Consider the following 67,577-nt stretch of genomic DNA (forward strand, 5'->3'; position numbering starts at 1 on the left):
ACATTTTGGAAGTAAATTAGACAAATTCTCGAGAGCTTTTCATTTTATTAATCAAAGTAACAGTGTAAGTGGACTATTTTTTAAATTATGTAAGTGAATGTTGATTCTTAAATGTCTTAAATCAGTTTCAGTATTTACATTAGTATTATGAATTATTTTACCGTAATGCTGCTCATAATGTACCCTCATTGTAAATACAGATTATGCTGTCAGAAAGATGAGTTCTATTTTTATGTTTTATATATATCCTGAGATATCACCTGACAAATTCTGTTCTTACAAGTGCAACAAAAAAGATATAAAAAATGTAATTGTTTTTGAAATTAAGGAAATAGAATGTAAATTCAAGGAGGTTGACTGAGCTATGTATAAATTTCCTTGACTAATTTGATGCCATTTGAAGTCATTATGTTGTTATATGTCACTCAGTATCTCTACTATTTATCTTTGCTATTTATCTATACATAGTTCAGCCTTCCTATTTTTAGCTTGCTGTATTTTGGATTTTAATGCTTTATCTGCTGTTTCACTGCATTTAGTGATGAAAACATTCACCAAAAGTAAGCTTCTGTGGATAATGTAATTCTGTGGGCTGATCCTTACTTTTCTTAAATTAAGCCTGATCCTTGATTTGTTTGGAATGTCCAGGATCTTTCTCTAATGTCAAAATGAATAAATAGGGACTCAAATTATCAGTCACGGGGAATCCATAACTGCTGACCACTAGCGTGTGATGTGAAAACACCTGACTGCAATTCTTTATGAGCCTCCTAAACACGCAACACTAGGCTTTATCTGTGCTTCACACAGTAGGGGTTATAGACCTCTGTAAATGCATGTCCCCTGATAAATCTCTTGCGATACAAGCCTTATCTTTACGCCAGGTGTGAAGAACTACCTGGCATATAATAAAAAAGGGCTTTTCTGAACTTAATTTTTCATTTGACCTAAATGTTCAAAAAGAATACGGATGACTTAAAAGTTTCGAAGCTGACAGTTTGCCAAATGAGCCAAGGAATTTCCTGTGGCCATCTTACTGATCCCTGGCATTCAGATCTAACAAAAGCGCAACAGAAACTACAATCTAACACACAGCGCTTAATCATACCATAAATGCACTTTAGTACTGATGAAGTGTGACCAGCTTTACCTGAGATAAGCCTGGTTTTGATACAGCATCTTTCAGATTGTAATCGCCGAGATGCGCAACACAGACCAATGATGACTATATACAGCGCTTTGCAAAAGTATTCGGACCCTTGACCACTTCTCACATTTTACTGAATCAGGAAATATTTTTTTAGAGACAGATAAAACTGAAATATGATGTTTGCATAAGCTTTCAGACCCCACACGGTATAATGGTAGAGCCATCTTTTGCTGCAATAACAGCTTTAAATCTTTTGGGGAAAGTATCTACCAGTTTCACACACTGTTTGGGAGTGATGTTTGGTAGATTTGCTCTGAGTTGTTCAGGCTGGTTGGATGATAATTGTGGACAGCAATTTTAAAATAGTGTCACAGATTCTCAGTGGAATTGGGATCAGAGCTTTGATTAGGGCCCCACCACAGAACATTCACCTTTTTGTTCTTGAGCAGCTCCGGAGTTGCTTTGGCCTTGTGCTTGCAATCATTGTCTTACTGAAAAGTGAACTTTCTACCAAGTTTCAGTTTTTTAGCAGGCTGAAGCAGGTTCACTTGCAGTATTTCCCCCATATTTTACTCTATCCATTCAGTTTTAACAAGATGCCTAGCCCATGCTGATGAAAAGCATCCCCACAGCATGATGCTGCCACTACCATACTTCACTGTAGGGGTGGTGGTTCTTGTGGCATGGGCAGTGTTATGTTTGTGCTACACATAGCATTCAGAGTTTTGGCCAAAAAGCTCTATCCTGATCTTATCTGACCACAAAACATCTTAGGTTGATCACTCATGCTTTCTACCAAACTCCAGACGTGCTTTGAGGTGATCATTTTTGAGTAATGGCTTCTTTCTTGCCACCCTCTTATATAGGCCAGTTTTTAGTAAAATAGTGTACCTATAGGTAAAATTGTGAATTTATTCATGAATTAATACATAACAAATGTTTTCATCATGAAGATAAATACTGAGCTATTGGTACTGCGCAATTACATCAACACAATTATCAACTTCAGAAATCAAACTGGGAAAACAAAATCCCACAGTACTGAAGGGGACTGGCATCCTGATTCAGCAGCTCAGCAAACAAGTTCAGTCAAACAATGATGATACCTTAAACAAGGTAGTGTGAGAATTTCATTTGCATTTTAACACCTTACCACACAACCCATTTCAGGGACCAAAGTTAGACACTTGTAAACACAAACACGGTTTGCATAAATTTGCTTTTTAATCAATTCTGGCCACTTCACATATCTTTGGACAATCTTTTGACATCAAATCATTGAACAATCAACCATGGAATGATTTATTTGGCAAACACTTCGGAAGCTCATAGAATGATGTAAATCATTGAGTTTCAGTAGGCACGTGGTTCACAATTTCAGAAACATTTAAAGACAAGAGGCCAGCACCCTTAAAATTATCTTACTTTCACAATCATCCCGGTTTAAATGAAATACAGCTTTTCAGAATATCAGACGAGATTATCCTGACAGAAAGGATGACTCAAAATAACATACAACAGAATGGAACAGAGGCCAAAATCCTGCTCTAATCGTTCACAGCTCCGGCTGTCCAGGCATGGGAAACTTCCCAGAAAAGGTCTCCACCTCCTCTCGGATTTCTTTGATCTTTGTTTGGTACTTCTCATCTTGTGCCAGCACTTCCTTAAACTCCTTTAAAGTGGCCTTGGGGTTCATGCTTGATTGAATCTCCAAGGTCAACTCGATGCCTGGAAGACAAAGACATTAAATGTAGATTTCTTTTTCTCTATTAATATGCTACTGCACAGATACTTGATTTTCCCAGTGAGGTCTGGCACCACGCCTCTCACCTCTGTGGATAAACTCGGCAACTTTATGGAAGTCATCTTCCAGTAACCCTCTGGATGTGAGAGCAGGGGTTCCAAATCGAATGCCACTGGGGCGAAGTGGACTTTTGTCTCCTATAAATAAATAAAAAAAAACACCAAGACAAGACATGAGGACAGGCATACCTCCATAAAAAGTTAAAGTAAAGAAGGAATGACTCAACACCTCTAGTACACCTTGAGCCTAGCTACTCAGCCCTGGACCTAGTGCAATATGAATGTCTGCATGTATAAGTTCCAAGCCAAACACACTACACCACTGAGGCTGTGTCTCTACACTATATGTGACATAGAAATAGAAAAGTACAGCATCAGTGTTTTTATAGCACCAACGATCACAGGTGGTCATATATTTAGTTCCAGGAGTTTATGTGACCGGTCGTAAACATCCACATTATCAACTACACAGGGCAAAGCAGAATACTGGTACCTGGGCATGTGTTTTTGTTGCAGGCAATGGCACAGGCTTCCAGAACCTTCTCCGCCCGTCCACCATCTGTGCCCTTTGAATGCAGGTCAACCAAGACCAGGTGGTTGTCAGAGCCACCTAAATGACAAAAAAAAAAGAAGGTAAGGCTCAGCATCTACGAATCAAACCAACATTGTGGTCTCTGCCTGACTCGACAGAACATTCAGTTCAATTCTGCCAATAGAAACAGAAAAATAGTGGTGTGCAGCTAGAAGGACTGCATTCATAGGCCACTTGCATCACAGGCAGACAAACTTAACATTGATGTTAACCGTCACGGGCTGCATTCACAAAGTTCACCTCCATGCGGTCTCTGCAAAGTATTCTGAAGTTAACTGGTGGCTAACAGACCTGAGCTTAGTTTGTCCATTGAACAACTGTGACTCACCTGTGACGAGTTTATAGCCTTTCTCAAGCAGGGCAGCTACCAGGGCTTGGCAATTCGCTAGGATCTGCATCTGGTAGGCTTTAAATTCAGGGGTCAGGGCCTGCTTCAGGGCTACAGCAACTCCTGTGCAATGCATACATATATTTTTTGGTTATGGTGAGTTATGGTGCCAAAGTGTTACTTAATGCATTTTATTATCTTGAATTATCTCCAGTCTTTGTCTCCATTAGCTTTATTAAAGGTATAGGCATGTACTTAAAAGGATACTTTCTCTAAGCATAAGCCCACTACAAGGGGTGGACACAACATGATTTAGAGAATCATGTGTCCTTTATAAGGAACAGGCCAACCAAAACAGGTACGACATTAAGAGAATAATTAACTTATTAGAAACAACAGACCACCGTAATGCAATGAAATTCCATGCAAAGCAACCATTCACAACACAGTTATGTAGTGAATAATATGTAAACATATAAATGGCTGCCAGAGGGAAACAAAAGGACAAAGGGATGTCCGTTACCCTAATTTGAAATGAAAAAATTGCAGGTTTTCTGTTAACAGTCCAACAGAAGCAATGAGACTAACCTGCAATGGCATGATTGTGTGGCCCCCCCTGCAGCCCAGGGAAGACAGCCTGGTTGATCAGGGTCTCCAGGTTGTAGAGGGTCTCCTTACCAGTCTTTGGGTCAACACTGCGCACCCCTGGTAGATCAGAAACATTCAGAGGAGGCAAACTCATAACAACAAATGAGCAAAAAAAAAAAAAAAAAAAAAACGTATTTAAACCTAACATGTTGGGACTTTTACCAAATGCCTTCATGGCGGCATTTCCTCTCCAAGCGAACTGACGCTTTAAAAACTCAGGCCATGACATGCATTAATACCACACAGCGGATGTAAAAGAAACCAACCTTTTCGGTAAAAGATGAGCCCGGATCTACACCCCCTCAGAGTCTTGTGGGTAGTGGTGCAGACGACGTCACAGTAATCGAAAGGAGAGGGCACCACTCCAGCAGCAACCATCCCACTAATGTGGGCCATGTCTGACATGAGGTAAGCTCCGTTCTCGTCTGCTATCTTCCTCATCCGGCCGTAGTCCACATGGCGAGAGTAGCAGCTGGCACCTAGAAATAGTATGCAGGAAAAGTGCTTACATATGAAAATGAAAAAAATTTCAGTCCTTCTAAAGGCAAACACCACCATATCACAGCACCATGGCCACTGCAGAACATCTGACTGCCAACACGTCCACACCATTTTATTATGGCAGAAAGTGAGTTATCTTCTGGGTGTAAAATGCATATCCTAGATAAAGTATGCAGAGAACAAAAATATTATTGTCTCCAAGTGTGGATTAACCTTGGTTGAAGGTAAAATGTAACTTTACGAACCTCCAATTATCAACTTAGGGTGGAAGAGACGGGCATTCTCTTCAAGGCGATCATAGTCTATATAACCGGTGTCGGGGTTGACCTAAAATCAAAACAAACAAAAAAGCTATTTGCCAAGCACTTACACAATAAAAAACTGATCAACGCCTGCCAAAAAATAAGCAACCTTCATCCCAACTGTGGCGGGGATTCAGTTATCCAATGAGATTATGCAATTCTGTTGCTTTATAGTTTGCATATTACCTTATAGGCCATGGACTCAAAGAACATGGAGGTTGCAGATACTTTCTTCTTGTCGGTCATGAAGCCATGGGTGAGGTGACCCCCATCTGGCAGGTCTAGACCCATGATCCTTCCGTGGGGCTGTACCAGGGCTGTCATCACGGCGAAGTTAGCCGGAGACCCTGAGAAAACAAGCACGTGGCACAACCTGTTTGAGGTACATCACTCATTCTTCTATACTAAAAACAGGTTACAGAAATATGGAGCAAACAAGTTCCAAAACTCAGAGTGCAGTGCCTGGGATGCGTACCAGAGTATGCCTGCACATTGACCCCCCACTTGTCTGCATCGAGGCCGTACACCTCCAGGGCTCTCTTCTGGCACAGCCTCTCAAGTTCATCCACAAACTCTGTGCCTCCGTAATATCTGAGAGGGAAAGCACACAAACACGTGAAAAAAAACACCAGCACAAACTTGGGAAACAAACTCTGTACATAGCAACCTTCACCTGCTGAAAGAGGTCTAGCGCAAAAAAAAAAAAAAAAGAAAAAAGATTGTGTAGTCTTTTACTGTTGTAAAACTGTGGTCTGGTGAAAACAGAGGCTGAATCTGTAGCACCATGACAGCAATCCCAATCATTTCATTGTCCTTCTCCTTTTCTGACATGGACATACCCAGCATTTATAGATCAGTGCTGTTACAGTCAATGACATTGTGTTTTCTTGAAACATCCAGATAAACACTTTCCACAGGATCCACTGGCAAATACGCATAGATTTTTCTCAGAAAAATCATTTCGAGCTCATTGTTGATCTACAGAAAAGTTATAATTGTAAGTTAAGCTGCTTCTTGGGAAAGGCATTTGTCTTTTGTCTAGAGTGATGTTGTGGGGTTCATGGTATTATCTATGTTATGGCAAACCTGAATGAAAAAATGAATGCATTTCATGTGCCATCTGAAGTCAATATTCAAAGCAAAATAAAGATGAATGTGAGTTGTAACGATTAGGTCTTCCAGAAACCCTCACCTCTGCCCAGGGTAGCCCTCAGAATATTTATTATTCATGCAGGAACCAAGGGCTTCCAGGACTGCCCTGCTGGCAAAGTTCTCAGAGGCAATGAGCTCCAACCCATACGTCTGTCTTTTCTTCTCTTTCTTGATGAGGGCATACACCTGCAAAACAATAAGGTCACCATTTTTTTTCCAAGCCACATTTCAAGTCCATGATTAACTTAAAAGTCCAAAACACACACAACCTTGTAGAACAGACAAAATGTAAGTTGTCAATTGTCCGCAGGACTGAATACTTACCTCCGCATCGTTGGTGCAAAGAGGCTCCAGCATCATCCTGCTGTGAGAATCCCAGGTGTCCTTGCTCAGGTGTTTACCGTTGATGAATGACATGTCTGCTTCTTCTTTCCAGCAATGAGATGCAATGCAAAAAAATGCCTGTTTTCAAAAGATAAAATAGTATTATAGGTAGCTAAGCAACCAAGACGGCGAACTAGCTAAGTGTATTATTCTCTGCTGATGTGCAATGAACTGTCACCCACGAGTGGAACGCCAGTTCGAACGTTTGGCACCAGTTAAGTAGTGGACACTCCGCGACGTAATTTCAAAGGGAGTCAACCAACATCAGGTGAGACCGCTTGCTATTTGCCAGAACAAATGGAGGTCGGGGGTCGTACTGCTGGACTGACCCATAACCAGTAGTCCGGGGAATTGTGAAACAATCATAAACATCGATTTACGTAACCAGGCAACACTAATCATTAACCATAAGGCACTGGCCGGCAACCGCTCATCGTCTAGTGACAGTTTATTAACCTCTAGTAACTAGATAGCAGGCTATAGATGATGCAACTGCACCCAGCTGCCGTGCACATGTACTCGCTGAACACATGAACAAACTTAGTTATCAGACACAGTTTATAAACTTGAAAAAAGATCAAATGTTAAACCCATCGGAGAACACTTGTGGAGGTTATACACTTATCGGTCGTACGCGTCAAACTGTGATTTAAAATGTCATGCAATCTGATTTCTCCCGCTTAACTCATGTGCTCTATTCTTCTCACAGCTAGCTAGCTAGCTGGCTAGCAAATTACTATCTTGTGACAGCACTTAGGGTGAATTACTTCAAACCGAATGTTCTGTGGTGCGACATGAATAGGAAATACAGAGGACGTGTTGCAACTTCGGTATGTAACTGCTAAACCATTAAGTCACGAATGTGTTCAAACTTGCTACATACATTTAACACCAAGCTATCTTAGCTGGTTACCCAAGTTATACATTGAACCCAATGCAACACACTGCCTCGCGCGTGTAAAAGAAAAAAAAAAGCTTTTTTAAGACTTCGAAAGGTACCAGAAGTACCGGTCAAATGGTTCAAATTGCAGATATAAGATATTTCGCTTACCCTTTTTGGCGGTACGTCAATAACCAGCTAACAAACAGCTGACGTTCGTTGTTGAACTTGACGCACCAGGCTCACCCGCGGTAATAAAAATCCGCCAAACTTCCACCCAATCGCGTTACAGAGAGGCGTGTTCTGTAGAACTACGCTTCTTCCACGCATAATTTGGAGGAGTTGAAGCTCATTTCTCTCTCGCTTATTGTTGAAACAGCTAGTAAGCCAAAATGAAACAACCAACACATGCTGGTTATAACAAATTTAGTACTTTGCACCTTGTGCGACAATTTCAGTTAAAAGTGCCATGTGAAACTTAAAAAACGTACTTTGCGCTGTAGTAATTTATATCACATCGAGTTAATACACGTGACATTTTCAGGTAGGTACTACATTGCCAAATGAATCCCTCAACCTATTCTAGGGTTGTTTGGCATATAATTGTAATTTTTTATACTATTTTATTTTTTATTATTAAGTTTTATAGCTAAGCATGCACAAAGTACTAATTCTATATGTATATACAATAATTTAAACCCATCACATGACATAATTATGGAATTCAGCCTGAAACGTTTTATGATATTCAAATTAGACATTAGCAAAAACCATGTAACATGTGGAAGTAGGGATGTGAGGAACATTGATAGATCTTGTTGAGGGGGGCAGAATCCAAAAAAAAAAAAGTTTGGGACTGAGAGTTCACCAAAGCACATGTGCATCTCACACAGCAACATGAAGTTTACTGTATACTGCTCTGCAGTTCAACATGTCATGCCAGTCAAAACAGAGACTCCCAATCCCTGGTTTATTCAACAGCATATGTCCAGTGTTAAAGGTGAATCAGGTTGGCTGTCAAGTTGTGGGTACTGAGGAAATCAAAAAGCTTCTTTCCTTGTAATGCACAAATAACTTTTGGAGCACATGCCTTGTTGGATTGTACCCCAGTACTGTTGTGATATTAGAAAACAGAGCTCTGTAAAAAATGTGGCCATTGAGAGCTTTGTGGTAAGACATGACAAAAAGTCATAGCAGTACAGAACATTGATATATTAAGAAATATAATGGATGCATTATGACTTAAAGAAGGATCACGGGGTATTCCTTGCAAACCACTTTGGCAAAGACATCTAAGCCTTCTCCAAGACACAGCCCTGGAGGAGATAATGAGAGTCTTCTGAATGTGAAATCTACAGTCTTGAATATTTCTCATCTATAAGGTTCAAATGATCATAAATTATAGTACAGGTCAATTCTTCATAGATGGTCTCTTTTTAAAAATAGTAAGATGAACAAATTCATATTTTGCATTAGTCCATAACTTTGGGAATATGTGTCCCCCATTTTTTATCATTTCAGAGACAACGTGTGGAGTCCCTTCGCTGCTGCTGCTGCTGCCGCCGCTGCCTCTTTTGCTAAAAAGAAGAGAAATCAATAATACGAGTTACATTTGTGTATAAGATAAATATGCACCATATCAACCAAAGTTTTCTTTGTTCAATTAAACGTAAATAAAACTTTTTTTCTCCATTACACACCAACATTTCTATTCAGATTTAGTTAAAACAAACGCAGTGCTTGGAGAGGTTCAGTGATATTCGAAGCGCAAGAACTGTTGGATCAGCACACCCACCTTTCCTCTCTTCCTCTTTCTTCCGTGCTGCTTCTTCCCGCTGTTTTCGTATTATCGCCAATCGTGCAAGATCTGCTTTGGCTTGATCCGTTTTCCCAGCTAAATGCATTTTCATGTACCTCTCTTTAGCCTTCTGCTTTTCTATTTCTTCTCTGTTGGGAAAACCAGAATGCACGTTCAGAGTCAACGTCTATCACTGGAAAAGTATACATGTATCTGTCAGCAAAAGAGGAGAACTGTAAACTACAAATTGACATCCTGCAGGACCACATTATCAGTACACCCACATTCCATCCAGACTCTTTACCATAAAATGACTATCAGCTTTATTGAACCAATTCACATTCCTACAACACAAATAATGTTCTAGATTACCACTGGTGGTAATGACTGCTTGGGACTTGGCAGAGATATAACAAGATACATGATAACCATGGCAAACATACCTATGTGATTCTTACCTTTCTCTTCTGGAGAGCTGTCGAGGACCCTCCAATTCTAAATCTGTCACTTTCTTGGTTTTCTGCATGACTCGGTTTGGGTTCTCAATATCTATTAAACCCTCTACCCCTTTTCTCTTCTGCAGAACACATAAAAACACAAAAAAAAAAACTTGCATTCAGCTTTCACTTTTCTCTCGCTCTCACTTTTCTCTGTTTGACCTGATGGCTTCTTGCTTGTCACGGTCTATGAAATGATTAATTTTATTACATATATCAACTTATTAACAAAAATTAATTACCTGCGAGGCTTCCTCTTCACTGTCTTCAGAGTCAGACTTTGGAATTTTTTCCTCAGTCTGACTATCATTTAATGCTGCGCCCTCCTCTTCATCCTGCTTTGCATGATTTAAAAAATCACCCATTAACATAAATGATGACATAAACATAAACATAAAATGGAAAATATATGGAACACAAAACAATTAAATACTGTCTAATTAGTAGTAATGACACAAAATAAAAAGGTAAATATACCAGTGTGTAAACATGCAACTACAAGACGTCAAGTCATGACATTTTCTGTGTTGATACAATACAGTCTAAAGAATGCCATATCAAAATACATGAAGTCAAAGAGGGTCCTTTTTAAATATTCATAATCATAATATACTTCAACTATTTGCAACAGTTAGGTAACCGTAGGGGAGTTTTGTACTTAAGATACTTTATTTTAGGCCCGTGAATGTGTTTACTATTATCTGAATCCGTGGCTTACATATTCCTCTATTAATGTTCTTTTTAAAGTCCCTCTGAAATTTATAAATCGCTCTGGATAAGTGTTTTAGAAATGAGTGGATGTAAATGATAGCCGAGCAGGTGTCCAGAGCAGGTGTCCATAACAGGCAGCAACTTAAACTACTAAATTTCTGCACTTTGGTTTTGTTTATTTTGTCATGAAACCACAGTAAATATCTTTCTTGCGAAAGGTGCGGGCACACTGGCCTGGCTTGAATCCCCGTGAAGACAGCGCCATATGGAAAGAGCAAGCGGAATGATAACCACTGGGACCGACAAATGGCAATTTTAGATGAGCTTGACATGCAGATATGAAAATACATCCAGATATACTAAGAAAAACGCCTCTCGAGTGGCCTTACCCTCTTTCGTTCTTTTTCAGCTTTCATTTGAGCATCTATCTCTTCAGGGCTTGTGTACGTCCTCATGCGTCCTTTGTGACCCCCCTTTCTACCTAAAAAAGGATAATTTTTGGCTACTTAATGGCAACACTTTGGTTTGTAAGTTAGCAAATCTCTTTCTAGCTGTAAAAAGAATCGTGACTTGCTAACTGTCATTGAATTATGGATCAGTTAAGTAGGATTGATCTAGCCGTACTCGCATTAAGCAGTGGATGAGTCAGGTATCAAGCCAGCTAACACTGTCTACCAACCGGTGTAGCAGAAAACGATGCTCACGTTAGCTAACTACACTCTCAAACATACAGAATACAACTCAAGTGGCTACCATTAGCTCGCAACAAACATCAAGCTGTCTATGAGAGGAGAATGGGAAAGAGGGAATTGGGGTCGTTAGCTAGAATATTCAGTATTTGTTAAGTGAACTGAAATACTGCGGTTAGCCAGCTTGCTAACGTTGGCTAGTTAAGCACTAAGTTGTACCGCTAGCCACCCATCATTTGACAGCTTGAGTTAGCTAGCTAACTATCTAACCTAAGCCTTTGACTATAGCTTAGGTCGTATGCCAATCGGAAATATAACTTTCTTACCTCCCTTTGGCATCCTGATGACCTTTACTTTAAAAATGTATACTGCGAATTTAATACCAGAATCGGGTATATATAACCCCTATTTCTTCACTGCTCCACAGTAAATAGCTGGCTACTGATCTAGAGAGAGCCGAATACACGCAGAATGCTAAGCTATCTACTAATTATCCTTCTTACCAACAAAGACAAACGTTTATTTTGGGATATATTTAGGACATAAATCTAGAGCTTTATTTTATGTAATACTTTAATAAAGGTAAATAAATGTACGAATTGTCTTAATATTGCCCTTAAAATCTTACGTGAACATAAAGTTTGGGAATTTTTTTCAGGCAATATCATAGTAAACTAACCTGATGCAATACATCAAGACTAAGAGCAATACACATTTTCAATCAAAACGCACACGTTCAAGACGTAACAACACACTGGGAGAACGTCATGTTCAATTTAATGCACAATTATTTATTACTAATTTCTCAACGATGAACAATTGCCATAAAATTTCGACCAAACGTGTATGCCAGTGAAAAATTCGTATATTTTGTGAGCCGAGCAGAAAGCATAGAGGACCACTTTGACGCATGATGACGACATAAACCAGCGACTGAGCCACTCCGACGAAAAGGCGAACTAACAAAACATAGTACCTGGAGATCCCTCTTAAACAATGCCAAAAGTTAAAAGGAGCAGAAAGCCTCCTCCAGACGGATGGGAGCTAATTGAGCCCACTCTGGACGAACTTGACCAAAAAATGAGGGAAGGTGAGGAGGTTTGATTCCTTGGCAGCTAGGAAGTTACACTGGCTACCTCAGCTAGTTTATTAGGTAGACAACGTATTGTTCAGAATATATTTACCAAGTGTGTGGTGCCTTACCCCGTTTGCTGTGCATGTACGTATGTATACTTTAATCCATATGTGTTCATTCACACCACGTATGTCATTTATTCACTCGTCAGCTGAAACTGAACCACATGAAGGCAAGCGGAAGGTTGAGTCGCTCTGGCCAATTTTCAGGCTGCACCACCAACGGAGCCGATACATTTTCGACTTGTTCTACAAAAGAAAGGCTATAAGCAGAGGTAAGTCTTCCCCACTCGTAGACAAAGATCTTTGCCTAGTGTGAAGTGAAATGTGAATATATGTAGAAACAATGGTCTTTTGAAATTCATGAGCAAGTAATTCTTGCCGAATCTTTACTTTTTCAACAGAGCTCTATGAATACTGCATAAAAGAAGGTTATGCAGATAAGAATCTCATCGCAAAGTGGAAGAAGCAGGGCTATGAGAATCTGTGTTGTCTGCGTTGCATCCAGACCCGAGATACCAACTTTGGAACAAATTGCATTTGCAGAGTTCCCAAAAGCAAGCTGGAAGTGGTAAGCTCAGCCAAGACATTTTAACTGTATCGCAGTTTGGCATAAATTATGTAATTGTTCTATGTGGTGTTTTAAAATTGCAGGTAACTGGCTGCTTCAGTACTCTGAACTTTGCTTCAGTAGAACTGCATATAGAACATTTTGTCTCTTTAATCGTGTGAAGTCTGCATGTTGAAAACTGTGTCAATTTCTGTTCTCACAGGGAAGGATCATCGAATGCACCCACTGTGGATGCCGAGGGTGCTCTGGCTGAAACTCTTAATTTCTGCCTTTTTGGGAAACATCAGGGCTCATTACCTAGTGCTTTGAAAAATCCTGGTCCATACTTGGGTTCATACCATTCCAGATTTTAGATCTGTAGTGTACACTGTGATTCCCATTGTACATGCATTTTGAACCTCGTTCATGAAACAAATGCTTTTAAACTTCATTGTTTTAAACTTTATTTGCTGTTATTGTATCCTTTATCATTTAAAATAAAATGTGCTGTTGTACAAACATTCTCAAACAGACACAGCTTTCATTTTTTGGTGTTTATGAAATAGAATTACATGTTTGTACATCATATTGCACATCATGCACAAACCTATATTTTGTTTACAGCAACTGATTGATTTCAGACACAACAATAAAAGTTGGCATATTTGAATTTGTAATAGCTTGTGACAATCCTAATAGATGTTGCATGATGTCCACGGAAACAACTGTTGATTGACACTGTCAGATTCATTATTAGACGAATAACTTACTTTATTTCAGTTGTATTTCATAGGTATATATTACATTTTACATTACATTATTGGCATTTAGCAGATGCTCTTATCCAGAGTGACTTACATCAGGTACCGGTGCTTTTTTTTTTTTTTTAGCCAATGTTATCCATTTATATAGCTGGATATTTACTGAGGTAATTGTGGATTAAGTACCTTGCCCAAGGGTACAGCACCAGTGCCCCCGTGGGGAATCAAACCTTTCAGTTACGAGTCCTGTTCCTTAACCACTGTGCTACATTCAAACTCCACACATATGATTTGTTTCTCCTAACTATACAAAAATGTCTATACAATTAGATGGTATATTGTAAATTCATGAAATTTGGAAGGTCATAGAGGGCGTTTTGGTAGTAGGCCCCACACCTGGTTTAGCAGTGTTTAGTCTCATGGTGATGGTGTTTCAGTAACTTTTATTGTTTAAGCCTTTGTGAGGCATTTGCAGTAGTATCACAAAATGTAGTACACGGTTTCCTTGCTACTAGGCATATTTTTGCCTCATGGATCTGAAGTTCTGCCTTTTTAAATAACCTTTTTGATTTTTTTTAAACTGCACAAAAAAAAAAAAAAATTATGAATAGTAAGTCTGATTAATGTGGAATTTAAAATGTTGAATTTTTAGTTTACAATGTTACTTAATTTAAAAAAGTTACATCTAAAAATAGAGCAATAATAGGATGGTGAAACTGTAACAATTGCTGATTTGAATATAAAGCATTTATTTGTTGAAAGCAAAATAAACTATGTTTAGTCAGCAGTAAATTATAAGAAATGATCTCATATGACAATAAATGGTCACATGGCTTATGAGCCATATTGAAATCGGGGGAAAAAAACACTGAAAACAACATCTCATGAACTTTGTCCTAGTGGCATAAAAATTTTATGATACATGCAGAACTGCCTGTATTTTATTTATGTACCACATCTACAAAACATTTGGTGAGGAGTCCTACACTGTTCAATGGGAACATTTGGATCTTTCTGTCCAGACATGTAGGAAAGGTCGTGCAAATGAAATGGTGTTGATTCACAATTCACATGGTATAGCTGCTATATCGGATATTTCATATATTTTGTTATTGTAAAGTTAGCTTACATATTTCTGAGTTCTCTGTGCACCTTTGAAGTGTTATTTGTAAACTTTGTATGTGTAATGTAATTTGATACGTTTTGAAACTTCATCAGCTGTTTTCCCCTGTTTGTTTACACAGTCTGTAATGAATTGGTTATATGGTTTAATACATTTTTTAAAAAAACCCTATAGTTCACAAACCATGAATGGTACTAATACTGCTTATGTTGAATAATTTTATAATTAACTGTATTACCCATGATTTGGTGGCCATTTTCCATGGGTTAAATGAATAACTCCTTGCGATGTAATGTATACAGGCTTTTCATATTCGTAATCTTTGAACTGACCTCTGTCTAAATTGCAGTAGTGTCATTGCTATATCAAGAGGTGTGACTATGACATCTGAGTAAATTTGCAGTGTTTTACAGTTTATGAACTTTGCACCATAAAGACATAAATTTTCCAAGTGGAATGGTTTCAATAATGTGATGATACCCCGTGCCCACATTGACCACCAGGAGACATATTTAAATGTTTTAATATATGAAATGTGAACATTAAGTATTATGTTTATTTCATGAGACATTTAAATGTGTACTAACAAGATCACTTATACTTTGACAGTATGTACAACATAAGTCAACTCAAACAATATTTCTGTTATAAAGTTATAAACCGTTGGGTCAGTTTCATTAAAAAGGGCTGCCAACTGTTTCTGTATGTATGTGAATTTTTTTTCACACATGGAGTAAATATAACCTTTAGACAATCTGTGCCCTTCTGTATTATGTCTGCAAAAATCGTGGCATTAAATACAATAAGGTTGTTGTCACAGATGCTTAAATGATTGTATTGTCTGATAAAAGACAGGCGTCTTCATTGCCTGCATTTTTATATTTTTGACAGTGCTTACTGCCAGTGATGTGATAGTGCAGTAGTTCATTAATTTGGATTATACCGAGACGGTTATGGGTTTACACTTGTGAAGTAACAGCAATGAAATAATTGCATTGAATGATTAGTAACAGACACACTGCTGCTAGTACAAAAGCTGTGGAGCCTCTGTTTTGGACCCACATCTCCCTCTGGGTAGCCTTGAAACAGCCTGTGATGGAGTTGTCAAAAAGGAAACTCGAATCTGAAATAGCTCATTCTCATCAGTAAGATTTAGAAAGAAAAAAAGCAAAGTCAAGTTACTTGAAAGAATTTAGGAGAAAACTGAGTACCAATAATTTTGAGTACTACCTATGTAGTTTATGTAATACTGGCAAAATGGTTGTTGTAACTTCTGTATCAACAGTTATTTTTGCAGACCTAGATTCTGTACATTTAGGTAACATAACTTTTTTGTGCTTTTTTTTTTTTTTTTTTTTGAAAACACGTTTTCATTAGACGCAATCTTACAGATGGATATTCCCTGAAGAAATTCGGGTAAAGCGACTCGCCCAACGGTGCAAAAGTGGAAACAATGGTATTGCAAATTGCTGTATTCATTTTTTGAACATCATAATTGACGCACACCCGTCTTTCTAGGTCTTCTTTCACGCATCTTGCATCTTTCAATGCATAAATCCTTCCTCAAAATCTCATTATACTGTAAAAAAAATGCTGTAATATAAGCTTTTTCTGTCACTGGTAAACTAACCCACCGAGTTAAAGGTACCATACAAGAACGGGCCATCTTGTGCACCAACACAAACACCACACAAAGCAATAGTAACTGTCCCTGACCAATGAAACAATTGCTGCGGCGCCTTTAAAACTCGAGAACGATTTGAGGGTGGCAGTTCAGAGGTCAGAGTTGACATCGGAAGTATTTTTGTGAAAGCGGGTGAAGAATTCGACGATTGGGCGCACGACGTGCTGAGTGCTGTGTTTGGTTTCGTCTGTTTTCTTACCGTTACAAACATTTCACCCCCCAAGTGTAGTTTGATTTCAGTGTGATCAGGTAGCTCTTCATAAAGAAGTTAACATGCAGGAATTGATTGCTTCAGTGGATCATATTAAATTTGATCTGGAGATTGCTGTGGAGCAGCAGTTGGGAGCTCAGCCTCTGCCGTTCCCCGGGATGGACAGTAAGTGTAGAAATGCAACAGCTAGTTAGCTAGATAGTTACTGAGCATTACTAAAGTTCTAAACGTGTAGCACAATCACCCATCGGGCCAATACATAGCCAGCGAATTGTCTAAGGTCCTGTTGATTGTAATCACTTTATTGCTTGCTTGGTATATCGGTGGCTATTTGGCTAGTTAGCTTTAAGTTTAGCTAATCACACAATTTGTGTGTTTTGTAACTAGCTAGTTGATCTGTCACTATGTATATGTAGTTTCTGAGCTATTGTGAGCGTTCATGTTCGTAACAAACTAAAAGACTGAAAATGTCTTGTTTTTTGTTGACATAACTAAGGTTTCTAACAATGTTATGCTATAGCTAGCAAGCAAGCTGCTAACATTAAAGCAAGTTCACGAGTTCACGAGTGTTTTAGTTCTACTGCATTCATGCACCGCCGTCTGAAAGGCGGTTTCACATGTTGCTTATTTGCACTTGTCAGTGCAATTCGCCAGAACTGTTTGGTTGACTGGAACGTTGTTTCTGGACATTGATTCCCATACATGGATAACGCTCTTAATTTCTTTTCTTCAGAATCCGGGGCGGCTGTATGTGAGTTTTTTCTGAAAGCTACTTGTTTAAAAGGTACGTATTTGTTAGTAAGTCAAGTAAGCTTGGAAGAGTTCTTCACTAAAAGCCACCCACAAATTATGTCTATAGAAGTCCAAATGTTGAAGCAAGGAAGCATGAGCCACGTTGTTACATTTAAAGATTCTAGCTGCTGGAATTATGGTGGCAATACAACGTCATTTAAATATATCTGGAAACTCAGTGCCCTACTGCATCATAGCATCCTCTTATTTGGAAATATTAGTATTCTACAATGCCTGACAATTAGCTTTTATTGTGAAAAACACATTTAGTTTCTGTAAAAAAGCAGATGTCTTTCTACAATACAACACAATAGAGTTGCAGCAATGACTAGAAAGCAAGGAAAGACTTATTGTAGCTAGGGAAGTCTCAGATTCTGAATGGAGGTTGTTGGATGAGCAGAGAAAATAGCTCACAGAATCACAAACCAAATGCATACATCTGAAATGCAGTTCTGTAAGTGGGGGGAAAAAGTGGATCTGTGAAAACAAGCAATAATAGACATGTGCCTATAGCCTAGACTGAAGTTTTGATGTGAATGCACCAGACATGGATTTTTTTTTCTTGTCTGTATATGCATGCTTTCTTGGTAATTTCTTTAAGGTCAAATTAATTATTCAGTTTGTCTTCTTCTCATAGTGTTTTTTAAGTGCTCGTATTCTACTCATTCAAATGTTTCTTTTAAAGAATATGGCTAAGAGACTGTAAACTGTAACTTGTACACCGGAGTATGATCGGTGTCTTTTTCCTGTGGCTTTTTTCCTGAAGGAGGGATGTGTCCCTTTCGTCATATCAGTGGTGAGAAAACGGTGGTTTGCAAGCACTGGCTCAGGGGACTGTGCAAGAAGGGGGACCAGTGCGAGTTTCTGCACGAATACGATATGACCAAGATGCCGGAGTGCTATTTCTACTCCAAATTCGGTCAGTGAACTTGGTTCCAAATGAGGCCTTTCTAGCTCTTGAGTCTGAAGTTATTGCATGATTCTAAACCCATTCTGTCTTTGCAGGGGAGTGCAGTAATAAAGAGTGTCCATTCTTACATATTGACCCTGAGTCTAAGATCAAAGATTGTCCCTGGTATGACAGAGGATTCTGTAAACACGGTAAGGAATTGAGTGTCGCCAACAAAACCAACAGTATGGTCTCCAAGCAAAATAATAAAAAAAGAGTTCAAAAAGGTTGTAGGGGTAATTTTTTCAATCAGTTGGAAGCAATAGTAAGTCATTCAGACAAAATGCATGTTGCCTGTGTTGGTGTGGGTTTTTGTATAGGAAACTGTATAATGAATTAGATAAGTACCTTAGTGCACATGTAATCTAAATATGAAAATGGGCAAAGATATGGCTTTATATATTTATCTGAATTATGCTATGGTGCTTAGTCTTTTTCTGGAATCTATAGAGTGTGTGTAGGAAACTGTAATTAGAATGTTGTGGGTTCACATTTGAGTGGGCCACAGCTGTAGTACAGCTCAGCAAGGCACTAATAGTGTATTGTTTCAGTACACATCCAGCTGTGTAAATGAATGACATAAATATGTTAATGTTGCCAAGATGTAAACTTGAAGTTAAGAAGGAAATCATATAACCTCATATAACGAATAACCTCTATTGGAATTGTATATGTATTTTCTCTGTTTTATTGCAAATTGTGCTTAAACCTTACTTTGAATGGGAAACACCTCTAGATGATCATAAGATGTGCAGTCAGGTAATGGCAGCCTTGTGAGAGGCCTTACTTTCAGTAGCTATTTTACTTGAGTCCAGCAAAGCACAACATAGAAATTATGGTGAGGTGATAAAAGGGAGTTACAAGTCATTTGAGAATATACAAAAAGCCAGTCACCCCTTTTCTTCCTAATACTTTTGCTCACAGGAGAGATTCACATAATGTGGATTTTAGATGTAGGTGGCTCAATTAGCTAAGGAGAATTATTACCCTTTTGTAGCTTGTTTTTCCAAACAGAATTGCCTATAAGAGAGGTTATATTAATCCCCAAATTGCCTGTCCTCATGGGAAGCAAAAACAATCTCAGCAATATCAAGTTAATTTGCTCAAATGGTAAACTGAGAAGACTTAGTCGTCTTTTTTTCTGTATTCTTGTGTTAAAAAGCTGTGTGGTGACAGTCCTGTCCTTTCCTTTTACTTGATTTTCTCAGGTCCCGATTGCAGGCACAGGCACACACGAAGGGTCATCTGTGTGAACTACTTGGTTGGATTCTGTCCGGAAGGCCGGTCTTGTAAATTCATGCAGTGAGTCCAAATATTTTCTGCTCTTTTCCCCCAAGGGTTTTAGTTCTCCACTTACAAAGTCAGTGATTCAGTTTTTCATCAGAGCAGTAAAACTGATGGAAGATTTGTGTATGGTTTAACTGTTATTCTTTTCACACTTCTGGCTTATGACTGTTGCAAGATTGGCAAGTCAAAGCATGTGTCTCCTCTTCCTTTGGAGTCCTCTGAAAGAAGAGTATGAATGTGAAATTTTCTTTTGTTCCCTAGCCCACGGTTTGAGCTGCCCCTGGGTACCGCAGAGCAACCGCCACTGCCACAGCAACCCCAGACCCAAAAGGTATGAAGTGTCTATAAATTAGACAGAGTTTATTGCTGGAGCAGTCCAAAGATGGCATTGTGTACAGTCTGAGTCACCTTATCACATTCATACCACACCTGCAAGTTTGAATATATTTTTATTATATCGATATTACAGTAACATTCCACAAGAACTCTGACTTGTTCTTGCCACTTGTTACCACCAGTAGAATCTCAACAGAACTGACTTTGCCCTAGCAAGCTACAAAAGGCAGAGGGCAAAGGCAGATATCCATCAAATTGATTAGGAGCTTGTCGATTCCTCCTCTCTGATCAGTGCTATAAAAACACCTGATAGCCATGAGGTCAGTCATCTTAGGTTTTAACACCTTTTCAACATGAGGATTTAAAACGAAAATACCCATTCATGTTTCTGTTGTGTTCTGATCCTTAATTTTGTGAAATGTTTCGGTTTGTCTTACAGCAAAACAATCAGCCGGCGAACAGGTCATCGTTGTCACTCATCCAGTTAACAAATCCCAACATGAACTCCAACCACAACCAGAGGACGCCACATGTTATTGGGGCAATGCACTCACACAACATGGGCAACAGAGGGCCCCGCCCACTGGACCAGGTCACTTGCTACAAGGTAAAGGGTGCTTGCGTTTGCACTGCCCCTCTTAAACAGAAAAAAGCTAGGTTTGGTCTCACGGGACATGTAAATTTCATTCACGCTAGACTCTATCATCTGCGATGCGTTCTCTCATCCCAGTGGATGTTTTGATGACAGAAATATTCGATTGATGCTTACCCATCGTGTCTCAGAGGGCGCACATGTAAAGGGTTGTCAACAGGTGGTGATGTTCATTTGTTTGTTTGATCTTGTCAGTGCGGTGAGAAGGGACACTATGCCAACAAATGCACAAAAGGACACCTGGCTTTCCTAAGCGGACAGTAGCGCCCAGAGGATCCCTTGGCCTGAAGTGAAGCTGGAGTCTCATCGAGAAGGGCTGGAAGAGTGTCTGTGTGTGCTGGTCCAGTCAGCTTTCATAAGTGAAAAGGGTGAACAAGACTGAATTCTACTAGTGTTGCTGCAGAATGATAAAACGGCTCAGTGTGAAGGAGTCAGCAGAGACAACTTATAACTAATGAATGAACCTTCCTTTGTTTGGTGCTGCACTGCTAAACAATCTGTATTTTCACAGATGTTCATTTCTGTGGGGAAAGAGGTAATTAAACAATCTTTAGCATCTCTGGATCTACTTCAGAAATTTCAAATAACAGGCAATTCTGTATCCATTATTGCAGTGTTGCTACGGTGTCATTTTTTCCTCAAAAACAGTACAAACTTCTGACAGCTGTAAAGGGCTCTCCCACAATAAAGGGTATTCAAAAGAGTGATAAAACTCTTGACTGTCACTATGTAAAAAAACAAGAATTGAAAAAGTAATGGATTAAATGTGTGCCACTGAAAATCCTATCATTAAATCAAATTTCTTGTACATAGTAATGTAAAAGTTGGATAGTTGGACAGTTCAATGATCTTGTGGATTCCTGATATTCTGATTAGAAATACAGCAGCAGGCAGTTGTCAATGATGGCACAATACATCTGCCGTCTTATGTGACTAATATCATTTGCATTTCTGAGACATTTTCATCTTAAATGTTCTAAAGTAGATTAATTATACCATTTATGATCAATATCCATTCGAATTATGGTAGCAGACCATCTAATATAGAATAAAGCAAAGTTTCTGCACACCAAGTTTTATGCCACTCGTCAATATATTTTGTGCAGGAAATTAAGTATGTATGGCAAAACCAACATGGCCAAAATATGTGACAAACAGCCTTCAAATGAACATGTTAATGCTGACAAAGAGGGAAACGTGCCATGTTTGAAATTGGTGCTATTTAATATTCAAAACTAATTTTCAAAACCTTTGTCTAAAACTTTCTGGTCATTTAACTTTTGACAGCATCTCCATTTTGTTACTGTAGCTATCATTTTGCATTTATAGTGCTTTTTCTGTGCTGCAAATTTGACTGGCCCATGGCAGTTAAAGGGGTATGGCAGATTATAGGGGTATACAGATTAAATCAATTATAGGACTGCTTAAAGGTCAGGCACCTCTCTGGTGCCATTTCCCCCTACAGCTTGAGGTGGAGTTATACAATTGTGTACTGCCACAGCCAACACTGCTGTTTCAACATGACCAAACAAATCAGAAATGGGCAGCAGGTCAGTGGTCCCTTATGTAGTACTTGGTAGAAAGCATGCTGCAGTTCACACTAGTTGGTCGGAAAGAGATTATAAATTTGTAAGTCAATGAGTGTGCCATCTTGAAAGATCTTTAAAGGCTGCACAATTGTGCAAAACAACTTAGTTAAGCCCAGTAAGGAATGTAAAGGTAAAGTCACATTATCAGCCAGTGGTCAGATGCCAGGGGAAAAATCTTAATACAGCACTTGCATGGGTTGCTTTTGTATTGATGTACTTTGTCTGAACAGCTTTTTGTACTCAGATCAGAATAAAAATCAGTTTGTAAAATCTGTAGATGTGTTTTGCTGCCCAGGCATTTTGGGCAAAAAATTTCAGGTAAAGTTAACGTTGTGGGCTAAGTGTCGGAGTTTGTTCTCAGTCGAGTTCTTAGTCATTTGATTAAGCCAAGCCAATTTGAAAGCTACCACAAAACTGCTACAGAACATAAAGACTCAGATGTGGCTCTTAAAAAGTACCTACAGTCTTGTTTTGTTGAACAGCTTGTTTCCATGTACATTATTTTCCAACAATCTCAATCACATTCTGCATGTCTGTGTTGAAAATGGACTAAATCCCTTTCATTGCACACTTGGATTTTAGACTTGACACAGCAAAACTAGTCAACCACCATTTTTTTCCCAAGAAAATAATGCAAAGAATCATCAAACTTGGAGAGTTTGAAATATAGCCAAATAACCACAACAGAACTGTTCTACATTTTATTCTTGGTCACAAATAAATCTTGTACACAATGCAGAAAGCTTACAGGTGTGGCAGTCAAGCCACTGCAAAGATGCATCAGTCTGGGGTAACTCAGCAGAGAACGGTTCTCAGTGGTACTTCCTCCAACGGTCATGCTCTTTAAATATCAAAAAGAAAACAAAGGATTAGACTTCAACTGAAGCACATTTTAAATGATTAAATGTGTTTGCTAAGTGTACCTTCTAAGAAATTGCTTCAGCGTGGAAATAAATTTTAACGAGACATCTAATCGCAGTGCACCTATAACATTTTGACAGAAAATTAACATTTTCACTTGGACACTCACTGATGTGATCATATTCCCAGACGTAGCTCAGGACCACGTAACCAGTGAGGAGCATCGCAACGCCACCGATTCCACCCTTTTTCACGTTGATGTATTTGTTGTAATATCTGTCGTGTCCTGCGGGAACAAAAGTAACAGACTTAGCAAATCTCTTGAAAATATTTGCACAGCACTCAATGCAACCACTACATTAAGAATGCAACGTGTTCCTTGACCGGCAAAAGTTAACTTCAAACTCACCCCGGCGGAAAGCGCCGATGATCCCGTTAGGAGTGAAGTCCCTGGAGAAGATCCAGGATGGGAGTTCTCCCATCTTCACATCCAGCAGTCTCTTCTCGGCCACGGGCACTACAACCCAAACAGAGCCGGCATGCTAATTAGCTGTGTCTCGGAAAGCTTGCACGACAACTATTTGATGTTTATTTTACGTGTATGGTGTAGTGGTTTTGGCTTCCGTTGCCTAGTCAGGTTGCACAAGGTAACTTTTGGTAAGGCTTAAATGGTGTTATGCTCACACTCACTGGTTTGGGAGTGTTGTTAGCTTGATCTGACGATGCTGATCATTTAACTTAAATACACTTACGCCTAGAAGTCGCTCTGGATAAGAGTATCTGCTAAATGCATACAATGTATTGTAATACGACGTAACGAGCTAACTAGCTGATCGTTTATTATGTACATCAAGACTTAAATGCAATATGTGTTTACATGTCTACCAAACATGATACCCAGCCATTGCACTGACCCTCAGCGCACATGGGAGGAGCTAGCATTATATAATGGCTAACCATAGAGTATAACTAGTTCCAAAAATGGTTAGCGACATGCCGCAAGAATTTTGCCTTTGTAAATCTCACCAACCTGGTCAACGATCAGAGCTGCTGGCCATAAGTTAGCGACTACATTCTGACACATTTTAGCATTGCGGAAAGTCAAGCAAATAAAATTACTGTAATCAACTGGTGCGATGCCATTGAAACTCCGGGTGGCAACATTACAATCAAATCATTTTATGTGAATATAAGCAAGCTACTTATCTTAGTCGAACGAACACAGCGACATGCAAAACAAACATTAGCTATGCAGTATAGCGAGCCAGGTCGCTAACAGCCTACCTAACTTAAGGTTGTTTGCTAATTTATACCAATACAGCACGTAGATTTTAATTAGACTAACCAGCTAACGTTTTTGCGCAAACGCTCAGGATAGTTAGCAGAATATGTTGAAAGTAGAATAGGAAATAGTACCTACTCTTATGGAAAACAGCCTCCTGTTAACCGGTTGTAAACTAATTTCACTAAAATATGTATAGCTAACTTGCTAACTATGTGTATGAATGACTGTGACAGCAAAGTCCTTGACTTGACTCAGTAGGAAAATCGTGTCTCCGATGCGGCCTCTCGGCAACGTTTGAAGTCACAGTATCCAACAAATCGAAAGTAAAACGCACATATTAGAGGAAAAAGTCAGTTGTTACAAATGCAAACAAATAAAAATCTTAAACGAACGTGTAGTCTGTGTAATTTCTTCACTTTGTTAAGATCGTCTGCAACCTTACCTGGTCTATCCGCCATCTTGCTCTTGGCTCCTAACGGGTAGATCGCTAAGAATCATGGGAGACAAAATAAAATGAAGGCATTCTGGGAACGAGGCAAAAAAACGAGACAATATACAATTAGCAAGACGTACAACATGTCGCCTTTCCGGCTCAGGCAAAGCAGTTCCGATATTGATCCACTAAGTCCCGTGATTGTACGTAGCACCAAACGAAGTTCCAGAAGTGCATTACTATCTTGCATCACACTAACGTCGTAATGTTGCTCAGTGTTTCTCAATCCTACTCCTGGAGCCCCCCTGTCCTGCATATCTTCTATCTATCCTTGCGCCAAACACACCTGATTGAAATTAGTGATTAAATCAGGTGTGCTCAGCTAATCAAAAGTGCCACTGCTGTATTCACTCAGGCAGCTAGAGCAGGGGGGCCCCCGGAGCAGGATTGAGAATCAGCCTTAAAATGATCCCTACGAGAACGTGATGTCATTTCTGCAGATGAAATGATCAAGCTTCATGCAACGTTTCCTTACATCAGTATCCAGTCCTACTACCTCTTGCTACAGTGATGATTTGGTATCGTTTCTGCTCTTAGCCTAACCTTTTGTACCGCTTTAGATAAGATAAATCTTTAGATAAGATAAACAGAGATGGAAAACTCCGGCTTCAGAAAGTAAAACTCCTGCCACATATTTGTTCCACCCATGCACTACACCACCTGAATTTAATTAGCACAACTCTTCGGCCAGGTAGAGGAGCTAATTAGTGAAATCACCTTGTTTAGTGAATGGCTAGAACAAATACATGGTAGGACTTTTACTCTCTGAAGCCGGGGTTTTCCACCTCTGAAGATAAATGACCAAATGTAAACGTATCCACATGATTCCCAAAACGGATTCATAAAACATTACCTTTGTCTCTTATATGTGGGCAAATTATGAGACATTTTACTCATTCTTACATGCATATGCACTTGAAGTTCTGTTATTTTTAAATGTGCTCAGACTTTATTCTGCACCAAGATATTTCAGATTTAACTAGTAAATCTCAGCTTTGTCAGAACCCTGGACAGAGGAGAATCTTATCATCGCTCGTGTCCTGTTTTGTCATACTTTTGCAGTGCCCTTAGGATCTTTGACTTTGTGTGGAGGCCTGCAGTGTACAGTGATAAAGGGGATGGTAGCACTGTGTGACAATGTGCTATTTGCAGACCGAGCTGCACTGCTTTTCTACAGATTGAGTGCAATAAATGGCAAGAAGTTCTGAGAAGAAAATCACACTCTTTAAATCAATTGATTCAATTGCAACTGATTCTAGACAATTAAACAAAACAACACATTTTCTGAGTTACTTGCAAAACAAGTGGAATGCTGATTTTTTTGTATACCTGCAGTACATTGTGCTCATTGTAAGGCAGACACAAATCATACATTTAGCAACTGTCTTGATCATATGGAAAATGTGCAGTAAATATATCATGATTACTACAAAAGGATCTAGTTTAAAAGAGAATTGTTTCCTAATTATAAAGCTTAGGAAAATTATTAAATCATATTCTATATTTACACAAAATGTGCAATTTTTGACAGGATAATTATATGTGTCCAATTGTAGATAAAAGGGGGAATGTACCTTCATCAGTGAAACTCTTGACATGAAATGGAACTGTATTAATGACATAGAATGCCTTACCCTTTTTGCTTACAGTAAAGTGTGGCATGGCAAAATGTTAATGCAAGCTAACAGAGCTAACAAGTTTCTGTGTGGCAAAGTACCCCTACATTACTGCATTATAAACTATACATGTCCATTGTTCATACAGAGCTGATGCTTTACCTTCATTCAGCATCTTCGGAAAAGGTGAAATGACTTCCTCATAAAATATTGCCTCATGATGACACTGGTATTTACAGTAAATTTGTGAACAAGGATCTGAAATATGATTTGCAATCAAAATTGAAAAGAAAATCCTATCAAATTTTTAATTTTTCCAAATTGTGTGTCCTTATGCTCATGAAGATTCATTTCTTGATATCTGAAAAGTTATTCTTTATCACAGAAACGATGATGCTATTTTAATATTTTCACTGTATTAAGCACTTTTTTTCTGATTTCCCATCCGCTTCTTTCTGAACAGTCTGCAAATGGTCTTATCCTTCATCGCTCTAGAGAATGTGAAAGAATAGAGTAAGTCTGCCTCTTTAATATTCTCCCATTCTCCCATTTCCACCAGAAGATCAATATCATGCATGCTGAGCAATGGCCATGGTCCATTGCCCAGGACTATAGCTTTTAAAATGTATTGGCAAGTTTTGTTTTTTTTTCTTTTTCATCTGGGGTCCACTATTCTTTTCTTTCATTGAGTTGCAAAATTCCATTGTTATTTTCAAAATGATAGGTAATTTTGCAATCCACCTTGCTCAGCTTGATGTATACATTTCCTTTAACATTTAGCATTATTACTCTTAATAGGAAGCCAATGGCTTTAATCTGATTAAAAAATAAATAACCTTGGGTTCAAACTAAACTCCTAAGTAAACTCCTAAGGGAAAATGCTATGTAATCAAAAATTGATTAATCAATCTGACTCTGTATTGCAATGAGATGAGTCTTAGATTTTTAAAACTGCCAAGCAATTAGAACAGAAAACACTTTGTGTAATATGGTGACAAATTAACTTGCAAAGTTCAGGCATAAGATTGAGATGATTAATCTCTGAAAGTTTGCTGTTTTGGTTGAATGACATTTTTCCTCACAGGGATGTGGCAGTTTTGACTGAATACAGAAGTAACTGTGTATAGTTGTGTACAATACAAACTTATACAAGCCTTAGTAAACATCACTAGTCTCAAAACACTTCAGTGAAAAATCATTAGATTCAAGGTGCTTCATAATATGTCTGTGAGCTAAACAATCAGGATTGCTCTTGGATGATCAATTTGGCAATCTTTAGGAATCTGAAATTTCCCTGCTCTTCCCTGACTCAGTATTAGTCTGAATAAGAATTGCATCAGGCAGTATCCAGTATCGGACATAATTAGATGTCAGAGCCCAGACTGTCAGTGAGCATTTGTGCTCCGTGTCATTCATGAGTTGAAAGGGAGCAGAAGTCATCCCTGTGAATTAATGGATCCCATTATAATATATGAGAGCAAGGAGTAGCCTGAGATAAGGGATGGATGGACAAGGCAGAAGGTCAGACCCAAGAGAATTTCATCAGTTCATTCCATTCTTAGGAGCAGAGATAACACTTAAAAATAACGACAGCAATTAAGACCTTATAAAGCAGAATTTCTCCACCTCCTGGATTCACAGTATTTTGCAAACACACAGCTGCAGCACAGGGCAAGTGCTCCAGCCTATGAGAAATGACTTTCCAAATTGTGGCCTTTTCTGATTCATTTAATCTTTTTAGTCACGATTTGTACTTCCCAGTTTAGAACTAACATGACTTGATGACAAACCTTCACAGATGAAATTAATTAGCTGCAAAGCTGCCAAACCCATCAACAAGAGCTTGAGCCCTCACCAACCACACACTCCAACATTTGGATAGTGCTGTAACTATATTTCCCTGGGTTTAGCATGGGCACCTGTAGCAAACAGACCCTCTCAGATTGATCCAGCAAATGTAATCAAATGACAACATAGTGACTTTTTCCTCTGAGACAGTTTGGCTGTTTTGATCAAATCCAGGGGTTTGCTGTAATTTGGTACAGGATTTATTTGGAACATATTTTTATTGAACAGCCCTTCCCCTAAGAAAACTTTTTTTTTTATTATTGAATCATGATGTGAGCCCAAAAAGTAAAAGTTAAACTATGACTCAAGTCAAAGGACAGAGGAGAGAAGGGAGGGAGTAGGGTATAGAGGAGATGCTTTGTACCTGTGTTCCAGAGCCATGCGCTCAGATTCGAAACTTCAGACATGGCATCTCCCTTTTATCTCTCTTTTCCCCCTCTCTCCCCCCATCTGTCTGTTTTTGACAGACCCACACCCTGGCATACTCTTACAGATCACGGGAACCATTCTTGAAGTCTGGGCTACATACATATCAGTCTTTTTTTCCTCCACTTTTCATTTCAATGACGACACCAGACGCAATGCGCCTCACTGTGAAAAAATCTTCTCTGGAAAAGCTAATGCAATGAAAGATACAATGGGACGCAGACTATTCGGATTTTACTGCTATCGTTAAAAGGCACTACTTCGAGGACCTCTGGGGAGTGGTAATTCATCATAGCACATTCGTCAGGAAATCAGCTTTGGACAGTAAATCAACTTTTCCCTCTCTCCGGGTGCACCTTGAGGAGGTGTAGCTTGTGAAAAAGCTTCAATCAGCTAATCATATTTGGTTATCGTCTCTCCTGAGACTCCTCAAGGCTGACAGCTACTCTCCAGTCTGTTTTTATTGCACCAGATTAATGCAGACCTAAAACTGCACTGATAAAACCAATCTCACAGTCTTTCTCCAGAGCGAGACTGATTATATTAAATTCAGGTCAATTTTAAGGTAACCAAGCGTGGAGCTCAGATATAAAGTTTGGGGATGCCTTCATAAAAAATATCAAGACTGAGGATTGAGTCAAAGGAAACAGCACAGGTGTGGATCATAATGATAATGGTGGGGTGCTCAGCTATTTAGCACCACAGCATTCAGGTGTCTGCTACTTTTTCATACTTGATTTGATTGAGGGTTTCAAATCAGGATAAATGAAGCGGACTACTGAAAATATTTTAAGAGGAGTATTAGCCCCCTCAAAAGAACAAGAGGTCACATGTGGAAATTAGGTAAATTTCATACTGACACTAGGAAGAATGTTTGTCTCTGAGAGATATAAAAGCATGGAATAGCTTGCCAGGATTTGTAGTGTAAGTGGAGGCAATTAGTGTTCAACACCAGGCTTTGCAGTTCTAGATACAGAAAGGTTACAACAAGCACTAAAGAAATTTAACATAAGAAGTAAAAACTTTTCAAACAAAGCTCTCTGTACTGTCCTTGCCTCCCCTCATTTATATCCACACAAAGGGCCTGGTATCTGGAAGCAGGCATGACCAGTCAATTCAGCAATTAAACAATTACCCAATGCCTGAGCAGATACGCATGCACAATCTCATGCACACAAACTGACCAGGGTGAAAGTTATGGAAAAAGTTAGGTTATTGTTTGATTATAGTTACAGTGAAACACACCATAAACACTGCATTCATACATTCATAAAGAATTAACCAAGGGAAACATGTCCATGTTAGTGAAGATTGCATCTAGTGAAGTTAGTGAAGATTTATTCTAATGTCCATAGCATGAGGCAGCATGATGACCAAGCACACCCTCTGGCTAGGGATTCCTCCCCTTTTATGGACAAGGCAGACAGCAAGATTACATTACATTATATTATTGACATTTAACAGACACTCTTATCCAGAGCATCTCACATAGGTTACATTTTTTTTACATATCACCTATTTATACAGCTGGATATTTAGTGAGGCAATTCTGGGTTAAGCCCAAGGGTACAACAGCAATGCCCCAGCATGGAATTGAAACAACAACCTTCCGGATGCAAGTCTTGCTCCTTACCACTATGCTACACTGCCACCCATGATTACATATTGATAGAAGACAAATATGATTGCTACGCTCCTCATTGTTATTTGTCTGTGGTGTGGATGTAGCTTTTTCAGAATCTATGGCAACACAATTAATGACAAAGGTAATTGCAAAGTCATTAACATGACACAAGCCTTAAGTGTGTATCTGGTGTCAATGCTGTGCTTTACCCAACCCACTAGAGAACTATATCCAAAGTGTATTGTGGTAGATTTTGACAAAACTGTAAAACTTGTGTGTGGTATAGTCAATTTCAAGCTACAGACGTCCTACTGTTCATGGTGTTAGAACCGTAGGGTTTTACCCCCAGGCTGTTTAATTTTCATAACAAACAAACAAACAAATAAAAAAAACACTGCCAGCTTCAGTGCTGTGGGGTTTGTTCCGCAAAAGAAATTCGAAAACTCCAACTTGGCTGTCAAAGCTGCTATTTCAAAAGCAGTTAATTAGCCTCAGTTGAGGACAAAGGTTAATTTCGGCCCCTTGTGTGTGTGACTGAGAGGGGAGCGGTGAGAGCCGTTAATGAAGAGTTCAGCTGGAACGCAGCTGAGAATAGAACAGGGCTTCAGACAGAATGGGTAATGCTCCGGCAGGCCCAGGCACCGACTCACTGGAGCTTTAACAACCAGAGAGCCTCTTGGGGAAAAAGGTATTGGAAAACAAATTAAAATCCGGTAAAGGGAGATGCAGTAAAACAGAGCCAAAACAAAGTAAAACAAAACAAAACAAAAAGAAACTGTGAATAGAAGTTTGACGGCATGAAAACTTTAGTTTTCTCGGTTACTTCTGGCTACCTGATAACAACGACAGAAAAATATGTAAGGCGTCAACACATTGCCAGACAAAACTCTCATAAATGCCATTTATCTCCTTCAGATACTGGAATCAAATACATGGTTGGTGTATTTGCATGCAAGACCTCCGATGCGAAATTAATTAACGGTTTGTTTTCCAGTGAGAGTAGTGATTTATTTCATCTGTGGATGAGGTTCTATGTGCATCAGTAGAGAACCGCTCCAGAGGTTCTAGTCATATCTGCAGGTATCTGCAGATGGGCTATTTTTTTATATGGGTCTTAAGGACTAAAATGTTGCACGTTACCTTCATGTCTGTTTTGCAGATCTATTCATCAGGTCATTACAATTTAATCACTTCAGATAGAAATCTTTGCCAGACAGTGTACAATTTAAAACATACCTAGGGTGGTTCTAGGAAATAATAAAAGCATGGCAAAATGCATTATTGTACAAAACCATGCATCTATACATCAGTCAAAAGGGCAAATAATAAGAGGGTCTGTTTGTAGATACTTATTAATGTTTTCCAATGTGAAATTTGTTTAAAGACACAAATAAATGTTGCATGATTAATAATAACTATTCGGTAAATTACTGATCATTCCCCAAAGAACAGCCTCAGGTGGCCTTTAAGCACTTTTGAAAACGGTCCCTCACCCATCACTGTCATTTTGTATTGGTATTCTGTGGTTCACCAGACCTTAAAACAATGTGGATACAACTTCCACTTCAGTTAATGACAGAGGCAGAAAGTTACAATCCATTCTTGGCAATCGACTGAGATTTCCTCCGAGTCTTATTCTGGCAAGGCTCCACTGTGATAGATCGCTCTTCTCATCGTCTGGAGGTAAAGGCTGGCAGCATTCGGTATGCAGAGTCACAATCTGATGCCAAGCACGTCAGAAAACTCGGGATATATATAGATCCTAGCGCATCGCAACGGTCCTCTGTAAAGGGGAGCTCTGAGCAGGAGCTTTTATAGTGTGCCATTCTGTCTCTGTACTGAAAGAATCAATCTGATTTGCATTTATAGCCATTGCTAATGCATTTTCTAGGGAAACATTTACATAACCGTGACTAAAGTTTTTAAAGTTTCACCCATGTTCATCCACCACTTTGCTAATGCGTTACCTTAGCTGCACGACTTTGTGTTTGGGAATATTTCTTAGGCGTGACACAGATAAATGTGTCATCGCTCCCTTGCAAAACAGTTCCGCATCATGAGATTATGCAGCGTGAGCATCTTGGTGATCATCGATTAATCCCCATTCTGCTCTGGTATGTGTGCAGCCGGAGGAACTCCGGCAGGCTCTGCCTGGGAGCCAGGAATTGTGGGTAGCAGCCACGCTAGCCCTTAGACCAGTATTTACAGCACAAACCCTGCACATTGACGGTGGCCATTGTGGAATGTGCTGGGTATACAGAATGTGCAGCAACGCGCTGCTTTAGATATGGTCAGTTAATCCTTTTAAAGTGGCTCATTTCCCTTGACTCGGTTCAGAAATGAGCTCATCTAATAAATCAAACGCCTCTGTTGCCACTTATTAGCACAATTCATCTGTTTGCTTTTTACTGAAACATTGGGTAGAGTTGCTGCAGGGTACAACTGGGGTTAGATCAGCTGGCAAGTTGACGGCAACAAAGAAGAAGTGCAGGGCTTGAGATGGGAACAGATAGACCAGTTAAGTAGCAGAACTCCCTTTGTAAGGGATACATTATACAAGGCTGAGCCATTTGTCAGAACAGTGGTGGGAGCAGGGCTGGGGCTATGAGGATGCTTAGGGGTGCATTGCACCCCCAGACGGACCTCAGTGCACCCCCAGTTGTCTCCTTATATCCTGAGGTCTACATAATATTTATTACATTTTTATTACATTTTTTGAAGATTTGACATTTTGCCCCCCCTCTGTATTTTCTCCTGGTGCTGAGCCTGGGTGGGAGTGTTGTGAGCCTCACTAAATATTGTTCAATCTGGGGGGGGAAACCCCATTCAAAGATCAAACCAGAGACACTCAATTACCTCTTTAATCTAGAGGTGCCCTTATAAAGGTTACTCTATACTGCTTAACAAATACAACAAGTACTGTGTACATTTCTTACAGATAAATACTGTATTTACTTCAAGAGGCATGACTGGATTCCAACCTGCAACTTTATGGTTACCACCCAGTCCCACACATTTACTTGGTTTTGCACTGCCACCTTGAAATAATGAACATGTCATAATAATGCCAATTCGAACAAAGAGCACCAATTGCAAAAAAGTATATCTTTGCCATATTATTTGCGGTGGTTCAACTGCCGGCTATATTTAATTACATATACACAATAATTCTATTCTCAGTAAGATGTAACAGTAGCACTCTGGAGTTATTAATGTTTGTGACTTGATTTGACTTTCACAGTTGATGTTGCCATAATGCTTGCAGGCTCACAAGCAAGCATTGCACTTAACTGGATCCATTCATCAATGTAACATGCATTAATCTATAGGATCTAAAGACCGGAGGGGAGTTTCACTTGAAACTATAACAGGATGCAGGAGCCACTGCATGCAGTCATGAATACAATTATGTTAATTGACTGCATAAAGTTAGGGATGTGTAAAAATAAACACAATGTTCCTTGTTCCCGTGTCCAGCTCCCTTTCATTGAAGTGCTAATTAGCTTGCTGTTTGTCTCTAGTCAACAGTATGATTGCAAATGCAAAACTAATGAATCATTTAAAAAAAACAGCTTTTTTTTCCTCTAGGGATGTTCGGAATCTACTTTCCCTCTAGCTCTGAAGACATAAAATTGCCTGGAGTATTTTTATGAAGAAAGGCTTACAGTAAACCAACCTGGATGGAGGAGATCTGCACACATTGAGATTTGGTGTGTCTGAATGAAACATCACTGTGGTTGTAACACAAGTATATGAAATCTGGAAGAAACTGAGTGGCAGTTGTTTGGCACAGGCACAGAAAAGACCTCAAGCTCCAGCTACTGTTGGATCATATCCTTTCTCTGCCATCCCTAATCCAAACCCCATATGTCTTATGATGGTACTTGGGTAAACAACTTTGTGTAAATTTAATTGAAAACCACTAGAGCTAATTAAAGGAACTGGCGGTATAGCTCAACAGTATGCAATTTCTCTTGCTTGACCGTGATATAATCTCACAGGAGCCAACCAGGCAAAAACCAATTTCATTTTTCTCCGAAACGGTAAGCGATAAAGTGTTGTGACCTTTTTATACATTCATAAAATGGAAAAAAAAGTTTCGTAGAATAAATAAGCTGGATGCATGGACATGCTTCCTAGATCACATGACACAAGCCTCTAGCTTTGGGGTTTATGTGATTTCATATTGTCTTGGAGGGCTAGACTTGCTATAAGGCAATACAGAATGAAAAATGGCTATTTCTCAGTGTAAATTACAGAGACAGCGAACCAATATATTTTGCTTTTAAACAGAGGAGCTGTGTAACATTGCAAGCCAACAATGCAGATCTGTCTGCAATAAGTCTTTTGTATAGTATCAACTATTACTTTAGTTGCCGAAACTCTTCATATTAGGTAGGTAAATCAGATATTTGCAGTAGGGAAAGCATTTACAGAAATAATGTGTTTGCGTCTTGTATAAGGCATTTACACCCGGATATTTATTGAAGCAATCCATGTTAAGTACCTTACTCAAGGGTACAACAGTAACGGCCCACCTGGGAATCGAACCCTCAGCGTTTGGGTTTCATGGATCGTTCTCCATTACAGTACACGTTGCATAGATTTCTTTGTCACAACTTCCCATTCTGACACAATGAGGCTGTAGAATGGGTGAATCAACTACACCTTTGCCTTTGCTGATCTCCCACTGTACCCTGATGGCACCTGAGCAACACACTCTACGCCCCCCTCTGTCTACCTGTGGACTGGGGCCCATAAATGTCTGTGCTAGCCTGTGGTGATGTTCCTATCTTCAAAATTAAAACCCATATTAACATTCATGAGAGATCCAATTGTGGTAACATCCCGAGGGTAGAGCAGATGTGTAGGTGGGGCAGGCGATGGTTGTCAATGCTACGCCTAATTATTCAGTAGAAGGATGGCGAATAATTGTACCAGTTGTCTGAAGTAATTTACACTATCTGTTTACATGTTGATGGCAAGATTCTTCTATAAATCATTCATCGCATTAAAGCATCTCATTTCCTTTTTCCATATCCGTTTTTTTCACACACTCAAAACTGGTGACTTCTTAGGATTATCAGACACAGGCAGTCATTACGGAAAATGTTTTTTTCTGTCTGAAATAGGAAGAATAGTTGATAGTTGATGGTTGTTAGTCGATGATTCTACCGACCTGTCATTACTGGTGACACAAATTGCTGTGACGGCTGTTACGTCGCAGAAATCATCCCTGTTCTGCAATTTTCTTTTCATCTGAAGTAAACATTTACTTTTGCGTCAGTGTGTTTAAAATTTTCCTGTCAAAATGCAGCTAAACCTCGAATCAAAGACCTGTGAAATGCGTACACCAGAGACTTAAAGCTTTTTCAAGAAATATGGGCTGTGTGAGGACTCCAACAGCTCACTTTGCATAATAAGCCCTTGTTCAAGCTTGATTTTCTTCACAACACCTTGTCCAAATTATTTCATGACAAGTATTGACTTCATGCATAGAAGCAAGTACAAATCAAAGGCACATGAAATGTAATGGGAAGAGGGCTAGTTAATAACACTTGCACAATACACCAATGCACCAACAACCTGACCCCCCCATTTTATGCTTCTATGTTGCAGTTTCTCCTTAACTCCCATAAAGTGTTCAATTTCCTGGCTACTTACACATCATATTGAATTGTCTTCACATGAACTACCATGAAAAATACATCATGCGCAATGGAAGAATGGGACACTAGCTTAGATGTATTAGTCCGAGTACTAACTGCATAGTGGGAAACTTGAATTGCTACCTCAGCCTAATTTCATTACACTATGAAGAGGTGGCAGTACTGAAAAATATGAAAAAAAAAAAACTTTGTGGAAGAAAAGTTACACTTTGAAGTGTACTGGGTATGCAGCTCATGCTACTGTTCAGCACTATTAGAAAGATTTATGGTTTTAATGTTTCAGAATTTCAGATACCCATATTGGATAGCCCGACAAGAACCTATTCTTCAAGTTAAATTCTTCAGTTCAATCTTGCTGCAAATTTGGATGTGAACTACTGATAGTGACCTGCATGTAAACCACCAAACACATCATAATAACTGTCTACAGAGTTGTACTGTTTAAAAACATATGCATGCACTCTTTCCTCAGATGGAAATGGAAAACTCCATAGAATATATAGTTGCTTCTATGGATTCTGAACCAGTACAAGGGCCCCTTGAGATAAATCTAGGTCAACATTAGCCTTGGGTAGTGGAAGTGTTTGGTGTGGGAAGGTTTTGCCTTGAAAGAGGTTTTAGTGAATATTACATTACGTTGCATTTAATTAATATTACATTACAATATAGTAAATAGTCAATTACAATGCAAAGCTACCACATTGTTGCTACTTTCATCTAAATGCTATGCTATACTGCAAAACGGAATTAAGGTTATATTGATCCTTTTGAGAAGTAATTTTATCTTTTTTTTCAATTATGGAAGGAGTAAATCATGACTAAACAATTATATACATGGATTGCATGCGCTCACTTGAAAACACAAACGGCGATTTCGTCCTAAAGTTAGAAAAATCTCAAACAGCAGTTACTGCCTAAAGATATAAATAAGCAAGCAACGAGTTAACACCAGACTAAGTATTTGTCCGTAAATCTAACGTGCTTATATTAAGACGGCGCTAAGGGATGTCATTAAGAAACACAGCGTCCAGGAGTGTCACGATTCCACAGTATAGAAAGCCATTGAATGTAGACCAATTATAGGAGATTTTCAATGATAAGGTTATGTCACAAGGAATACAGACAGGAAAACATACAGCGGACAGAATGCCGGCGTAAAATCTGCATAAACATTCGATTCGTGTAAGGGTGCAGATGGTTAAACTGAGCCCAGTTCTCCTTTAAATTGTTAAGATCCAGTGGCTGATGGTGCGGTGAGTTTTCATGTGAGGTTGAGGGTAGGGCTTTCTGGATGCGAGGCAGGGAGGGAGCGCCAGCGACTGTACCTTACGTGAGGAGGGATGTAGCAGCTGGACCATTGTGATGGATAGAACTCGCATCCAACACCAAAGATGGCAAATACATCAAATCATTGGGGTTTCTTTTTAACGGAATAACATCTTCGCAGACCCCCAGGCAACTTAACAGTAGACATAAGGTAAGCGATAACCTGTTGTGAGTACTCCAGCGCGGCTCGAAAACGCGTGAAAATGTTCGTGTGCGTTAAAAAAAAGCCGGGGTACACCGTTCCCAGGATTTGAAAAAAAGGAACTATCTGTTAATTAATCTCTGGAACTTAACTAGGTATTTACATTTTATTAATGAAAGAACTGGAAAGAAGGCGATAAAACATGATTCAATTTAACATAATTGCATTGTTTTACCGTTCTTTTTTATGTTTATTTATACAAAACAATATATAATTGCTTGAAATTTTATATAACTGTTTGAAAAAACATTATTATTTATTTGTTATAGTCATATTCAAAATTATGTGTGTGGTAAAGGTCATACTTTATTTGAATGTATGTACTCAATAGGAATATCAAACTCTTTCGATACATGTGGAATTTTGGTGGCTTGATAATTTCAGATAGCTTTAAATTAAGGTTTATTGCACGATTATTGTGTTATTCTTTTCGAATATTGTATGATCATATTGCATCAAATAAGATAGGACCTTATTATAAGACCTTGTTTTCGAGAGAAGCAATGAGCGCCACCCTCTGTTGAGAACAAAGAAAATGAAACAAAGCTTTTCGCATCAAATCTGATTTAAGTTGAGTAAAATTGACACGTGTGGTGTTTCATTGCATCGTTTTTTTCCATCCAAGTGTGAGGGGTCAGACTGGTCTTTATGAGTGAGCAGAATGTTCTTCGGTTAATTTGGTGTCTCTGTGTACAGGTTTATTGCGTCCCTGAATTCGATTGGTTTTTACGATGTGACTCTAGTGACATAAAATAGAAAAAGATAACCACTCTGTAACATACAACAGTGCTTTATTTTCCTTCGGACAGCCGCGTGCTGGACCGACCTTTGGCAGGTGATCATTACTGTTTGCCTGTTATCGTATTTGCTTTTCACAGTAATGCTGACACACCAAGCTTAGGCAAACAAAGCGGACCAGCCCTAAAGATGAACAAGAGGGATTGCCGCTGATGGGGTCTAGGGGTGAATGTGTCTTCCCATCTTGCAGTTGGATTGCTTACTATTGTGAATTAGCAGTATTACATACTTAAAATCCCATGGTCACACGTTCAAGATGTAATTGTTGTTGGAAACTAGGCAGTGGTAGACACATTTCAGACATGCATCAGGTACTTTTGTAAATAAAACATGTAAAACATGTATCAATGTTTTATTTGTCCTCAACAACTCATGAATGAGTAAATGAATGCATCAATTAAATAATGAATTAAACATTTTATCTCATGCACATTTGTGGCATGTTACATGTTACTCCACATAGGTAGTGAAGCATTTATATTGCCACAGTATGTTTATATTTATATTGCCACAAAATTCCTCTTGATTATTTATGACTATAGTGTGGAACTTTACAAAAAAAAAAATCTGATTCATCAGGTGCTGGAAATGCTGCAATATTTAAGTAAGTACCACAATAAGTACCACTGGTTTAAGAAAGGAAAATATCACCATGTGCAAACATATGTGTTGGATACTCTCACTAGACGGACACCTCACTAGACGGACACCTGACTACAGTGTACTGCAGCTGGTTATTCACTGTGACTGACTCCATATGGCCTCCCAAGGCTCCTTTTTAAAATTCCTACAGCGTCAAAATATGCAAAAACATAAGAATTTTGCCACATGCAGGCAGTGTTTCATGACTAGATTACATACAGTGCAGCAGTAACTGTGAAAGGAAATGTTATGTGAAGCTTCTCAGGACAGGCTCACGCTGGTTCCTTCTGTTTTTTTCCGCACTTGCTTAACTGTCCGATCCACTTTGCTGTTTAGTGCTTAGAGTAAGATGGTGTTTCATGGTGATATCAATGGAGTCACAGCACTATGGCAAAAAAAATAGTCATCCCGTGATCATTCACGCACTCGCTGTGTCAAGTGTAAACTTACTGTAAGGCTCTGCTAACACTAGCCCCAGGAGCTTCTGCCGAGGTACTGCAATTTTTTTGATCTTGCCAAATTAATTTTAAATGCAAAGAAGACAGAATAATTCATGATGCAGTTTTTGGCATGCAAGACCTGATGCCACTGAAAAATTTATTTGAACATCTCAGCTGTTTTAAAGGTTACAGCTGATTTAGCTGACAGTAAGTCTCCTGTTTAAAAGAAGGCTCCTTCCCCTCTGTGTTTTTCTAATTACAGCCCTGCTTATGTGATGATATATGCAGTAATTAAGATGTTAGCAAACACACACAAACATAGATTTGTTGTAGACAGAAAGAAGCTATGAAATCATCTCATTATTCTATGTGCTTTGTGAATTGAAAGCATGCACAACATTGGAGATCACAACACTGCATTGACCAGGACAAGATTTCATTTTCATTAATTTCATTCATACCCTATATATATATATATTTTTTTTTACCATGCAAAGGTATTTAAATATTTGAAGGCAGTTAATTGGAGGTTGTTTCATAGAATTTTGAATGTTCATATTATGAATTTTAGAATGTATATTGCACAATGAGACAGCATTATTCATCAGACATTTCAGCGTATCATTAGGAGCCCTTCATATTGCATGTAGAAGTGTCTCTTACCGCATGTATGCTTTAGAATACTAATGGTTCCTATTAAAAAAAATTGGTTGGTTTTGAACATGTCAGAAGCACAGAATTATGATTGAGATGGATGGACCCTTTCAAAGGCAAGTCTGCCTGACCAGCAAGCAGACGAGGCGTTAATGAGCATTACACCGAGTGACGTGGTTAACTGAGGAGAAATCTGCTAGAGGCAACCCTTCAAATGTTTCTGTCTTAGAGGCCCATTACTAGGGGTCTGTCTGACGTCAAAAATGTCAGCTTCCAGCCTTATCTCCCCTTTCTGTGACAGTCTGGGGATTTAATACCAGTTTGAGGTGGACATTTATCGGTTTGCTGGTATAAATCAACCAGGGGGTTTCAGGCAACACATAGTTTTCAGTAGTGAGGCCACAGGTTCAAAGATGAGAATTCTTTTATTATGAACAAATGCTATATATGCTCTGTATATCTATACAATAACTACGCATAAATAAGCGAAGTGAAGACAGCTTCGTTTCTCAGCTTCTAAATCGTTCAGTACAGTGACCCCTCAGTTTTTAGAGAGGTCTGTTGTTTCATGTACATTACATTTATTTATTTGGCAGACGCTTTTATCCAAAGCGACTTACAAGTGAGTACAACACAAGCAAAAAAGGAGTCAACAATATTAGAAACGCTGCATGGCCAGGTTTCAATGGCTGGCCAGACAAGGTACAGGCTTGTAATGGTAGTAATAGGAACGTGAAATTTATACCTCATGTGATATTTGAATGATGCCATACTGAATTGTCCACTGACAGAGAGGAGTGTGTTTTTTAAAATCATGAATGTTGCACAATAAAAGTAATTATTTGGACCATTAAATGAATGGCTTCAAAGGTGGACCCACCAGATGGATAGTATAGCTGCCACAGCACATAGTTGTCTTTCACTGAGGTGCACCGAGCTGATAACCTTCCAACACAGGTTCTTATGTAAAGCTAATCAGCCTGGCTTTGATGTACAGGGAATGGTTGTTGTTTAACAGTGGTACAGTAGTAAGGAATAGATGTTTCATTTTTTGCATGCCCCCCAGCACACACACACACACACACACACACACACACACACACACACCAACACACATACCTACCAGACAACTAAGTAATATTTTTTCTAGAGTTTTCGTATAATTATATGTGTTTATAATATCTTCTGCTTGCACAATTATACATTGATGGCAAAATGAATGATTTATTTTACACATCAAATGGCTGCTATGTAAACAAAGTGTTTATTTTAATCTACTAACATTTAGAAAGGAATGTCTTATTCATATAGCATTCATGTACTTAAAGAAACAACATATTATTTATGTCATACATTCATTGAATAATCATTTATTTAAAAATCATGAAATTCATTATTTGGACAATAATTCATTACTCAGTTACATATTAAAAGTTGATTTTACATGAGAGGCCTGTGTGGTCTCATAGAAGGGGGGGGGGGGTACCACACCAGAGTGGGCCCAGGACCAGCCCGTGGGAGAGAATCACATGGCAGGTGGTAGTGGAATAAATGGTCGAGGTAGAGGCTGTGTTCCAAACTGCTCTGCAGATGGTGTATGTTGACAGTTGCGCATGCCTGTCGGTCTGAGAGTTTGGGGAATTCGTATGTAAAGTGGCATGTTTTCTGTTCTTCTGCTAAGAAATAGTTTTATTAACTAATTGTGTTGCTGCTAGGGGAGACCAGTGATTGTACTTCAACAAGCAAAGCAAGCTCACAGTGGATTCAGCTTATTGTACGTCACTTTCTAGGAGCTGCTTATGCAAAAGAGGAAAGAACTTGCTATTTATGTATAGGAGGTGTATGGATAGGGGAAGGACTGTCACCATAGCAACAGTAACTTTTTTTTTACATGAAAGCACTTCGCAAACTCAGAGACAGATCAGTGTCAGGTATTGCACTACTATCAGAAAACAATGCAACTGGTCCTGACTCACAAGTCTTGGACTGCCCCAAATGTCAGCCATTTTGGAAGGTGCAGCAGAAAGTGTAGTGTGCTTGTGGTGAATAAATAATGCCTTATTTCTTCATATGTTGAAACATTAAATGCATATTTCCGTTTTCATCTTGCCTCAAATTTAATTGGGTAAACATTTGGAAGCCTGGACACATTATAATATACAACCTGAAGATAGTGAATGATGAGCGCTGAAATAATGAAGTCTTGTTACATTTGGAATCCTGTACAGAGTGTTCTTCTAAGCAGTGGCGGCCTGACGTGACAGACAGACAGACAGACAGACTGCCCACGTCTGACCCAGGATGGGCTCCACAGGAGCAGAGAGGCGCAGGCATGCCACGCCCGCCCAGACCCCCGAGGGGAACGTCGTGGTGAGCTTCAGCTTTGAGAGCTACCAGCTGGAGGAGGAGGAGTGCCAGGCCAAGGACGCCCCAGACAAAGGCGTCCTGACCCTGACCGAGCCGGGTGAGGAGCTGGAGGGGTGGGCGGCAGTGTAGAATAGTGGTTAAGGAGCAGGAATCGTAACGGAAAGGTTAACGGTTCGATTCCCTGCTGGGGCACTGCTGCTGTACCCTTGGGCAAGATACTAAACCCACAATTGCCTCAGCAAATATCCAGCTGTATACATGGATAACGTTGAAAAAAAAACTGTCACCAATGTAAGTTGCTCTGGATAAGAGCATCTGCTAAATGCCAGTAATGTAAATGTAATGTAATGGGTGACCATCAAGGGATCAGTGCCAGAGCAAGTGCTGCTCAGTACACAGCTGTGCAAAGATGCCCTGTATGGCTTAAATATATCCCATACAACATTGTACTGGCTTCAATGTGGGAAAATTCTACTGTAAATCGCTTTGTCCTGTAGGAAGACATTTAAAGGGAGTGTCCTCTGACTGTCCTTATGGTGACACTTTCAGTATCTTTCCTACATTCACACAGCTCCCAGATAGGCAAGAATAAAACATCAGAATTAAACATTTAAGCCACAGTCAATTTAGCGCTTAAAATATGGAGGCTGAGATTTTTTTTCTCTCTCTCTAAGCCCTGCAGTAATCTTGGAATGGAGGCACTGAGGGATGACTTCAGCCCATTAATGTCCAATGAATTTCCTAATGGAGACAGGCTTCAAAGGAGGCGTACACAGAGGAGGAAAAATGTACCGCTTTAGTATTGGAGGTTTCACCTTTAAGGGTTGCTCTCCGAGAAACTATCAGTGCTTGATCTTGTTATTATCACTTTGTGTTAAACTCTAAATTTAGCTGAACATTAAGTGCAAGTGCTCCATAAAACGATAATGAGCGTTTGGAAATGAAATCCACGGAAAGTGTTTAGTTTGACGTACCAAGTGCATACCAAGTAGATATGTCCTTATAAGGGTTTCTGATAAGTGCTTGGTACCAAATGCCAGATCAAACACTTTCCCTGAGTTTCTGTATTGCAGAGAATCATTCTTGGGTCTTTTAAGCAGTCGTGTATGGGCGACCCTTGGATTTTCACATAGTTGTTGCCAATGAGTAGGGCCAGCTGACGCTGTAAGAGCCTTTCAATGTTTGAATGTTTTTTTTTACTTGCACTTAACCAAGGTTAGCATATGGGTGGGGAAAAAAAGCAGTATTCATTCCTCATAAATGTGAAATTTGTGTTTTTAGCAATGACCCAAATTAATTTGCCTTAAGACAAGAGTTTTTTCCCTTACTGGGAGAATATTTAGATTATCTTTGGAAAAAGAGTGCAGTATACATTCATCTTAAATATGGTATAGCCTATCTCTGTTTAGCAGTGACCTACATTTCATGCCCAGAGGTAAGACATTGTCCTCTTTATAAGGATACTACGATACCTAAGGAAGAGAGTGGAGTATACAATCATCTTCAATACAATATGCCTTCACCCAGATTTCTTCACTACAGTTTCCTTATTGGCAGACATATAATGCAAAACATTGTTTGTGGAGCGGACATTAACATAATGAATTGTGTCAAATGTGACTTCTCCTCTTGGGGCATGCTTTTCCTCTTTGGACAGCATTGTGGTGTAGCGGCAAGGAGAAGGGTTTGTTTTATTCCCAGCTGGGGTGCTGCTGTTGTACCCTTGAGCAAGGCATTTAAACCCAAATTGACTCAGTAATTATCTAACTGTTTAAATGTATAACATAAAAAACTGTATGCTATGGAGATGACTCTGGGTGAGGGCATCTGCTAAACAAATGAAATGTAACGTAATGTGATCTCTCTGTTAGTCTTTGAGGAACCTGTACCTGATGACCGGTATCATGGGATATACTTTGCCATGCTGCTTGCTGGAGTGGGATTCCTGCTGCCTTACAATAGCTTCATCACTGATGTTGACTATCTACATCATAAATTCCCAGGTAACACAGCCCCTAGGGCAGCTCTGTCAGAATAATAGACAGTTTTATGTGGATGTATTTTCTGCTAAAGAATACTAATCCTAAACTTAAAAAACTGTTATGTTTGGTGTGCCGTTTGGGGTTGTATTTCAAACTAGAAATGGAGCAGCACTGTCCAGATTACCTGCAAATATTTTCCCATCATTTTTGCTTCTCTTGACATATTCCTCTTGCATCTTGATATATATATCACAGACTTGTTTATGCGACTGGAATGGGATTTAAAAGATGATATGATGTTGAATAAGGCACAAATCTACAATGCCAAAGTAAAACACTATGAGAAAGTGAGTGAAAGGGGTAAAAAACATGATTTGACGTGCGGTCAGACATCAGAGTGTGGTGGAGCTCAGTGGCTGCTGGTTGTGATGGTCTGCTTGCCTGGCAGGAATGTCCATCGTGTTTGACATGAGCCTCACCTACATCCTGGTGGCCCTGGTGGCAGTGGTCCTCAACAATGCTCTGGTGGAGATGCTTAGCCTGCACACCCGCATCACTACAGGTAAAACACATGCGCACACGTGCACACACACACACACACGCACATACATACGCAGGCACACACACACAAACGTACGCTTAAGCAAAAGCATTCACACACTCAAGCTTGCACACAGACATACACAAACAGCCTTATGCAAATAAATGCACACAAACATGCACATGTAGTTTATGTGAAAGATGTCTGTCACTCCATGAGTGAGACCTGAAGCCCTGTTCTCAATGCATAACTTGACTCTAACAGCCAACAGCATTATCAGTTGAGCTAAAGGCAATATGCGTCTAGCTCCATAGGCAAAAACGATAGCTAACTGGAGTCTCAGGGAGTGACGTCAAAACTGAAAAAGCTCTGCTACCTGCCACCCCAATGTTACTGGCTTTACGCAAAACTCACTGTAGCTATTACTTTCAGTTCTGCTACACACACAGGGAGTGTGCAGTTGTTGATCGTTAATGAATGAGTGTTGAGAAAAATTTTCAGAGAAGTTTGTCGTGAAACACATGATTGTCGCTGTCAAGGAGACAGACTGTCACTCTTGGCCCTGTGGCCGAGAGTGCTCTTTACTGCACTGAAAGGCTTTGTCATTAGAGCGTCCCTCCCTGCTGCAGCTGAGCTGAGGCCCCGCCTCTTTGTCTGTGCTACATGAGGCAGCGGCTCAGTTCCGCTTGTGCGCTCAGTATAATTAAGCCTCATTTGGCAGAGGCTCTTAGTGACAGATCAAATGCAGCTGGCCCTGATAAGAACGCGCCGATATTCATACTCTCACCCTGACCATGGAGCGTTAAATTACACTTGTGCCAAAAAAAGACTAGGGCCCATTAGAGGAGTAAGACCATGTGAGGCCCCTGTGAGATCAGAGAAGGTGCTTAATAAATGAACCACAGCACGTCCTCCAGGCCACTGAAAATTATGCTAAGGCCACACTGATACACATCAGGACACAGTACAATTCCCAAGTATAATGGATTTTGGATTATCTTTTGAATCAGAGGAAATTTGGGGTGCATAAAGCCCCAGATGACAAGTATATCAGATATAAACTGCATACTTCCAGTGACCTATGTCCAGTGGATGTGATCAGGACTTTGTTGCAGTTATGAGTGTCTCAGGCTCAGGAATATGAGGTGTGCCTGTCCTTCAGCCAGTGCGTGAATGTGTTGTATTGCTCCTGCAGGCTACCTCTTTGCCTTGGGGCCTTTGATGTTCGTCGGCATCTTTGACGTGTGGCTGGAGCGGTTCACCACCAAGCAGGCATATGTCATCAACTTGGTGGCAGTGGGGGTCGTGGCTTTCGGATGTACAGGTACCTTATGCGTTTTAGGAAGACAGTGCTGGGGAAGACACATTCTCATTCACAAGAAATGTGTCCATTTAGCATGCCATCTTCTTACTGTGACTTGTCCCTAAAAGGTAGAGTACAATGGGATCAGTGCTTGAGCATCTATGAGTCCTTATATATATGCTGCCTTTATGTAGTCCTTCCATAACATAAGGTTAGGATCACTACGGTGATGAATTCCAGTTGAGTGCTGGAAGACACATTGCAGAAGAATCACATTATCGAAGACTGTAATGCGGCCATTTTCATCATTTGTTATTATTGAAGATGACAGTTGTGTCACCCTCGTGGAGTAACTTGAGAAGTCATCTCTGTGGTTACCAGACCAAGACCCTGCGGTGCCTGCTTTAACATCATTCTCTCTTTGCCATCTTCTTCCCCAGTCCAGCAGTCCAGTTTCTATGGTTACATGGGGATGCTTCCGAAGAGATACACACAAGGAGTGATGACCGGAGAGAGTAAGAGGTTTTTTTTAATTCTTGTGTCTGCAGCTCTCCATACCAGATCCCAGTGATGGTTTCTCATTAATAGAAATCGAGAGAGATGCGGGAGAAAGAGACAGAGAGAGTAGGAGCTTCATATTGTTCTAATCTGCCATATAGAGTTATTTTGTTTATATTACACTGCTTCATGTTGTGGTGCTTATTAAGTGCAGTCCTGCTGTGTGGGTAACTGGTAATCATATGCATTATGCACTTCACATGGTAAGTTGCCTTAGGTAAGAGCATCTGCTAAGAACATCATCATAAAACTGGACTAACTGAGATTCAGTCGGCCTGACTGAAAGATCAAGCAGGAAGAGGGAAAATGTCCTCTGTGTGTGATTACTTTTTCATTGTGTCTCATTATATTACATTAAAAGCATTCAGCAGACACTCTTACCCAGAGCGACTTCCAGCACAATAGAACAAAATTGTCTCCATTCAAGTTAAATCAGCAACAGTATCAGACAACACTCACAGACCAGTGAGTGTGAGAATAATGCCATTCAAGCCCTACCACAAATTACCTTGTGCAATCTGACAGAAGCCAAGTATACTATGATACAACAGTCCATATAACACAGAATCCAAACTATATCGCAATACTACATGTAAAATAAACATCAGATCCTAGAGGTAGCAGGTGTTAGGGGGCGGGGGTTGAGGTGGAACCAAGACAGCATCTCACGTCTCTTCCTGCCCCCTCAGGTACAGCAGGCGTGATAATATCGCTGAGCCGCATCTTCACCAAGCTGCTGATCAAGAACGAGAGGAAGAACACCATCATCTTCTTCCTCATCTCCATCGGCATGGAGCTCATGTGCTTCGTGCTCCATCTGCTTGTGCGCCGGACGCGTTTCGTACAATACTACACCAACTGTGTCCGCCAGGGCCTGGCTGAGGTCAAGGGTCATGGGGACTCTGGCACTGGATACCGAGTCCACCATGACGTCGTCACAGAGGAAGTAAGATTTGTAAGTTTTTTTTGTAGAGTACAGATCTGTGATGACATTCTGTGTTCTTTAACTACTATAAAGGAAGCTGTAATTAAAGGTTTGTTTTAATATTCATTCACTGTATTTGTTTGAACTACTTTAAAAGGCATCAAGGCATCTTGGAATATGATTAGCACTTTATGCTGCTAATATTATTTAACATCTAATGGTAGTTTTACAAGAATTTTAATCTCTGTTTGAAGACAATAGTCATTTCAAATGAGTAAAATATTTGATTGGACATACGAAGCAGACCCACTGAATCAATGAACATCTGACACAGGAAACTAAACACTTTCCCTGGACTAACATTTTTCAAAGAGTCACTGTAGGTGCCCTTTAGATATAGTGGAAAATATGTATAAAACAGTCCAAGCAGTAATGTGCAGTCTCTCTATGACTGATCAGCATCTGTGGTAAACAGCTGCTGATAACACACTGTGGGCTTGATTGCATTACTTTGAAATCAAAGCAGAGTAGCTCCCCTGCATGCAGTAATGTCAGGTGCTGCTTTACAGAAATAAATGCCCATTCATCATGGATTTAAGACCTCCTACTGTGGAATCTCCAGCCAAATGTTTCCCCTTCCAGCGTCCTTAATCACAGTTAAGACTGAAGGGCCAGGGGTTTGCAATTTTGTGATTGCCTTAAGAGCTGTCTGCTGGCTGCCTGAACGAGGCACAGCATTTCAGAGGTTTACACTGTGACAAAATTTCACATCAGTTTATGAGTCTTATTGGGCCTATTTGTGTACGTCCTGGAATGTTGCTTTTTGTTCAGCTTGTTCTTGATGGGTTAATAGACCACCCCTGTGATCCCTGTAAATATTTGCTATCTTAGTTAGTTTTGCCTGATAGAAAACAGGATTTAGCTCTCAGAGATTTAGCCAGCAGGTAATATTTACTTTGAATAATTGTCTAAAGTGGAATATACAGCTTACCAATATCAATACCAGCTTACAATTGTACAATTTCTTTTTATATATGTTGCTCGACTGTCATCACAGGTTTTCATAAAGTCACAAGCTTTCATAAAGTCAATACATTTGTGTATATATGACAAACAGTAGAGCAAGCCTATCCCACCTCATTTTCAGAGCAAGTCTGTATACATGGTACATTCATTGTAATGATAACAATGATTCATACTTTAAATATGGACCAGAAATGTAACAGAAAATGAATACATCACATGTGAATTGTATAGCTTGAGCTATTTTTGATCCATATCTTGTAATATTTTTGCTTTTTGAAAAATGAAGACACTAACATGCTACAGAGTTCTTTGTGGGGCAAATTCATTAAATGGCCTTAGTCTCTACAAAACATCAAACTCTATTCTCATGCTTGCTCCATGTTAAAAACAAAAAACATAAAACAGTGGAATGCTACAGTGAAGCATTCAAAGAAGTTCTCTAAACGCCCTGTGATTTCTAAGATAACGGTCTTTTCTCTCCTAGTGCTGTATTCCCCTACATATGTGTACACTAGCGTCAGAGCCTGATGGCCAGCGTGACTAGATCTGCAGCGTAATTTCCCCAGAGTCCTTTAATGAATTTGTCCCCGTTCTGCATTGCCCTGGGGCGTGCAAAGCCCCCCTTTTATTCCCTCCAAATTAAAGAGAGTGGTTTTGCTGGCCCCCACAGACACTAAGTCAATTAATGGGCCTGGTCTTGGCAGCCACCACGGCAGTGCCAGCTCATGAGAGATGGCCCTCTTGGAAAGCGAGGCTTGTTTGTTGATGAATGTCTCCTCCCGACGACCCACTACGCCGTCACCGCGGCGACCTCTGTGAAGTAAGGCTCGACGGCTGAATCTTAAGTGAGCCGGCGAGCTCATGCTAAATAGCTTTATTTTGCCATTGTGTTTAATCCTTTTGTCGTCGTCCTCCGAAGTAACAGAGTATAGGCTTACCATGAAATAGGAAACAGCTGGACATATGGTGAGGCAACGTGTGAGCGATTGGCACTTGTCAATGTTCTCTGGATTCACGTAAGAAGGGACAAATCTGTTCCCTCTTTTTTCTTCCCTAAGGATAATGGTGCCGTGGGTGGTTCCCCCACTGACGGTGCAATGGAGCCCGAATTTGCAGGCAGTGGCACATACATGAGATTTGATGTTCCCAAGCCAAAAATAAAGAAGAGCTGGCCCAGCATAAAAGGTAAGCAAAAGAGGTTTGTGGGGTTAGGGAGAAGTGGTTGTATGAAAGAGATGCTGCGAAGGTCTAGCGGTGGTTGACCTCACTTGGTACGCCTTTCTGTGTGAATGCTTTAAGAGACTTGCTGACCAACTGAATCTGATGCTAGGTTCACAGAAAGACAAAACGTGCTGACAGTGACTGTGACTTGGTTTCTGGAACATTCTAGCATTACCTTTCTCTCCGTCTCTCTCTATGTGTGTATGCAGACATACCCCATCATCTCCATACCTTGAATCTTTGCCTTCTTTCATGCTCCTTTGTGCCATTGCACTCCAGTAAGCTGCAAACACTGGAACTCCATAGTAGTGTGGGTCTTCCTGTTATGTACACGTCACTTGCGGGGCGGCAGTGTAGCATAGCGGTAAGGTACGGGGCTTGTTACCAAAGGGTTGCCAGTTTGATTCCCCACTGGCGCCCCGCTGCTGTACCCTTGAGAAGGGTACTTAACTCACAATTGCCTCAGTAAATATCCAGCTGTATAAATGGATAACATGTTAAAATTGTAACATATGCATGTCCCTCTGGGTAAGAGTATCTGCTAAATGACAATAATGTAATGTCACTTGATCAATCATGGCAGATTGGCCAGGCATTTTCGCTGTTTGCTGTTGCTTCTGGGAAGCTGCATACTGGCTTAACAGCCCTTTTCTCCAGCATTGCCCTTAGTGTGGCGAAATGAAACAAGAGTATCTCAACCCCCGACAGAATCAATAGCGGGTGATTGTGATGGACGAGACGTTGCTCAATAACATTAAAGAGACCATCGACTCTGTGCTTCCCTGCAGACATGATCCTGCACCGCTACGTGGTCTCCCGGGTGATCTGGACCTACATGCTGGCGATTGCGGTCACCTACTTCATAACACTGTGCCTGTTCCCGGGGCTGGAGTCGGAGATCCATAACGATATGCTGGGTGACTGGCTACCCATTCTGGTCATGGCCATCTTTAACATGTCAGACTTTGTGGGGAAAGTAAGTGAGAGAGCATAATTCATTTTGACACATATTTAAAATATGTTCTTCCAAGGTCGGTTTTTACATTTTGAGGCGTAACGGTCAGCTCCTGGGAATTGCATAGTGCTTGGGACTGTTGTGACATTGCAGATTATATTACAGTTCTCTCATGATGGGAGCAAATGAATTCAGTGGGATCTGAACTGCCTCAGATGCACTCTGTGCAATAAAGTGGAATATGCAATTATCCAGAATGCAATTATAAGAGGCTGACTGCATTACTGTCCAATAAGGGAGTCAAGTAAAGGAAACCACTTTTTTGGGGGGGGGGGGCTTTAGTGTCCAGAAGGTTTAGAATAAGACCTCCTAAGGAAAGGCCTGATTCTGACAGACTCCTCCCTCCTCCTCCTCCTCCTCCTCCTCCTCCTCCTCTTCCATTGCCAGATCCTGGCAGCTCTGCCCTATGAGTGGAAGGGCGGCCGGCTGTTACTGGTCTCCTGCGTGAGGGTGGTCTTCATCCCGCTCTTCATCATGTGCGTGTACCCGGTGCAGAGGCCGACGCTCAGCCACCCTGCCTGGCCCTGCATCTTCTCCCTCCTCATGGGCATCAGCAACGGCTACTTCGGCAGCGTTCCCATGATTCAGGCAGCGGGAAAGGTGGCTCCAGAGCAGAGGGAACTCGCAGGTGTGTGAGTGTGTGTGCGTTTGTGTGTGAGTGTGCATGTGCGTGTGCATACGGTTGCGTGTGTGCGTGCGCATGTGTGTGTTTGTGTGTGTGCGTGCACTTGTGTGTGGGTGTATGTGTGTGTGTGGGTGTGAGCATGCACATATGTGTCTGTGTGCACGTATGTACTGTATGTGCACATGTGGTTGTGTTGCATGTGTACTTGTGTATGCTTTTGAGTACATCTGACGTGTGTGTGTGTGAGAGAGTGTGCGTGGCTGCATGCATATGCGTTTGTGTGTGTGTGTATGTGTGTGTGTGAGCATGCTGGGAAAATATATTGGGGTGGTTTGTAATGTATTTTGTGTACTTAAACAGCTTTTTCCCCCACAGAACTGGAATGTTTCCTTTTGTTCAGCTTGTTCATGATGGCTTAATTGACCATCTCTGTAACCCCTGTAAATTTTTTTTTTTTTTTTTTAATCTCAGTCTTACCTCATAGAAAACAGGATTTAGCTAGATTTAGGCTAGATTTAGCCAGCAGGTGGTATTTACTTTGAATAATTTTTATTCTCATTTGCTTGTTTATTATTATTATATAATTTCTGTTTAAATATGTTGCTTGGGCATATAGTTTTTGAAATGGTAAGGCATGAATTCTACAAAGTACTTGTACAAACTCTTGTACGGTTATACAAAGGTTCATAAATAAGATGTCTGTCATCATAGGTGGAGGTCTTTGATAACTCCTATGTGTACCCATGCAATATGTTTGTCAGTGTACCCCTGTCAAACAGTCACCAGGAACTCAAATAAAGTTATCAGCTAATTCTAGGCAAAGCTATTGACCTCATCACAGTCTTGTTTATTAAAGTCAATACATTTTGGAGCTTTATTAAAGTCAATACATTTGTGTATACATGTATATCATGACAAATACTGGAGCAAGCTAATCCCACCTCAGTTTCAGAGCAAGTGTTCATACTTTGGTATTTTCATTGTAACAGTGATTAATACTGTGTGTGTGTGTGTGTGTGTGTGTGTGTGTGTGTGTGTGTGTATGTGTGTTTGTGCATGCTACGAAAATATATTGGGGTGACCTGTAATGTATTTTGTATACTTAAGTAGCTTTTTTCCCCCACAGGTAACACAATGACTGTGTCCTACATGACAGGACTGATGTTGGGTTCGGCAGTCGCATATTTTGCCTACAACTTCAGCGCCAAGGGTTCCAGCCCCAACTTAGAAATGCCTCACAACTTCACTACCTCGGGGTACTGAATGTGACAGCCAGCCCGCCAGCGCCCTCCAGTGTCGATGCCAATGAAGTGCGTACCCCATGGCTTTCAACAATTTCACAGCGGCTGCGTATCCGACGAAAAGCCAGCCAACATCCAAAAATGTGAATCCCAGCACTGGGCCTGCGTGGAACTCATCTCAACACTTTGCTGTATCAAAAACAAAGCCCTTAAGTGGCGTCAGGAATGAATGTGTTTGCTGCGCTTGTGCTGTTAAGTCTTGACTACTCTGCCATTCATTTCACCCTGTCTGTCTGACTCCAAAAGACATTGAATGTGAGACTTCCATGCTGACCCTAACGTACAGGTGCCATCTCGTGACATCGCTACTTTTTCTTTGTTGTCCTTTTTAAACAGTGTCCTTTCCTTGTTGTGGGTTACTACCTGGACATTGCATAGGCATTTGACAAACTAAACTAATACTAACAAGTCAGATCCCCTCTGGACTCCCTTGCATCACGATTCTTTTTTCCAGGAGAGACATTTGCCGCTTCAGTGAGGTGACTCACACTAATGCCTGGATAAGAAGAGCCCCCAGATCTCTTTGCTGAAGTAAACCTGATGTTGTCCATGTCTGTGAAAAATAAATACGTTTTTCTTTTCTATACTTTTGCAGTATGGCAAGTCATTGTGAATATGATCAGCTCAGTTTTGTGTATATGTGTTTTAGAAGAACGGTGAAGTAACAACAACGTTAATATGTGGAATTCACATTTACATGCTACTAAACTGGCACCACATCAAAATGCCCCCTTTCCAGTGATTGCCATAATGGGTTTTTAAATTTGAACATAACTTAACTGAATGTTACAATATTGTGCTTTGCCCAGGTACAAAAATTGCATTCTAAATCTCTACTTTTTAATAACAAATTTAAAAATGTAAGAGAAAGAAAAAGAGAAAGATTATATCTCATATACAGTCTTGCAGGGAGTGTACAATTAATAGGGAAAGTTAATGGGAAATAACCCATTCATTACACACTATCATGTGAAACTATGTGATACTATGAACAATGTACCATTATTCAACAGAACATAATGTTTTTTAATACTTTCAATTTTAATCAAAAATGTGATTAGCAAAGCTTGTCAAAAATCAAATTAGAGTGGCATTAAGAACCCAAACTTACAGTATAGAGTTGCTTTTGTATACTTGGATAGATGCAGCTATACTTTATACTCTGTACTTTAAAGTCGTGCTCCTAAGTCCATTGGTACTTTAATAATGTTATATCACGTTTTTTTTTTCCCCACAGGTGACATCTTATGAACTAAATGCTGCAGTGCAGTGATAATTAGAATACACTGCAGTGCCACAAGGCGCGTTTGTTTGCTCAGGGTCCACACTAGATTAGCTGGGCCAGGCTTGGCTTCATACCGCTGAGACAGAGACTGAGACAGCTGAGTTCCGGAATATTCTATAGATCTCCTCTCCAATTAGTCTCCCCTTTACAAATCCACACCAACGTGAACCTGCTCATGTAGCCCAATATGCTAATTAAACGGGCAGATCGCCAGGCTCGTCCCCTGGTGGCCTTTCTCATGCTCACAAGGAAGTTGCAGGTCAACAGTTCAAATGTAGTTAAGAAATTATAGCCCTAACCAAAGTGGTAAAACGTAGACAGTCTAAACATCGTAAGCAATGTTGCACTGATCACTGTTTCTATATTTTTATGGTGTAGGAAACACAGTACTAGTCAAAAGTTTGGACACAACTTTTATTCTTTATTTTTATTGTTTTCCAAATGTGAGAATAATAGTAAAGACATCAAACCCATGAAATAATACAAATGGAATTATGCAGTGAAAAAAAGGGTGCAAATTGTCAAAACTATCTTACAATTTAGATTCTTCAAAATATCCCATTTTTTTAAATAAACTTTTGTGGAAAAAATCATATGTAGGCATCAACTTCACTATTTATATTTGTCTGAGAAATTTTGAGCATTTAAGCGTAAGTCTGTAGATCAAAATTTTTTTGAATGCATTATCTTAATCAGGTGTGTCCAAACGTTTGACCAGTACTGTGTGTCAGGGCACACTAGGTGGGTGGGATTGGGGGGGGGGGGGGCATGTCTCCAAGGGAGCAGAGCCCAAAACAACATGATTTAAAGCACTCACAGCCACCACTGCGATCTGACAGAATTGCTTTGGTGAGGCGCACTGGTGATGGATTTCGAGGGGGTAGGTGGGGGGCGATGTGTAATCCATCTCTCCCCACACTGGGCGGGTTGATGCACTGTTTATCTACCGCCTGTCTTCCGTTTGCTTACCGCCATCATCCTCGCTGAATCCCAAAAGCTACTGACGCAGGTGAGCAGACTCATTCTTGTCTGTCTGCGGCCCAATGAGGGCATCTGAAGGACAAAACAGCAGAATGCAGCAGCGCATCAGCTCCTACGTGCTGTATCAGTCGGGTGATCACATCGTCTAGGGTATTTATAACAGCGTACAATGACAAAGCACGGCACTGTAATTACAAGCGCTTTGTATGGGCAGATTACGGATTGTCCTGTAAAATTGCTCCAATAAATATCCAACATATATTGTAAAATGTAAATTAAAACTTAAAAGCATTGTAAGTTGCCTTTGGTAAGGGCATTTACCAAGCAAAATAATGCATTCTCATTACAAACCACTGGAAGTGACTGTAAAAAGATGATGGATGATGGATGAACAATTTACGAAAAACTGCCGTGTGAAGCGTCCTGTTACAGGTCCAGTAAAATCCGTTTGAGCAGCATCATCAATACAGCAGAGGGCGCTCTTGTATTGTGTATATAATTGCACCCTGAGGCGGCATATACTTCCTGTATAGCAATATAATACTTGAGAATGAAATCGTATGTTTTGATTTTAATGGGTGGTTCTGTGAGGAAACAATTACATTGTTTCTTCGGAAGAAATAATCATCATTATAATATAGTCATATGAAGGCAAGTGTGCTTGTTACGGCCAACCAAACACTTTCTCTGGGATTTCATTTAAAATATGGTTGTTTCTTATGCTATAATTGAGCAAACCTGTTAAGTGACAACTGCAGGGCAAACTACAAATATATTTTCTTAAGTATTATGGAACCTCATTCGATAAATGCTCATCGCTTTTGGGAAAATGAGACGTTTTCACAAAATCAGCATGTTTTTTCCACCAACACATTATTCTTACAATATGCATAGAGTGCCTTTCATTTACATCATCCTGCATTTGTAGTGAAGGGAAAGAACAGAGGCAGAAGTGACTGATAGGGGAGCGTGTCCCTAGAGGAGCACGCGCTGGGAGGAGTAAGGACGAATACACTCGACTTCACGGGCTGCAGTATTGGATATGCTATGCTTTCATTGCCTCCTAATGAGAGACCTGAATAATGCATGCACTTTTATGGTGTTTTTTAAGATATGAATTTATCCCAATGGTCATTTCACACGAATCTACAGTTAGAACTGACGTCCCTGCCGCAAACTGCAATATTTTTTTTCCGTAATCCGGCAAACACCTGCAGTTTAGCTTTGTTGATAAAATGCCCAGACCACACATACCACACACGTGTGGTACCTTTCGATTCCTGATGTTCGCAACAGAGTAGCTAATACTTGCCACTTGCCACTCACTTTTTCTGCTTGAGAAAAACAACTCAGGGACTTTTTCAGGTAGCCTACTCCGTAGCTGGCTGACATTCAATATATATGCATACTATACAAGTCGTAATAACAGAATTACATTTAAATTAAAAACTATGATATTATTCATTTTTCATTTTAAATAATGAGGGTGACACTGACACCGGTGATAAAATAAATGGATGACAGAGGCTGCTGACTACAGCGATAACAAAAGATTCCATTGTCTCCAAGGAGACGGGCGCGACAGGATTGACACGCAGTTGATATGAATATGTGTTTCATACTTCAGCTGAATGTCTACCCAACTTCTTTGCGCGGCATCGGTGAAACACGATAACACGGGCAACAAGAAGACAGAGCCTTTAATGTACAAGAAGATTGAAAAATAGAATACGAGATATAAAAGCGAGTGGCTGCGAATAACGTTAAAAATTGCTTATTAATATTTCAGATCCCCCGCAAAGCCATTTCAGAAACAAGGCCATGACTCCTGTTTGCCTGTGGGGGTTCTCTCTTCGCTGTCCCATCTCGCATCTAAAGGCAGATTTATTCTTACTTAAATCAAAGGACTCGCAAGCTTCTATCCCAGCGAATTATTCTCATGAAAGCCTGACCATTGTTTCCCTATACAATGATTGCTGTGTGGTTCTTTGCTACACGCATTCACTGGAAAGATAAACATGGACAATTTCAATCAATAATGTGGCATATAAAATACGTTTCTGCCCACCTTAAAAATTTTTGATCAGCAAATATTTGATCAGCATTGTTCAGATCACCCAAGCCTTTAATAATAAGAAATACGAAATATGAATTCTTCAAAGACCTTGGCCTTTGTTCTTCCTCTGTGCTCTGAGCCGTCAATGCGATGTGTGGTAAATAAAGCCTCAGAGAAGAGACAGGCTACGCTAGGCTTTTTTTATTATTATTGTTTTGATTTGTTTAATAACTCAGTCTATCTTATCATGGAAGCCTAGGTTATAGAGAAGGTCTTTTGAAACACGTTAAACTTTATTTTCAGCATTGTATTTTTCATGGATGATGAAACTCATCTAAATCAATCACATGGGAAAACAATGACACAGCGATTAGAGTCACATGCCTTTAAAATTAAACAGAAAACTCCACCGCAAGTGTAATAGGTGCGTACGACAATGTCATTTTTCATAGACTTATGCTGTTTTATGCTTGCGCTTTTATCACAACAAAATAAAACATTGGCATTCAATATTATTTCCATAGACTAGACATAGAAATCTAAAATCCTACGTCTACATCCTACATCACGTTCGCAAAATGCCAATGTTCTTTGCTGTCCCCCAAGTGTACATGGCGAAAGATGGTGTTAGTCTATTTGTGTAAATTGAAATGCGCGATTCAGCATTGAAATAATGTCATGTTTCGGATTTCTGGTGACAGGACTTTAGCAAGTTGTGAATCGGTGATGAAAGAAAACTGTCCGCAACTTACATTAGCGCGTTTGTGGAATTGTGATTGCCAGACGGGAAACTACATTAAAAGCTTGCCAAGGTGAGCCACAAAGGTGCCATAATTAATACTACAAACCGCCACAAGTGTACGCTAAAAATATCCGGACCGCGGTCACAGTGACAGTGCGGGAGAGCGCTGGGGGCCGGCCTGTCGTGATGAATGGTCTCGTCGCTGGTCATTTCTCACTCTGCTCCAGTTGGAGGCAGTTCGGATTGAAAGCTCTCCGGCGCTCTTGAGTGTGATGCTCTGACCGATGAGAGAAGAGCGGGCGAAAATGTCTCGGGCACCTACCAATTAATCACCCGGGATCACCGTCCACCCGCTGTAATTATCCCAGCGCAGTTCTCCGTCACCTGTGAAGACAGCGAACGCACGCGGACGCGCACGCGCGCACACGCACACACCTGTTTTATGCATGGCCGACACTGATGCCAAAACAGTGTTTTAATGGCACGCTTGATGAGCCGGTTTACTTGAACTTTTGACACTGGCCTTTTCAGAGAGAGGGAGAGAGAGCAAAAGAGAGAGAAAGAGATGGAGAGAGAAGAGAGAGGTGTTGACAGGGTCTCCCCTGATGACATGGTGTGATGGAGAACCTTCACCTGCCCCCCCCCAAACTCAAAGTTTGTTCATTGTTAATGTGTTAATTGTTACAATGTAAAATGTTTCAGGGGGAACCTCTTTGTCTAAACAAATTCAAATCTAACAATAGCTGATCTCATTCATTCAAGTACATTGCATCCATTAATCATCATTGCCATTAAATCAGTTAAATCAATTAATCATCCTTGTCTAATTGTGTCTAGGTGTGTTTAATTGACTTGTGCCAGCTAGTGGTTAATGAGCTTCGCCTATCTAAACAGTTCTTTCAATCCAGGTGTGTGGCTGGTGAGCTATATTATGCATTGCCTTTGCTGTGACTGTGTTATCAGACTGGTTCCTCTGTTTGTTGATTTTTAAAATCAATTATTTGATTGTGTCTTCTGAGAACAATGCCATCTAATGACTGCTCTCATGTGAAATAATCTTGGGAGGCTGAGCATTACCTCAACCAATGTTGTATCATGACCAACCCCCCCCCCCCCACCCGCCACCACCCCCCCCCCCCGCCACCCCCGGCCACCACCCCCCCAGCCACAGTGGCCTTATCTGATATTCCGATGCTTTCTGTAACAGTGACAGGGCTGTCCCTTGAGTTCTCCATCTGCATGTACCGCAAAACAGTGCCAAGGACAGGCACCCAATCGAGCTCACACACTGTAGCTAGGCGAGTGGAGGAGCACACAAACGAGCCTGACCGTGTGCCGTCCTTCATGTTGGCGCCATCATGAAGGTCACACACCTTGAGGCCTTTAGCAGTATATTCATTATCTGGCTACATAGAGTAAGACCTTTATTTAGTCAAACAATTGTGCTCAGCTTTGCCCCAATTAAATGAAAGAATTACTGTTTTTCCATAGAAACACTTCTTTCATTCATCGCTGAACCCACCTGAACTGTACTAATGAAGAAAAGACTTTTACTTGTGAGACAGGTAAAGATAAATGTTTGAATCAGTTGTACTTACGTTTTGCTTCATGGCTTAGAAACCTTTTCCAAACTGTAATGCAAATATATTTTTAAGTGAGGAGAATCTGCAAACTGGATTTCAACAAAAAATTTATAAACCAGCTCTATAGGTTCTGCATGAGACAGCCTAGCCACATTTGCCACAGATTTCTCTCCCTGACCAACCTACTTCCAGAGGAGTTGGTGCATAGATGTGTATTACATGCAGTCTGGTGTAAATTGATGGAAATGGTTTTATGTGCAGTTATTATCACAATTAATATGCAGCTGATTGCATATTGCATTGGAAATTGAAGATATAAGTTACAGATATAAACACAGCCTCTGTGTGGGAAAAAAACCCATATTTATGAGTATTTCACCTGACCACTAATCGATTTCAAAAAGCCAGAGTGAAAGGGGAGTTCCTTTATTCCCCTTGGTGACAGCTTCCTCTCTGCAATCTGCCCTGTGTGTTAGCTTGCCTTGCACCAAACAGCCCACACCAGCTTTCCATGAGAGAGTGGACATAGTTTAAGATGAAAGACTGTGCGTGACAGGCCATACTATGACAGAAACAGCATTAAGCATGGTAAAAGATGGTACTGATTTGGTAGTATATGGTTTTCTTTAACTTCAGGAATCACTATCAGTCCATTTGCAAGCAACAGCAAGCTAGTGTGTGTGTGGGAGGAGTGTAAAGAAATGTTTACCAGGGAGTGTTCATCTCTCTACTGTGAGTATTCTGTCCTCTGCTGGGATATGAACAGCCTCATCTCCATCATTTAAACTGTCAGTTTTGCCTATTAGTCATTGGGTGACATCAGGGTGTGAACCCCAGTAATTTTATAGGTTAGGAGATGTCCGCTGAAATACGGTGGGGAGAGGATCAGAACCAATCTGTGAGGCAGTGGGAGTGGCAAGCGGAGAGATGGGGAAGGGTTATTTATGAGTGAAAGCTTGTCATTTGTTCAAGGTGTTTGGTGCACTTAGGTGAGAGCCATAACCGTGATGAATGTTATGGCATTCCCCTGACAGGCCCCCACCCTGCTCCATACAGACTTGGCTCCCTAGTCAGAGAACACAGCACTAGCTGTAGACCTCATGCCCTGAGCAAGCCCCACACTATGCAGTGATCATAAAGCATGCTAAAGTGCTGACCCTGGACCTTTGACATAGATTCTCCCCATACCTGAATTTAACTGGGCTGCATATCAAGGCAACTGACTCATTAAACTTGCTCTGAGCTCATGGGATGGGGTGACATCAAAGGCTAAAAGCATTAACACGCTCATCTAAGCACACGTAATAACTAAGGCCTCCATTCGCTCTAATGGCAATGCACTTTTCTATACATCTACCTTGCAAATTTAAGTGACAGTGGACATTTTAAAAAATCATGCTTACATTTGTAATTTCATGCTAAAGAAAACTTGCAATGACAAAAGATAAAAATAGTGGAGTAGGTCACAGTGTTGGACTAGTCACATAAGACATTACCTCATAGCATGCTGCTATATATACAGCGATGAATTTAGAATCAATAAAAAGACTAGTGTAATTGGTATGTGCAAATTCAGACTGCATGTCCCATGTTATAGTTACAGACTCCTCCCTTGGCATAGAACCCTGATGTTGGGATTTGGGAGTTTGAAAAGAGACATTTCCTCTGGTTTCATTCAAATTTCATGAAAAACAGAAAATATTCTTTCTTAAAACAGTATCCATCAAAAGTAGAGAACAATGCTTTCTTTCTTTCTTTCTTTCTTTCTATGACATAGTTATTTATAATAATTTACCATAATAATATCATACCATAATAACACTGTTTCTATGTAGCAAAGTGTATCTCAGAGATGATTTTATGGCAAACAGGAATATGAAAAGCTCACTCAAGCATGACCAGGTGTCCTGAAGGGCCAGTGCAGGAGTGAAGGAATGAATCTAGCGCTTAAATGGCACCAGGACCAGGAGTAATGTATGGGCCAAAAAAAAACAGACTTTGTCTCAACCTCCAACTGCAGGTTTTAATGAATCTAAACATTATCGCCATCACAATGTTTAATGTCTCTTTTCATTGCTGTCGCATGGTAAATTAAAATTCTCTTGTTATACACTGCCCCTGAGGGGCATATCCAGCTCACTAATCCTGCTACTGAAGACAGTATCAAAGCTACTGTGAATTCGGGGACTGAGAATGTATCTGAACGTTTTTATCTCGTGTAAGCTGCAACGCTATTTTGCTCGTCTGCCGTATGCCATTTGTTTTAACAGACAGCTTTTTTTTTGGTCAGCAGGTGGGGCCCTCCATTTGCAGTTCAGCACAGGTGGTTAGTATGTGTGTGACACTGTGGGTACGCCGATTATCGGTGCGATCTCACCTTCACGGGAGTCGCAGTGCAAATACAAGACGGAATACTGAAGCTACAGGTACTGAATGTATTTCAAAGTATATTAATCATTCTCTTTCAAATGTAAGTCAGAGGGACATTGGGAATCACACTACACACTGCGCGCATTTTACACACCACAAAGCTTTATGTCACGCTAAAAGATTTACAGAATCCCTCTTGTTTCCTTTAGCCCCTTTTATTAGAGAGTACCACAGTAAGCCGAGTGTATGTAGGTCGGAAGTAATCGTTTGAAGGGGAGACGCAGACAAGGGGCAAATTAATGACCCGCTCTCTACACAAGGCACAAATGAGGATCTCTTTATCATGTCACTGCGTCGCTACAGCTGTGACGGACCAGCAGACGTGATGAGATGGAGTGCGAGACCGCTAATGTGGCTGTGCGATCCAGGCATCCGAAGAGAAGACACAGACCCCGGCACAGGGTATTTTGAGAGTGGTGTGGTCACAGTGTCCCACCAGCTCTCTAGACCTCCCCCCCCCCCCCCCCCCCCCCCCCCCCCCAAGGTGGAAATGAGAGCATACCACAGGAGGGGCTCAGTCCTCTGAGCTGTAAAAATCTGATCATGTGCCTCAGACAGTGCCGAGGTAAAGGGCAGGGAGAAGGAGAAGGGGGGAAGGGTGGGCGGGTGCAGGGCTTTGGGGCTCAGGCAATCATTCATGTGATTAACAGCAGGACACAGGCCTTGTGGGCAGCGCGTTGCTGTGGCTGGGGAAATGGCCCAATAACCAGCCTGACTGAATTACTTGGATAGGAGGCTGCCGCTGCACCCTTGAATACATGTTTAATCAGAACCTCAGCAGTAAACATTAAGCTGTATAGATGGATAACATTTGGAAATTTCAGTTGCGTACCTTGCCTCGGATGTCTGCTTAGCCAATGAATAATGCAAATAAGATAAGACAGCAGTAACTAGCGCCCCGTCTCATTCAAATGTGCGTCAGGAATAGGTTGCGGCAGATTTTTAAGGACTGCAGTTTTGCATTATACATGCCATGTTTTTCAGGTGGGCCCACCTCCTCAGCTGTACAAAGCTACCCTGCCATCCCTGGAGACAGGCAGCCGATTGGCATGGTGACAGCCTGCCAGCTCAGTGATGGACAGCTGTCCTGGTGATTGGCTGCTGAGAGAGATTGCTGGAATGAGGTGAGGAACTGTATAATTTCTCGTCTCAGTATGCACTCAGAGTATGCAAAATACAGTGGTGCTCATCCGGTGTCTTGCTCAGTTTCTTTTTAAACAGAATATTATAGGTATGTCACATACCTCTTTTGTGTTGCTGTCATTAACAGTGACAACTGTGAATTTAGTTGCCTAATATTAGGTTGCCAACAAGCTATTGGCACTCAAGGAAAAGGAATCAGGCTTGCCTACTTCCTTTCTGAATTATCATCTTCACCTTTTTGTTCTACGAAAATGAAGTTCCTTGAAGTATCATCTGAAGAAAAAATATTAATTGAGCTGAAAATTCAATGAATGGGACATTTTTATTTTCTTTTTTTTTTGTTGTTTACAGCTGAGTATGGACAAATCTTCTTGTTACGCAGTCAAATAATGATTCAGAATTTTGAAAGTAAATCTCTTTACACCTACAATAGAAGTCTATTTCATCCTTTTCTCAGTTTGCTGAAAAGCTTCCATCCCAACACTTGTGGGTTTAGCTGTAGTATATGGGCTTTATTGAAGAATTAGGCTTATGGTGATGCCAAAGGTAGGTTACGGATTTGGATTATAGCTGGGCAGCGGCAGACAGAGGTAGGGATTAATGTGACCTTGATTTCCAACCAAAATGTGCTCTCTGCAAAGGATTGAATTTCTGATCGTTGTGAGACTGTCTAGTATTCCAGCCTGGCAAGACTCTCTTTCTCTAAACTAGGCCAAGGGGAGGTACGGAGATGTAGAACGAAAAAAGCAAGTGATGAGGTCCCACCGTAGACATCTCTAATTCCACTTTTTGGGTTTAATGGGTCTATAGTCCCCCTGCTCTATCTTTTTTTTTCCACAGTTTTATTTTAATGGGCTTGTGGGATAAATTCAGCCTTTCTCACGAATACCTCTTTGCAGGCTCACAGTGCTTGGGAAGAGGAATATGACCGTGTGACTGAGGGGTTCTGTTGCAATGTCTCTGCAATGCAGAGTCCTGATATGATGGCTTTAAAGACACACAGGCGTCGAGCACATTTCCATACACAAATAAATCAGTTTGAATGGATGGTAGTTAAACATTTTCCCAACAAAGCTAGCTCCCCAGTGTGTCGTTATTCTCTTAAAATGCATAAGAGTCTGTGTCCTCACATTTCTCGAATGCTTTTTAAATGATCTGACATATCAAGGGCTGCTTTAACCATTTGTTGGCTTTCAGAAATATCAGATAATGCTGGCTTCTGATTTGTAAAGCAAGTGTTATCAGTCCAAATCTCACAGAAGTGACTGTGTCCAAACAGAAGGCATCACCATGTGTGCTTTTGAATGGAAGAGTCCTGAGCAAGAAACGCAGTCAAACTTCATCACAATCTGGCTGCTACTTGATTACAAGCCAAGCACAATCACACCATCTTTTTTGACACGCTCTTTGTCTTCTTTTCCTGGAATGGAAGGCATCGTTATTGGACCACCACTGGATAACTTTACTGATATTTCCTCGAAAACACATGGCTACAGCATCCCTTGAAAACCCAATGTGTGGAGATGACTGTTCACTACTATTGGAATCAGTCTTTGGAAGAGGTTTGGCAGTGGTCTATCACAGCACTCAAAATAGTAAAATGATACCGACACATACTCAGAATAGTACTATATCAGATTTAGCGCTAATGTTATGTCACTTAAGGGAGTGTACTCAAACAGGCACCCTGTACACTTCCTCCCTGGAAACACAGTATGGATTGTGTTACCAGGCGCAGGCATGTAAAACACTGCCAACATTTTAAAGACTGGAAGGCATTTTACGGCAAGTTTCAGAGTGAGGTATTCCATTACAATAAGGTAAACGCAGCAACTCAGCAGAACAGTTACTTCCATGCTTCCTTAAACTCCCCTCAGTCATACGGGGCCCACCACTTTGCAGAGTGCCAGTCTTTCAGACAGAGCACCCTGCAAGCACAGTGTCTTCACACCCCAGCTCAAATGGCTGCTGGGAAGGGGATAACTTTGTGTCATGAGAAAAAGATGGTCCTGCTTTACAGAAACTGTAAACTGAATGACGTCACTTCTCCTAAGCCGGCTTTCAATGGAAGACTTTCATGAATCACAGTGGCGCTGTGATTCTCCTTGGGTCAGGCTACATAGTAGAGCTAATGGGAGTTTTATTATCCTGTAAACCATTTTCTTGTTCCCTGTTCCACATTCCCCTGTCAGGGAGACCTCCATTGCGGGCATACTTGTGTATCTTTTTCCATCAGTAATGGTTTAAAATGGGCAACATTGCCCTTTACATAATATAATGGATGCATTCTTTGTGTTATGTCTTGCTGAATTTTACGAGAAACACTTGGATCTGTTTATATAACAATATCTTCCTATCTGCATGCACCTATAAATAAGACCACCCCATTAGGATATCTGAATTGAGGGAAACACAATTATAAGAAATACAAGGAACCTGTGCTCTGTCTCTTCCTACCATTACATAATATAAACAGTTAATTGCTGATCAATGACAAACAATGATAAATTCACATGTATATATGCATATATTTTAATTTATTTTCATTTGCTCCTTTGTGACTTATTTGTGGAATACTGTTATACATTGCTCGACTAAAGAGCCTGGTCAGTCATGTCTGTGCAGAAATAGTGTGCTCCTGTCTGAAAAATAAGACCTTCCTAGACCTGAGACCCATTGTCATGATCGTCCTTCAAACCTCCTCAGATTATGACTGTCAATACACATCCTGTCACTTATCAGTGTTAGGTCAGGTCAGGGATACCCCCCACCCTCTCCCTCAAACATGCATCGACACCAGGCTGGCCAGCACCTTGCACTCTCTATCTATTTCACTCTTCTTGATCCCCTTACAGGATATATCTGTGAGCCGCAGACTCAACAAGCCTATGATCTCTCAAAGTTCACCAGAGAGGCTCAGTTCTTCAAACCGGGCTGTGTTGACTGTCACTATGGAAACATCCTCAAAGTCTGCTGGGAAAATTCACTGAATTACACAAACATGTCAAAACCTGTACAAAGCGTCAATAATAATGACACAGAAAAATTACAATATTCTCATTAACAAATACATTGAGATGATTTGTCACAGGAGAGCAGCCATCGCTACATGTCAGTTACAGTTTTTTTTTTCATTTGGACTTTTGCCTCACTTGGGTGACTGATACAGTTTTTCAGTCTAGAAACTCAGATCTTCCCTGTCATGGAGAAGTCCATGACACTTTTTGGTAGTTTACTCAGTGCCTGATTAATGTCTCTAATTCCCCTTTCTATTGCTCTGCCCCGTTTCCGTGCAGCAGAGGGAGAGGAGAGTGGCCCAGTTTTGGGGCTGTCGTGTCCTGCGGCAAGCTGAACGAGCCCACACCTGGCAGGACTGGCGAGGAGAGAAAAAGAAAAGGAGACAGCTTAGAATCCAGCAACGCAAACTATGCCAAGGTTACAATAACAGAGAGAACTTATAGAGTGCATACACACAGCCCAGCCTGTTCCCCACATCAGGGCTTCCCAGCCAGCTGTCAGGGAACCCCTGGGGGGTCTGTGAAGGACACAAGGGCTGCGCTCAGAACAGTCCAGAAAAAAACAACAGTAATGTAAATAAAACGTGTCAGTAACGTATGGTGGTGTTCAAATGTCACAGACATTGCAAGCTAAGTGTTATATCTAACTCATCACAAATGTAAACTACAGACAGAAACATGCCATGCACACATACAGTAGCATGTTTTGTCTGAACAAAGCCCCGGCCCTGGATGTCTGTATGTAGGTCTTACACGTTACATGACAGAGATCTTTTAGCACTCTGTAAGAGAAATTGGATAAGCAAATTCCAGAGAATACCATGAGTAAAGGCAGCCTTTAGAGCTAATAAGCCTCGCACTTAGGTGCATTTTTATTATGCAAGGCTACCGATCTCTGCAGATTCAAGAGCCACAATTAAATAACTTGTTGCATTCATTAAGGGAGAGAGTATAGCGGGGGTTTGTGGTATCACAAGTATAAATGCTTGTCAGGCCTTTTCCTTGCAGTAAATTGTAGTTATCATTTGCAATGAGGAATGTCTAGTGCGACAGGGGAAAGTGAGGAGTAATCAGGGAAGGTGATCAATG

The 67,577-nt window shown here is 40.3% G+C and overlaps 6 protein-coding genes across 7 annotated transcripts; 3 read left to right on the plus strand and 3 right to left on the minus strand.

Annotated features, from left to right (window-relative positions):
* Positions 1-2,356: 2,356 nt before the first annotated feature.
* shmt1 (serine hydroxymethyltransferase 1 (soluble)) lies at positions 2,357-8,093 on the minus strand. Its single transcript, XM_036552649.1, has 12 exons — positions 7,912-8,093; positions 6,801-6,938; positions 6,517-6,662; positions 5,800-5,915; positions 5,511-5,671; positions 5,268-5,349; positions 4,788-5,000; positions 4,462-4,578; positions 3,874-3,996; positions 3,447-3,563; positions 2,981-3,091; positions 2,357-2,878 (listed from the first exon to the last, which is right to left on the minus strand). Exons 2-12 carry the CDS (start codon positions 6,891-6,893, stop codon positions 2,706-2,708), a joined length of 1,452 nt encoding a protein of 483 aa, XP_036408542.1. The 5' UTR covers positions 6,894-6,938; positions 7,912-8,093; the 3' UTR covers positions 2,357-2,705.
* Positions 8,094-8,696: 603 nt separating this feature from the next.
* pdap1b (pdgfa associated protein 1b) lies at positions 8,697-11,916 on the minus strand. 2 transcript variants are annotated; one of them, XM_036553137.1, is made up of 6 exons: positions 11,762-11,916; positions 11,136-11,227; positions 10,278-10,373; positions 9,997-10,115; positions 9,536-9,687; positions 8,697-9,317 (listed from the first exon to the last, which is right to left on the minus strand). In XM_036553137.1, exons 1-6 carry the CDS (start codon positions 11,772-11,774, stop codon positions 9,253-9,255), a joined length of 537 nt encoding a protein of 178 aa, XP_036409030.1. In that variant the 5' UTR covers positions 11,775-11,916; the 3' UTR covers positions 8,697-9,252. The 2 variants fall into 2 exon arrangements, with proteins under 2 accessions (XP_036409030.1, XP_036409031.1); XM_036553138.1 differs by having other exon boundaries at positions 10,278-10,370; positions 11,762-11,915.
* A 239-nt stretch (positions 11,917-12,155) lies between these two features.
* bud31 (BUD31 homolog) lies at positions 12,156-13,526 on the plus strand. The gene is made up of 4 exons (XM_036553448.1): positions 12,156-12,525; positions 12,722-12,844; positions 12,974-13,140; positions 13,343-13,526. Exons 1-4 carry the CDS (start codon positions 12,432-12,434, stop codon positions 13,391-13,393), a joined length of 435 nt encoding a protein of 144 aa, XP_036409341.1. The 5' UTR covers positions 12,156-12,431; the 3' UTR covers positions 13,394-13,526.
* A 3,296-nt stretch (positions 13,527-16,822) lies between these two features.
* cpsf4 (cleavage and polyadenylation specific factor 4) lies at positions 16,823-22,725 on the plus strand. The gene is made up of 8 exons (XM_036553050.1): positions 16,823-17,063; positions 17,632-17,682; positions 18,457-18,609; positions 18,696-18,791; positions 19,848-19,941; positions 20,188-20,257; positions 20,702-20,869; positions 21,110-22,725. Exons 1-8 carry the CDS (start codon positions 16,961-16,963, stop codon positions 21,176-21,178), a joined length of 804 nt encoding a protein of 267 aa, XP_036408943.1. The 5' UTR covers positions 16,823-16,960; the 3' UTR covers positions 21,179-22,725.
* Positions 22,726-23,190: 465 nt separating this feature from the next.
* Positions 23,191-25,168, minus strand: atp5mf (ATP synthase membrane subunit f). Its single transcript, XM_036553483.1, has 4 exons — positions 25,092-25,168; positions 23,774-23,881; positions 23,534-23,650; positions 23,191-23,344 (listed from the first exon to the last, which is right to left on the minus strand). Exons 1-4 carry the CDS (start codon positions 25,105-25,107, stop codon positions 23,316-23,318), a joined length of 270 nt encoding a protein of 89 aa, XP_036409376.1. The 5' UTR covers positions 25,108-25,168; the 3' UTR covers positions 23,191-23,315.
* A 12,436-nt stretch (positions 25,169-37,604) lies between these two features.
* Positions 37,605-53,339, plus strand: slc29a4 (solute carrier family 29 member 4). Its single transcript, XM_036553443.1, has 11 exons — positions 37,605-37,802; positions 42,616-42,851; positions 44,626-44,757; positions 45,185-45,298; positions 46,473-46,601; positions 47,021-47,095; positions 47,828-48,084; positions 50,148-50,274; positions 51,099-51,286; positions 51,713-51,953; positions 53,077-53,339. The coding sequence occupies exons 2-11, from the start codon at positions 42,689-42,691 to the stop codon at positions 53,211-53,213; spliced, it is 1,563 nt and encodes a 520-aa protein (XP_036409336.1). The 5' UTR covers positions 37,605-37,802; positions 42,616-42,688; the 3' UTR covers positions 53,214-53,339.
* The last annotated feature ends 14,238 nt before the right edge of the window (positions 53,340-67,577 follow it).

The sequence above is a fragment of the Megalops cyprinoides genome, chromosome 19, assembly GCF_013368585.1.
Source record: "Megalops cyprinoides isolate fMegCyp1 chromosome 19, fMegCyp1.pri, whole genome shotgun sequence".
Lineage (NCBI taxonomy): Eukaryota > Metazoa > Chordata > Actinopteri > Elopiformes > Megalopidae > Megalops > Megalops cyprinoides.

Excerpts from the sequence above, each read along its gene's own strand:
- atp5mf (XM_036553483.1), bottom strand. Across the intron at positions 23,651-23,773 it reads CATCGGCGCTTTCCGCCGGG|GACACGACAGATATTACAAC; the intron begins GTGAGTTTGAAG and ends TTGTTCCCGCAG. Across the intron at positions 23,345-23,533 it reads CTGGGAATATGATCACATCA|AGCATGACCGTTGGAGGAAG; the intron begins GTGAGTGTCCAA and ends TGATATTTAAAG.
- slc29a4 (XM_036553443.1), top strand. The coding sequence starts at position 42,689 with ATGGGCTCCACAGGAGCAGAGAGGCGCAGGCATGCCACGCCCGCCCAG. Across the intron at positions 42,852-44,625 it reads CCTGACCCTGACCGAGCCGG|TCTTTGAGGAACCTGTACCT; the intron begins GTGAGGAGCTGG and ends TCTCTCTGTTAG. Across the intron at positions 46,602-47,020 it reads CGTGGCTTTCGGATGTACAG|TCCAGCAGTCCAGTTTCTAT; the intron begins GTACCTTATGCG and ends CTTCTTCCCCAG.
- shmt1 (XM_036552649.1), bottom strand. The coding sequence starts at position 6,893 with ATGTCATTCATCAACGGTAAACACCTGAGCAAGGACACCTGGGATTCT. Across the intron at positions 5,350-5,510 it reads TTGAGTCCATGGCCTATAAG|GTCAACCCCGACACCGGTTA; the intron begins GTAATATGCAAA and ends TTTTGATTTTAG. Across the intron at positions 3,997-4,461 it reads ACACAATCATGCCATTGCAG|GAGTTGCTGTAGCCCTGAAG; the intron begins GTTAGTCTCATT and ends TGCATTGCACAG.
- pdap1b (XM_036553137.1), bottom strand. Across the intron at positions 10,374-11,135 it reads CTGAAAAAGAACGAAAGAGG|CAGGATGAAGAGGAGGGCGC; the intron begins GTAAGGCCACTC and ends AATCATGCAAAG. Across the intron at positions 10,116-10,277 it reads GTGAAGAGGAAGCCTCGCAG|AAGAGAAAAGGGGTAGAGGG; the intron begins GTAATTAATTTT and ends TGTGTTCTGCAG.
- bud31 (XM_036553448.1), top strand. The coding sequence starts at position 12,432 with ATGCCAAAAGTTAAAAGGAGCAGAAAGCCTCCTCCAGACGGATGGGAG. Across the intron at positions 12,526-12,721 it reads TGACCAAAAAATGAGGGAAG|CTGAAACTGAACCACATGAA; the intron begins GTGAGGAGGTTT and ends TTCACTCGTCAG. Across the intron at positions 12,845-12,973 it reads AAGAAAGGCTATAAGCAGAG|AGCTCTATGAATACTGCATA; the intron begins GTAAGTCTTCCC and ends CTTTTTCAACAG.
- cpsf4 (XM_036553050.1), top strand. The coding sequence starts at position 16,961 with ATGCAGGAATTGATTGCTTCAGTGGATCATATTAAATTTGATCTGGAG. Across the intron at positions 17,064-17,631 it reads GCCGTTCCCCGGGATGGACA|AATCCGGGGCGGCTGTATGT; the intron begins GTAAGTGTAGAA and ends TCTTTTCTTCAG. Across the intron at positions 20,258-20,701 it reads AGCAACCCCAGACCCAAAAG|CAAAACAATCAGCCGGCGAA; the intron begins GTATGAAGTGTC and ends TTTGTCTTACAG.